The sequence below is a fragment of the Heterocephalus glaber genome, unplaced genomic scaffold (assembly GCF_053883595.1).
Source record: "Heterocephalus glaber isolate CG9 unplaced genomic scaffold, H.glaber_assembly_v1.0 deba00001150, whole genome shotgun sequence".
NCBI classification, from domain to species: Eukaryota; Metazoa; Chordata; class Mammalia; order Rodentia; family Bathyergidae; genus Heterocephalus; species Heterocephalus glaber.
The window spans coordinates 3,307-74,041 of record NW_028258204.1 but is presented as its reverse complement, the minus strand read 5'-3'; the positions used below and the strand labels follow the sequence as shown (position 1 = coordinate 74,041).

Sequence of the window (70,735 nt, the reverse complement as noted above, 5' to 3'; positions counted from 1 at the left end):
CAGGGTAGTCTGAAGACATGCTCAGCTCTGCACACACGTTCTCAAAGGGGAGGGAAAGACAATCTCTCCTAGGGAAGGGTATCAGGAGGTCCCAGGAAACAAGCAGTGGAACAAATGTGTTTAATTCCACCTGGGAAATCTTTGAACCTTGAATATTCTGCATGGAAGGAAGAAGTAGTCTCACTGTGCTGGCTGCTGTAGGTAGGAGAGGGGCTATTGGGTAGATTTGCTAGGCTAGAGATTGCTTCTTGTAGGCAAGAGAGGATTTATTTACCTAGGCCCTTCCTGTGTCTACAGAAAATCAAGGGAAAGGAGCCAGGCTGAGTACTCCCCCAATGCAGCAAGTCATCTTGTCAGGCCGTGGGCTCTGCACTTCTGCAGCCTCAATCAGTTGCCACTTGTGCTGTGGCATGGAGACCTTTGCTAGGCAAGAACCTCCAACCTTGAGGTTGACAGCTCAGCTGCAAGTGCTGACCCCACAGCACCTGGGCCCCCGGAGGACCTGCTTCCTGTCTGCCCACCATGCCACTAGAGTAGACACCCCTTGGCCACAGGGGCATGCTGTGGGACTGGAAAGATGGTTCACAACCTGCTTCATAGGGTTGACTTTCAAAGTCCTGTCCCAGGCTTTGGAGACACCTCAGATTCCTGGCCTCTCCATCAGCACAGACTCCCAGGTTCGCCCTCTCTCCAGGCCCCAGATACAAAGAAAAGACAAAGCCAGAAGCAGAAGATGTAGTGCTGGAAGGAAGGAGGGGAGGCGCAGGTCAGAGGAAGAGTATCCAGTGCCCCACTGGACCTTGGGCTGGGGAGGAGCCTATGCCCCCTCTGCCCAGAGGCTGTTGTTTATGCAAGCTGTGCCAGGCCCCAGATGAGACCAGCCCCAGGGATGGGCTCCCCTTTGGACAGGGTGGGAGGAGTTCTCATGTTGTTCAGTTGCAACTGCCTGTGGGGAATGGGAAAAAGTGAGTCAGACTCAGATCTCTTAACCCAGGACCCCAGGCTGAACTTTTTAGACAGGAAGGCACCCTCCTTTGTCACTCTGTTCCTGTTGGACATGCCGGGGAGCAAAGACCACACATGTGGGACAGCATGGCAGGCTTTAGCAGGGGTGGAGACCAGGAGTAACAGCCGTTCCAAGGTAGGGAAGCACGTTCTTCCTAGAACACCCTACAGGGGCCTCAGCAGCCCTTGAAAAGAGTGGAGTGAAGGGAGAGGGGAGAGGAAGAGGAGGGCCCGTGGACACCAAGGCCACACCCAGGCAAAGGCTGCTCTCCACGAAGGGTTTATGGAGAGGACCCTGGCTATCTCCCTCTGGACACAAGACAGTGAGATCCTAAAGTCAGCCTTTCCCACAGGAAGTCAAGAACCGAAACGCATGCATACTCTTTGATATAATAGTTCCACTCTACACTTACACTAAAGAAATAATCCTAGGTTTTAAAAAACACACAAAAATGGTCACTTCAATATTGTGTATAATACTCCAAGCTTAACATAGTCTAATTAATCCACAATCAAGCATTGACCAACTAACCCAGAGCTTGTCCTCAGCCACTATGTGGGGTATGTAGGAAAAATTTGTCATCACATGAAAATGTATTTATGCCTTTTAGTGAACTACAAAATCATGACATGAAAATGTATGGTTCTAGAATCACAGATATAGAAAAAGACAAACATATCCACAGGAAAAGTCAAGGATGGGATGATATCGAAATGGAAGTTACCTTTGTGTGACATAAATGAGCATTTATGTTATTTTCCCTTTGGGTATTTTCCAAATTGCCTTCGAGGAATGGATATGTTTGAAAATTATTTTGATGTTCTATAAAGTAACTTCAGGCTGAGAGCAAATCAGCCGCTCCCTGCACTGCTGTGAGTGCCCCTCACTGCAGGAGGCTTCCATGTCGATGGGACCCCATGAAATCTAATGACCCATAATCCTTAGCAAACTGCCTGTGGATGCTGGTTCCAAGGTGCAGCCACTGGCCAGAGCTTCTCCCTTCCCAGCCCCCACAAAGCCCCAAAAACATGGACTGTTCTCTGGGAGACCAAGTGTTCCTATGTCACTTTGGGGGAATGAAGTACACCCTTCTGAGTGCCCTGTGACAGAGGTCATGGGGGATGGACTTAGAGAGTAGAATGACTATGACCATGACCATGCGTGTCCTTAGTCCTGAGTGGTCACCACTGAAAAGGCATTAGTGTCCTGAAGAGGAGGCAGAGAGTCACCCAAGCCAGGGTCTCCTTCCTGTTCCCTGATTCTCAACTGTCTCTCTTCTCACATGGACAGTTGCAGAATGAATGGTTTCCCCATTCTTCCCAGGGACAGATAGATGTAACTGCCATATGTGCTCCATTTTCTGACCACAGGGACCCTGATGTCCCTTGAGCCAGAGCAAAGAGATGACTCACGAGTGGCAGCACTTGGCATGCATCTCTGCTCTTCTTCATTGCCCCTGTTGTTTTCCTGTTATCCACCAAAGAGGATGTTTTTGTCCTTCTGTTGGGTGTGTTTCCGAACCCCACAGGCTGGTGACAAAACACTATCCTGTCCCAGAAAGAGTATCTGTCTCTCAAGGGACTACAAACTACCAACAAGTTAATTAGCTGCATACCCTCCTGCTGGGTCCACTTGAGCACGGATGCATGAGCTCAAGTATTTGCAAATGGGACAGCTGTAGACTTTGACAGAGATAGGGAACCCTTCAGCCAGGGATCATTAGACCTCGCCCTCCTTAAGATGGGGAAACTGAGGCTTGGGAAAGGGTAAGTGCTCCAAATTCCTGGTAGTACCAGGAAAGGATTTAAGGTGCATCATACGATGAAAATTCTGGGGACCTAAAAACTGCCTTGCCCATGAGTGCACCCAGCACCAAATGACCCAGACAATGTCGATGTTTGAGACTTCACACATCATTTCTTCTGGGAGGTGAAGTCTTTCTGGAATCCCCAGGCTCTCAAGATCTCAAAGAACTACCGTTTCCTACCTACAAGCTCTCATCAGTACCAGACAGTGGGCTCCCCAGCTCACCCCATGCCACTCCAAGAAGCATAAAGGCATGGGGTTCCCTGCATCCCTGACCTTGCAATGCACAGACCCATGGGTACTGCATGTGCAAGAAAAGAAGCTCACCTCTGTCTGAACCTCCGGGTGGTTCCCAAGTTCAGATGGGGGAGATCTGGAATCTGCCCCTGTCCTAGGAGAGTAGGGTGAGCCAGATAAAATTCAGCAGAGTTCACTCTGCTTTGCATGCTCAGGTGGACCACCTTGCATGACGGTCGCACAGAACTGATCTCCCCCACCCCATGCTGACAACTCTGGGTCACACATTCCCTCAGTGAAAGAAAAGCAGCATGGAATGAGCACCATCTACTGCATGCTTGGTGGGAGTGGAGCGGCAGCATTGACACCTCCTTTTCACTACAGAGGGAATGGAGGCACAGAAAGAGTTAGTGACGTGGTGAAACTCACCTGGTCAGGTGGGGCTGGATACAACCACAAGGCTGTTCGCCATCAATCTCACCCTATCTCCCCAGCCCTGGATGTTGCCATGCACTCACTGACTGGTGCCATTTCTCCACAGTAGGAGGAGAATCCCAAGGCCATGGTATTATGGTTTCTTATCTCCCAAACATCCAGGAAAATGGCTGATTAGAATTAAAGGTCATAAATCTATCAGGGAGAGAAAAGAACCTGCCAGCAGATTAGAGATGTCTCACAGTTTGGGAAAAGCTGAGCCCTCAGTGAGGCAGACAGCATGGGGCCTGTGATTTACCTCCATTACACCTGGGAGAGCTTGCTGAAATGGAAGCTTCTGGGACTGGGAAGGTGGGACAAGGAGTGGGCTAGAAACTGCAGTTCTGTGAAGCTCTGAACAAGAAAAACTGAGCTCTCCCATGCTCTTCTAACCCAGCAGAGCAAGAGGAATTCCCTCCTCGACTCCCAGGAATGCCACAGAGTCCTTCCTGGGGAAGCTGAAGATAAATTCAAGGATGAGCATTCTGCAATGGACTTGGGTAGATGCCTGCCTCCAAGGGGATGAAATGTGCTGCTAGAGATTAAGGGTCACATCCTTCTGCTGGCAGCCCCACCTCCCTGCTCCAGAGAGCAGCAGGGGCCTCCCGGTGGGTGATCAGGTCCTAGGCACACAGGCTGGAAAGATCCTGGGGGGCCAGTCCCAGCCTTAACCCATGTGTGACTCATGCTCAGGGTTTCGAATCTGCTTATTTATGCCACCATCTGGATTTTAACTTTATATGTGGTTTTGTCTCAACTTGAAAAAGACAAGACATTAACTGCTCAGTTTAGAGCACTCTCTCCACTGGCCCATGAGAGCCCCTCTTCTGTTTCAGGCTCTTTCGTCCTTTATCTTCAAGCCACAATTCCACCCCTCCACAAACGGCCATCATGGTGTACTTCATGTCATTTTTTAAACATACATTGTTATGTGCATATGAATTTCTAATTTGCATATATGGCATGAGGATATGCATGAGGATTTCATTCTTATCTTTGTTACTTTTTTCAGTGGGACACAATTCCCAACACCCACAAATTAAATGAGGAGAGGTTTATTTTCACTCATGGATTTAGACAGTGACCAGCTGTCTCCGAGATAAAAATGAGATGATGCAGGATCATGGTGGAGGAAAAGATAACAATGATAGCCAAAAATTAGAGAGCAAAGGGAGGAGCCAGGGAGGGAGATATGTCCTTCCAGGTCATGATCCCAGTGATCTGCCTCTTCCCACCAGTTCCCACCCCCTAATAACATATTTAGCTCCAAACTCATCAAGGGATCAATCACTAATGAGGGTAACACTTCCATGATCCAATCTCCTTCCAAAAGCCCCACCTCTGAACACATGAGTCTTTTGAGGGGCATCCTAGATCTAAGTCCTAACAACTCTTTTTCTTATCTTTTTCACACAGTGACAGTTGGGCTCTGTAATATACAATTCTACAGGTTCCAATAAAGGCATAGCTGAGTAGGGTAGTCCACCCCTTATCTCCAGGGATCCAGTCAAAGATTCCCAATGGATACCTGAAACCTTGGATAGTATCAAACCCCATACTGTCTGACCCAACATGGTGCCATTGATTAGAACACATTTTTCTGCCCATGCCTTCCACTCACAGAGTTAATGTCCTTTTCCTCTTAACTAAACACTAGTCATGCACCACAGCTGTGACTTTTACAGTTTGTGTTGCAACAGCAAAACTCACCCAAACTTTTTTCATTCTTAATAATTTCATGGATAAGTTTGTTCTCAACAGAGATCTCCACAACTTCAATGTACAATATTTTCTTAAGTTGAGAATTTTCACTTTTTTACTTAAAGTAATCACTTCATGGCTTCTCTTTGGAAAATCCAAATTTCCAACATCATGACATATTAAGTAAAATAGATGTACTTGGACACCAGGGCTGTGATATTGCTGCAACAGATGATCTGATAACTGAGACAGCTAGCAAGTAACTGACAGGAGGGTAGCATACACTGTGTGGATACACTGGACAAACAGATAACTCATATCCAAGAAGGGAGGAAGAAGGATTGCAGAGTTTCATTTTGCTACTCAGAGTGGTGCATAATTTAAAATTTAGGAATAATTTATTTCTAAATTTTTTCATTTAATATTTTGGACCTACTTTGGCTGTGGATAACTAAAACCTCAAAATGGGAACCCATGTATGCATGTGGTGGGAGCAGGAGTGTTGCTATATTTCCCACTAAAATACCATACAGAACATGTGCTCATGCTAAAAATTCACCTGTGAGGCCCCTTGTGGTCAAATCTCCACCCCTCCCCCACTCCTAACAGCTACTGTACTGATTTTTACCATCTCTTATTATTTTGCCTGTTTAGAATTTGCATAACTGGAATCTTTTAGGTCTAATTTCTGTTACTTGGACTCTAATTTCTGTTACTCATCCATGTTGTTATGTAAGTCAATAATTTGTCCTTTTTAATTTCTGAATTATACTCTGCTGTATGGCTGCACCACAATGTGTTAATCCTGCTGAAAGACATTTTCTATTGATTACAAATAAAGCTGGTGCTAACATTTATAGACTTTTGTACGAAAGGAAGTTTTCAGTCACCTTGGGTAAATACCTAAGAGCAGGACTGCAGGTTGATATGGCAAATGTATGTTTGAACTTACAAGAAACTGCCAGACTACTTTGTAAAGTGTACCATTTTGCATTTCCATAAATAATGAATGAGATTCTTATTGCTTCTCATCCTCACCAACTTGTGACATTGTCCGCTAATTGCTTTTTGCAGCGTTAGCCATTCTGACAGATGCATAGTGCTATCTCATATGGCTTTTATTTGCATTTCTTTAATGACTAATTATGTTGAACATTTTTAATATGCTTATTACCCATCCATATATTTTCTTTGGTAAAGCACCTATCTGTTCAGATCTTTTGCTAAGTTTTAACTTGGTTGAGTGTTTTCTTATTGTTGACTTTTAAGAATTCGTTGCATTTTCACAACATAAATTAACAGATAGAAATCTACAAATATTTTCATGCAATCTCTTATTTCTGTCTCCTATTTTCCTTCTGGAAAAAAGAATTCTAGAAATTTTTAGTTCCAAGTTTTTCCTATAAGTCAACAACTGTTTTTACATTTATTTTTATACAAAGGATGAGATATTAATCAAAGTCTTTTGTGCATTTTTATATATAGTTGTTCAATCACCTTTTTCTCAAAGGACTAGGCTTTCTCTGCTAAATTGTCTTTATATCTTTTCAAAATCAATTCTCATCTATTTCTGGGCTCTTTATTCTGTTCCATTAGTCTATTTGTCTGTCTTGACATAAATACCACACTGTTTTCACTACTGCAGCTTTGTAAGTTTTGAAACCAGTACATCTCAGTTTGTCAAACTTTTTCTCTTTCAGAGTTGTTGCATTTTTCTAGATCATTTGCATTCCCATTTCAATTTTAGAATTAGCTTGTCATTTTTCCCAAAGCAAAATCCTACTTGATTTTGATGGGCATTGCATTTAATCTACATATCAACTTGGGAGAACTGACATTTTAATATTGAGTTTACTCATCCATGAACATAGTATATCTCTCCATTTCTTGAGATTTTAATTTTCTAGTCCTAATCTTTCCCTTCTTTATCAGATTTATACCCAGGTGCTGCATGCTTTTTAATGTTCTTGAGAATGGTGCTGTTTATCCAGTTGTTTTTGGATTTTTTGTGAGTACATAGAAATTCAATTGAATTTTTTTATATTGAGCTGGCATTCACAGTCTTGCTACACTTACCTATTAGTTCTAGTACCTTTAAAATTTTATTTTTAACTGACAAATAAAAATTGTGTGTGCTTATGATACACATATGGTGTTATTTTAAAGTAAACATACACTGTGGATGTCTAAATTGAGCTAATTAACATATAAATGGCTTCACAAACTTTTTGTGATGAGGCTATTTAAAATCCATTCTCATGGCAATTTTCAAATTATAATATATTATTAACTATAGTCATCATGTTGTAAGATCAACTGAATGTATTCCTCCTGTCTTACTCTAGTTTTTTATAGATGCTCTTCTGTTTAAAAGTGTTACTTATTTCTACACTTTTGCCCTTCAATATAATTGAATATGCATTTTTGATAATTCATTAAGAAATAATCCCTCCAAGCTTGATATGCTAGCTCACACCTATAATCCCAGTTCCCTGGAAGGATGAAACAGAAAATCACAAGTTGGAGCCAAATCTGGGTAACTTAGTGAGACCCTGTATCAAAAATAAAAACTAGACAATAGGCTGGAGATGTAACTCAGTACAACGGCCCTGGGTTCAAACCCTAGTACTGCCCTCCCCCGCAAAAAAAATCCATCTAGAAATTTAATTGGAATTTCTCCAGACTTATAGAGGAAGTTTGACATTAATTTGATGTTATTATTTTCTATGTTTGGATTGCTTCTTATTTTATGATCTTTTAATAGAGTTAAGCATATTGTCACTAAGCAGGGTGTAATGGCTAACTTTATGTGTCTTCTGGACTTGGCTAAGGGATTCCCAGGTCGCTGATCAAACACTGGTCCTGAGTGTATCTGGGAGGGGTCTCCAGAGGAGATCACATCAGGATCAGTGCACTGGTGAAGCAATGGCAGTCTTGATATGAGGGGGCCTGGCCCAACCCACCACGGTCCCCAGCAAACCTTAAGGCTGAGGAAGGGTAAATTCACTCCTCCCATCTTGATATAGGGGGAAGAGATGTAACTCCCAAACCTACTAGACATCCAATATGCAAGTTCATGTTCTCTAAAATCGAAGAATTCTAGGAACAACAGAGGTTAAGAGTAGGAAACATTTATTCAGAGAAAGAAATCTGTCTAAGAGAGACAGAAGAGGGACCAGAAAGTGGGTTGCACACCCACCCCACTTTTCAAAGATGTTTTATACAGCAAAGCCATATGGTGAGGTGAGTATAAAGTGGGACAAAACTATAAGACCTAATGGAAATTTACAAGGTGGGCATAAGGTGGGGCAAAACCATGACCAACCAATAAGATTACAAGTCCAGTCACCCAGGTAATATTGATTAAATGAGGGTCAAATGGGGGAGCAAGTCACGTAACAAGTGTACAAGGATTTTCAGTAAGGGTGGGTCAGGGATCTTTCCTGGAGAGGCTGGGTCAAGACCTTGCCCCCCTACCCACCCAGGTGATTGATACCTATTTAGTATATCAATCACTGCTATTCCTCCTGCATGGGTGTGGTAGTTTCTCTTTTACAATGCTGGCTTTCAGTGAATGTGTCTTCACTGTCCTCCATGTTGGCTCCTTATGGGCTGGCCCTGTCTAACCACCTACAAGACATCTAATTCACTTACCTATCTACAATAATGTGAGCTGGGATATCCATCTTCTCTGGCCTCAGGTGCGGGTGCTCCTGGTCCATGGTGGTGGATTCAGACTGGGAGTCACGTCACCAGCACTCTGAACCTTAAGCCTGAATGACCCACTGAGTTTCCTGGATGTTCAGTTTGCATGGGAAGATGTGGAACTTCTCAGTCTCCATGACCACTGGAGCAAATTCCTATAATTAATCTACATACCTGTCTATCATCTCTCTATCATCATCCATCTGTCCATGTATCTATCTAATCTCCTCCTGGTTCATTTTCTCTTGAGAAACACGACTAATATAAGTATAATTCCTAAGTTTTTTACTGTGAATATCTGCATTTTTCCAATGATGTGAATCCAGCCTCACAACTGACTTTCTCGTGAGTTCTTATAGTCTCAGTTTTCTTTTGATTCACTCTGGGCTTTCTGCTGACCAGCGCTTCAGTTCCGGTGAATGGCCAAGGACTCCTGCACATCTGAGGAAGGGCTGCCTTGTAGCTGAAGAGAAGGGAGGGGAATGGGAAAAAATAAGAATTGAGATATATTATGTACAGATACAAATTCCCTGTGATGAATGTGAGCATTATGTATGGCAACTATGTACTAATAAAAATTTAAAAAAAAAAAAAAAGGCAAGGGCATCTACCAGACCTAGAACTTCTCAGCAGGACACCTGGGAGTCAGGCAAGTTACACCAGTTATCTGCACTTTGTGAAAGAAGCTCAAGAAGGAATGTATCAAACTGAGGCCATGAGGGCCTCAGAGAAGAGACAAGGTCCACAGGCGGGACAGCATGGATGGGGTCCAGGTCTGGCAAGACGAGACTGTGATGGAAGTGACCTTTAGGGCCTTGCCTGACTCGGGAGAAGAGCATTGTGTAAGATTTATGGGTCCAAAAGATACCCCCAGAATACCAGAACTTCCTCAGCTTGTGTCTCTTTTTACATGAGATTTCCCCACACAAAGATCTAGAAAAATCTGTTAGAAAAGAAAACAAGAATAGGAAAGAAGTTTTTCAGAGCAGACCCAATAAACACATTGAATATTTTTCCCTCGGGTACCACTGGACTTTGTTCTGGATTCTGACTATGGAAGCATGGACATAGAGTCCACTTCAGCACAGAAATCTGGGAATACCACACTGTAGAGTAACTGCCCACCCTGTTCAGATGTGCTTCTATGTCCTGAGTTCATGGGCAAGGGACCTGGGCTATGAGGAAGGGCTCCATGGAGGTGAGTTGTACTGTTCCCTTCTCATCCACTACAGTCTTCCATGGGAAGAACCTGAAGTCACCAGGGATCCCATCCAGGCCAAGGCAGGAACTCCCAGGGCCATGCATAAAGAGGCATGGTGGCCTTGGAGAGCAGTGGTCTTGTGGCACCTGGAACCAGACTGTCCTTCTGCCACTTGTCCAGAGCAGCCTAGACCCAGGTGACCAAAGGCTAAACCGTGACAGGCTCAGAGATGCTATGTGTTCTTTGAAGGCCAGCTCAGCCTGGTCTCCTCCATCACTGTCCCCAGACAGCAGGACAGGCTCTCTCATGAGACTAGTGGGATGGGATGGGGCAGGATGAGGATTCTGGCCAGCCTCTCCTTGCCTCTGTGACTTGTCATATCCTTCTGAGCAACCAGGACACAGGACCCCCACCAACAGTGGCAGAAACCCCAAGCCTGAGGCTTCACCCCTATCCAGGCTTCTTCCTCCAAGGAAGACTCTGCCACTTGCTTCCAACCAAGCTTCTTCCGCCATGCAGTTCTGAGGAGATGGGAAACATGGAGCCCTCAGCCCTGCTAACTGCTATGGACTGGGGAGACAGTGATGCATGGCTTTCCACAACTGAATCTGCAAGAGTTTGTGGCATGGCCTCTACCCATGGCAAGAAATGCTAGGGGGCCTCATGCTGGCAAGGGGAGCATCCATCATCCCTGCCACCCTACCACCCTTGCCCTCTCCACAAGACAGGCTCTGCTATCCCAGCTTTGGGTTCTTCAGCTGCCGATGGCTGCCATGCAGACTCCAGGCCCCACCTGGGCCACTTCAGATGCTTAAGCCCCCAGCTGCACAGCCATCCCTGTGACTGTTTTATTGCTCCTGCACGTATGTTCATTCTCTCCCTAACAGCCCCTGCTCCATACCACACTGCCCCAGCTCCCTGATCTCCTGGTGCCCCAGCCCTGCCTCTGCTACCCCTGAGCCCCTCCTTTGATAGCAGCTCAATCACGAAACTCCTCAACACCAGGCTACTATGAGGTTGAGTCCCAGGTCCTCGGGACCCTTCCCACCATCTCCCACCTCCCCTCACTCTCCTGACAGCCTAACTATCCCTAGAGAGCTTTCTAGCAATCCATGCTCCCCCACTTCTAGGACTTGCCATGGTACATGGGCTTTCTGCCTGTCTACAAGTGCCCAGAGCTACTTATGCTTGCAGAAGAGAAAGCCCCAGGAGTCTCCAAGCACAAGAAACTTCCTGCCCCTCTTCTTCCAGCCCCTGGCTCAGCTCAGCCCAGCTCTTATGAGAACAAATGGTAACCCTATCTCAGGACAGGCAAGGCTTGGCTAGAGATGACCTGGCACCCTGTTCTGTGGCTGGCCTTGAAGCATGACCTCAAAGTATACCCCTGGACCTCTGCTCTCAGGCAGGCCCAGCCAGGCAGGGTGGCTCAGGCTTTGCAGCCACCATGTACCTCCTCAGATGCAGATCCAGTGCCTGAACCATAAATCCTAACCAGGTACTCAAGAGCTGCCTGCCAGCCAGCCAGCCTGTTACCCTGCAAGTGCCATAGAGTCGCTGAGTACCCCACGACACAAGGGTCTGGGAAACAAGGGCACTACAGCTGTGCAGGGTCCAGGATGTCTGGATTCCAGTCATCCAGAGGATCCTGGCAAGGATGTGGGTGGACAGTTTCAAGAAGACCACCAGCTGCCTTCACATGCTGAGGGGGAGGAGAAATGGCTCCCCAAAAGAAAGGCAGGAATGGTGTTCAAGCATCGGATGTTCTTCAAGGCCCGTGTTACCTGTAGATATTGTCTCCAAGAGTTGAAGGCCATCCAAGGTCAGGCAGCCAGACCCAGGCTGGTCCTCCACCCTTACTGTCTGATGGTGCGGCCACCCTCTGCCCACTCCCTTGCATACAGCAGTCTTCAGAGAGCCTCCCCAGATCTGAGGGAGGCCAGAACCATCCCTGAGGATACTTGAGGGCCGGATACCTTGAGCCTTAGCCATCCAGATTGCTGGGCCCCAGGAGGGGTAGGGAGGCAAGGCCAGACCCTAGTTTACATCATGTGGTAGCTGGGACCTGTCCTCAACCGAGACTGTCTGTTTCTGCAGCTTGTGCACAGCACACCTCTTCCCTCTTTCCAGTGATCCTGGTGGCTGGGATTGCTTAAAGATCAGCAAAGGCCAGGGGTATCCTTATCCACTCCCATCCCCAGCAACTCGCAGGTCATGTGAAGGTCATGGCTGCTCCCTCCCTCTTGTGCACCCTTGAGCCCTGGCCTCGGTTGCCCTTTCCCTGTGCTGCTTCCTTCTTGCTCAACTACCACCTCTAGGTAGTGAGAGAACTTCCTCAGGCCCACGCTTCTGTCCATGAAGGAAATGCACACACTGTAACATGCAGTGACCAAAGGAAAATCAACTCTGTGAATACAGATGATCAAGGATGTGATAAAGGACATTCATGGGCAGAGTGGGGGATCCAACCTGGAATGATCAGACTGAGTGGCACAAAAATAAGGACTTCTTTCCATATCTGCTTTTTGTAAATTCTTCAATGACTTTTAAGTACATCTGTAATGAATAAGCCAATATATTGTTCTTTTCAGCAAAGCCCAAAATGCCTGTGAGTTAGTAGCTTGGCTTTGGGTTCTGATTTGGGTACCAGGCAGATAACATGGTACTGTGGGCTCCCACCCTCTCAAGGTCCCTGCTCACAGAGGGCCCCCTGCAGGCAGGGGCAGACACCAATGCCAGCTGCCTTGTGCACAAAAGTGGGAGGAAATATTCGGCTTCACAGGGCTGAGGTGAAGCTCAGCTGTGGAGTGCTGGCCACCAAGCATGTATGAGGCCCTGGGTTCCATCCCCAGCTCTGAGAAGGGGTAGGTGGGGAAGAAAGGAAGTAAGAAAGAAAGAAGGAAAGAAAGAGGTTGTTTTTTGAGATTCCAGTGCTCAGTGCTGTCACCTGGAAAGTCCCAGATTACCAAGACTGTTCATCAAATGGCCTCCAGTGAGCACATGCTATCTCAGTTGTTTTCTCTTCACAGCCAGCCTGTGAGATAAAGTCCTTATCATCTGCATTTTATGGAAGAGGAAAGGGAGACAGCAGCCTCTGGCTCACTCCAGGATGAAGCCCACCCCAGATGTGTTGGGTGCTGGCAGCCAGAAAGGGGGCAGCCCTGAGGACTCACTGAGGTGCAGGGCCTTGGCCACCAGCCTAAGTCCACCGCACGGCTGACCCAGACTCCTGGATCCACAGGAAGGGTTGGAAGCATCCACCAAGGACAGCCCATCTCAGCCCAGCCTTGGCCATGGCAGGACCTGGCCCGGGGGTGCCTGCCAATGCCTCCCAGGGCCCTGCTATTTGAGGCAGGATGTGGGGCTTGGAGAACAGCCTGAGACAGGGGAAATGTCAACATGAAACCAGTCAGGTCCCAGGAGGCCAGTACTGAATCAGTGTGGACTGAAGCATCCCAACACCAATGGGGAGACACATGCTGCAGCCCACGGGCATCTGTACAGATAGGAAGGGGGTGGGGCAGAAGAACTGCTGGGTAGGAAACAAGAGGGGAGGGGATTTTCCTAAGAGAAAATAATCTGCTTGATTTTGAATCATGCCACACCGCATGATCAAGACTGATCTCATGGACTCTGGGGTGTGGTTGGGAGTAGAATGTACAGACTTTGGTTGTTCTGCCTGCTCCTAATAGCCCACTCAGTAGCACATCCCTCCACCACCTAATGCTGGTTTATAACCCCTGGCAGAACACCCTCCACAGGTCAGTCACAGCCTCCACTGTACTCTCAATCTGGGCTGGTGGGACTCAGGCCTCTCCCCTGGCTATGAAGCGTGGTAGAGACCCAGAGCTGCAGGACCCACAGCCACCCCCACTCTTTTGTCAAAGGGAAAAAATGACAGTGATTCCTGAAGCAAAAAGAAAACTTGAATATCAGGAGTCTATGAACTGCTTCTCAGAAGCTAAATCTGGCCCATCTGTTTTTGTAAATAAAGTTTTATTGGCACATAGCCATCTACAGTCATTCATATTGTAGGAAAGGCAGCTGCTAGGTAGAGAAAGGATAAGATAAAAACCTCACTTAATCTTTATTACAAATTAATAGGGAAGTTACTAAAAGCAGCTTTTTCCCCTACAGTTAGACTCCACAGTTAGAGCAATGAGAAAGACAATGGTAGAGAGAGAAACCAGACCCCCAAAAGACAGAAAGATGCCAGATAACACAATTACCAGAAGAATTTATCAGAAGAGTTAACAAAGCACAGAGGAAGCCAGAAACATAAAAGATGGGGGTAACCAGCCCCCCTCACCCACTTCTGATAAAAATGCAAAGGAGACAAAAGGCAGCTGCCTAAGCACTCTTACTTAATATGTAAAAGACACACACCTAGTCATGTACACATATATGTATATTCTCACTTTAGCATCACTAATTTCTACACTAGATAAACGTCTCCTTTACTTAATCATTAACTCTAAGCTACCTTTCTATAATGCTTCCCCCAGCCTCACACACACACACACACACACACACACACACACACACACACACACACACTTATCCATCCATTGCAGAAGGGCAGGAAGGAATCAAATGGGCAGAAAAAAATGTAGACAGAGGTGCTGAGGTTAGGGTCAAAGACAGCCAGAGAGACAATCAAATGGTGACAATGTCCAGGTGTCCACATAGGGGATGGGACAAATCACTAGTCCTAAATAAAAAGAGCCAGGGACAAGGGCTGGGAGTATTTGCCTTTTTGATACCCCATACTCTTTTAGAGTAACTAACTGTCTATGTTCTCTTTTTCTGCTGTTTTACAAATAAACCATTTTCCTTTATTTTAATCTCTACCTCTTTAATTCCTTACTGGTGCTGCGAATTTACAATCTCAGTGGTCACATGCTTCAGCAGAGCAGCTGTGTGTACACCCCCCCCACACACACACACACAACAATATAATGTCTGTGATTTTAGTCACAGGGAAAGCTAAGACCACTTGACCTATGGACCCTGTAATTCTTGCTGTCTGGGACACTACAGAAAAAAAAAATAGTTACTGCCCCTTTGTCAAGATAGTAACTGAATGTTGATAGGGTCACTCATACCGTCATTCCTCAGTACCCTAGGGGTCTGGTTCCAGGACCCCTTGAAGGTACCAAAATCTGTGGGTGCTGAAGGCCCTTTTTTAAATGACCTAGCATTTGCATAGAACCTATGTTTATTGCTGGGGATTTAGCTCAGTGGCACTGCGCCTGCCTCGCAAGCAAGCACAAGGTCCTGAATTCAATCCCCAGTACCGGAAAAAAAAAGAACCTATGCTTATCCTCCTGTACATTTTAAATCATCCCTGGAGTATCTCGAGTACAAGCACAACATAAATTCTATGGAAATAGCTGATACACTGTATTGTTTGGAAACAGCAATTAAAAAGTCTTACACGTACGGATGCAATTTAGCTTTGAATACATTTGGTCCACAACTTGTTGAGTCAATGATTGCAAAAGTTAAGGGTACAAAGGGCCAACTATGCATCTTCCTCACTTTTTACAGTAGCCAAATATTAATTATAAGTCAGCTCCCATTAAGTCTGTTTTCATTTTGAATAGGGAGGAGTTGCACTGTTAAGGCCCCTACTTTGAGCTCTCCCAAAGGTACCTTGCTCCCCAGCCCCACTACCTCTTAGGGAGTTTACCCATCTGAGCCAGAGAACCCCTCACCCCCAGGGCTCTGAGGATCAACAAGTCCTTCCAGAAACAGAGGAAATTACTGAGCTCTTCTGGCCTCAGGATCAGAGCTCAGAGGGAAGATCAGAGGGAAGAAGGGAACAGAGAAGCTGTGAACCATTAGGGAGCATCACTCCGAGCACCCAGGTCCTTCTTTTGGCCTCTGTGGTTCTGAAACTGATCCTTGACCCTCCTTGGCACCTTGCACAGGACAGACTCTCATCAGCCACTGTCTTCCAGTACAGGAGCAGACACAGGCCAGCTGAACAAGTCGCTTTCCTAGGAAGAAAGAATATCTGCATTGGTGGTATAGTGGTGAGCACAGCGGCCTTCCTAGGGAGAAAGAAGAGGCTGGTTCCAAGAGGGCCTGGGGAGGGCTTCTCAGGGAGATGAAACTTGACTCTGGACTTGAAGGTAGGAGGAAGCTGGTGGGTGGGTGGGTGGGTCTGGATAAGGGGCCATTCCAGGCTACAAGAACAGCCTAGGCAAGGGGTGTGAAGGAGGGGAGGGGCAGTGGTGGGCAGGACTGACTTGTGAGGGTCTTGCATAGACATTATGTCAAAATTAAGGGGCAGATGATTTCTAGTAAACAAGAGAGCAACAGAGTCAACACTGACACCCGGAAGATCTACTCTCTGTGAGGAAGGGGACTGAGGGTGCTGAGACAGGATGGGGGACAAGTTGCCAGGCAGGGCAAAGGCCTTGATAGGACAGTGGCCTTGGGCTGGACAGGTAGGAGGGAAAGATAGGTAGGACAGCAGGTTTCCAAGGCTGGCAGGTGGTAAGGGATGTGCTGGATGGAGAGAGGGGCCAACAAGAAACATCCAGCCTCACCTCTGAACCTGGCACCACTCCCTGGGCTGGGTGGAGGAAATGGGGCCAAGTTCTGGGAGCAGGAGCCATGAGGGATTCCAACCTTGACCCAGGCTGGATCTGGGTGCAGATTCAGGATTAGGGAATGGATGGAGACAAGAGTCCTGGGCTCAGAACCTAGCAGGAAACCAAGGTTCAAAGAACTGAGTCAGTCCAAGGCCTTTGGGGTGATCTTAGAAGCAGGCTCTGAATAGGCAACACTCAGGGTGACTGTGTTCCAGCCATCAGCTCAACTGTAGTCTTGGGGAAGAGCCTGAGCCAGCCACAGCTGGGTGATGGACCAGAGCCTACAACAGTGAGTAGGCACAGGGTCTCCTCCACCTACATGGGTGACATGAGCAACAAGTAACCCATCCCCAGGGAAAAGGCCCTAAGTCAAGCATGCACACACTGGCCCTGGTCTAGGGAGAGTGCCTTGGCTTAGCCCACAGCACACTGCAGAGGGTCAGATGCTCCTTTGTGATCACTGGGCTGACTGGGAACCAAGGCTGGCTGCTGGTGCCCAGCATTAACAGAGTTTTGAGCTGAGACTGGATGGCCTGGGACAGGATAAAATTCAAAACCATTTCAAAAACAGAAATACTTCCTCTACTGGATATGTCTCACTCTCACACCATCATAAAGTCAAAAAATCTTAAATCAGACAATCGGAAGTCAGGGAACGTCTGTATTGTTTTAAGCTGCTATATATTTGGGGGGTAATTTGTTACACAGTAATAGGTAACTAACACACCTCCCCTTCCTGCAACATCCTCCCTGCTCCTCCTCCTCTTCCTCTTCCATTTTCTCCTCCTCTTTCTTCTCCACAACAGAAACCTGCTAAGGGATGAACCTGCTGTGGTTAGTACAGAGCATGGAAAACCAGGGCCAGGGCTAGCAGGTGGCCTGGAGAGGTCCAGCCCTGCTAGTTGGAAGTGGGGTACATAGTAGAGGGTGGGGGTGAAGGGAGACTGGGCATAGCAGTCACACAGAACACCCATGTGGGAGGTCAAGGACAAAGGTCTGGCTCCAGGCAGTGAGGACAGGCATGCTGTCCTAGACCCAGAATGTGTGTGAGTGTGCTCTCTGTTGCTGTGACAAGTACCTGAGATAAACAATTTAAAGGACGAAAGGTTTGCTTTGGCTCATGGTTTTCAGAGTTCTCAGTCCATGGTCAGCTGGCTCCTTGCTTTTAGACCTGAAACATCATGGCAGAAGGGCATGGTAGAGGAAAGCTGCTCACTTCCTGGCAGCCAGAAAAAAAAGAGAGACAGCTGGAGAGGAAGGGACTGGAGATAAGATATAGTTCCCAAAGCCATGTTCCCAGGACACACTCCCTTCACCTGGGCATCACCTCCTAATGACCATTCATCTGTGAATTCATTGGTGCGTTAATGAATAGTTATCCAATCATTTCCTAAAGCCCTTGGGGACAATTTAGATCCAAACCATGCAGAAGGTAGGAGAGAAGTGGCAGGTATGTGATACCTGCAGCTCAGGCCCTGGGGGAGGTGATAGCAGAGTGGGGAAATGGACTGGCAGCTGCAGTCAGAAAAGACTGAAGTTGCCATGGTTTTGATCTTCGATGTCCTCCAAGACCCATATGTGAAAGGGTTAGTTCCAGGGTGGCCCTGTTGGGATGTGGTGAGATTTTTTTAAGGGGTGAGGCCTGGTGGGAGGTGTCAGATCACTGGGAGATGTGCCCTCAAAGGGAAAAATGGCCTCCAGCCTCTTCCTCCTTCTCTCTTTACTTCCTGGCCATGAGGCAAGCACTTCCACCACGATGTGCTGTCTTGTCAAGCCCTGAAAACAATAGGGCCACCTGACTGTGGATGGAAACCTCCAAAAAGTGAACCTTTTTCTTTGTCAGTTGGCTATCTCAGGTATTCGTTATTGCAACAGAAAACTGACTCACACAGGGAGCGCTGGGGCAGGGTGCGTAGTGGTCGGTGCCAATGTGGCTGAGATCAGGCTCAGGGTCCCTGGAGAGTCACATCCTTAAGTTATGGGGCAACACGCAGCCATTCCTCATCTGCACTGTGCAGGGTTAGGGGAAATCTGAAGGCCACAGCAGACATGGCACCATCTCTTCCTTAAACCCCTGCTTTGAAGATGCATCTTGGTCAAGCTGGGAGGGTACTCATTCTGCCAATACCTGCCAGGCTGCTGGGTGGTTATCTTTTACTTCATTCCACAACCCTAGAAGCTTCAAACACCACATATTCATTGTCCCACAGCTCCCATGCCAGAGCCTGGCATGGCTTATAGGGCTTTCTATTCAAGGCACACATGGCTGCCATTCCAGGAGCAGTGGAGTGGCCCCCTGAGCTCAGAGTTCCTCCTCTTCTCAGCTCCTGGTGGCCATAAATCTGCTGTTCCTGCTGTCACTTCAGCTGCCTGCTGGGCTGCCCCCAGCCCTCAGGGACCTGTGGTTCCCTGACATGCTGTCCTCACCGTCTCACAACATGGCATTCACATGGCAGTCAGAACCCCTCTTCCTGAAGGGCCTCATTCTTCTCCTAAGGACTTTCACTGCCTTCATCAGGCCCACTCAGAGTCATCGTCCTTTTGATTAACTCATAATCAATTGATCAGGGGCCTTTGTTACCTCGGCAACATCCCATAGCCTTGGCCATAAAACAAGCTAATTGCAGGAGGGACTGGAATCATTTGAAGGCCCCATGTCCACCATGCGGGTGGGATTGCAAAAAGCATGCACACCCAGAGCAGAACTACCCCATGTCTCAGCCTCCACTGGATACTGAAGCTACAGTAGGGGGTGAAAGAAAAACTTGGTGCTCATGGCCCTCACTGGCAGACACAGGGAGGGAATCCAAGCAGTGGACAGTTCAGCAGAAGGAACAGCTACCTCTGCTGAAGGCAGGGTTGGGGCCTTCACAGGGACTGGAGCCCTGGGGCTGGTTTCCATGGAGGCTGACCAGAGGGGCCTCCAGGCAGGAGAAGTTGCTGGGTAGATGTTTCCCACCTTAGCATCCTTCAGTTATTTAATTCTGTGGCGCCTGCCATAACTATCATTTACTTAGTATTTTTTTCTTTAAACCAACTCACCCTGTTTTACTTAAACTTATTTTAAACAGAACCTTTACATCTCAAGTGTAAAATGGAAAACCAGCATTCCTTGTTATAAATAGAAGTTAACCATAAAAATAAATAAAAGAAACCCGAGCTCATGAATTTCTTATGAACCTGCAGCCTGCTCTTTGTTAAAAAGAGGAATTTGTTAAGTGTGAGAGAGATGTCAAAGAAATGTCAAATGAAAATGGTGTTTTCCATAGAAAGGCTGAAAGGGAATTAAGAAGCAAGCAGTTAAGTTGGGACACACAGGCACTTCTGTCTCAGGGCAGCTGCCCAGATGCAAGGCTAGGGGATTGAGAATCCAGGTTTATGGGACTCACACCTAGGGCACTGTCTATGGGGCTGAAGGAGACGGGTTGGACAGGGCAACACTGGATGTGATGTGGTTACCTTGGGGACCATCCCAGCTGCCACTCAGAATTGTCCCAGCTTGAGACAAGGGAGCTTGGGCCTTTGAACTTCACATGGATCAGTCACTGAGTATAGACAACCCTGGAAAAGAGCAGGTATGACTACTGGCATGATGGCACCTCCACGCAGCTGAGGGCACTTTCTGGGGAGGGTCTCAGCTAGAAGCTGTCAGCAGGGAAGCAGTTGGGGGATGAAGGGATGGATGGGGGCCTCCATCCTGAAGGGGCAGCCAGCAAGAGCACAGTCTCCACTACAGTCTGCCCCGCAGCATGGACTCACTTGCCACCCTAGCTGGGAACAGTGCCCCCGGGATTTTGCTTGGTGGGGAAAACTTACTTTTGCTTCCTGGGGAAACTTACAAGAGGAAGCCCACAAAGGAATACAGCCACCCAAGGGGGACTGAGCACCATCGTCCTCACCATGTCCCTCCCCTACTACCCATTCTATGTCCTTCCCTATCTCAGCCAGCACCTCCACTGGTCAAAGGAGAGTTCCTAGTAGGGTAGCCCAGACTCTCAGCCTTGGGGTCACTGTGGCCCCTGCCCTTGTCTATTTGCCATGGAACTGGGCACAGAGGCCTGGCAGTGGTGCTGAGTCTCTGAAGCCATGAGCAGCAATGGTAACCTACCCAGAATGTGTGTGAACTCCAGGCAGAATCACTGCCCCTCCCAGGGTGGAAAGAGCCCAGCTACATCATCATTCCACCAAGCAACTGTGTGTTCAGCCAGGCGTAGCTCCAAACAGGGCTCAGCCTTGGTCTCCTTGCAGGTAGGTAGACACTGAGAAGTGGCAGAGTCACACTGGTCCTGGATCCTAGGTGGCACAGAGCTTCCATTGCTGCCCAGGCTCCTCTGTGTGCACCCCATGGCCAGCATCACCCGGCAGAGCCCTTCTCTATCCCTCGGGTTGAAAGCTTCCACAGTGGCTGCATTCTAGTAGATACTGGAGGTAACACAAAGATCTTCTCATTTTCTGTCCACTCCTGCATGTCTGTCACACACCTTGTCCCCAGGCTGTTTTCCTCCCAGGTTCCCAATCTACTAACTAAGCCAGCCATACTGCTCACAAATCTACCCACATCCTCCCCCCAGGTCACTTTTCTTTCCACACAAAGTAGCTGTTCAGGTGCATCTCCAAAGCTCTACCATAAGAAGGATGTCCCTCGCTCCTGTCTTTCAGGGCCACCATCCCTGACTGGGCACAGTATAGCAGAAATCCAGTTTCAGTTTCTCACTGCAAACTACTTGGTTATGAGTCAAGCTCACACATCTTCTTTTTTTCATTGGCTGATCCTAAGGGACTCTGTGTGGCTATAGATGTGGCACTGTGTATATAGTGGATGGCATGGAAGTCTGCACCACCTGCTTGAGCACCTTCATGTTCAGCCTCAGGATCACTTCTGTCTTGGTGAGTCATTGCTTGGTCACTCAAGCCTGTGATGTGGTGGTGCTGAGGGAACAGTTTGTGATGGACACTTAGGACTACCTGATGTCCCACGGTCAGGTAATGCTAATGGTGCCCACTAGCAGATCAGGAGCCACTTTTCAAATGGCATAAAGTTCTCTGCTATAGATGCCAGGCCTTACTCCTGTTGGGCCTTGCCATGAATTCCACATGGGATCTTCCCCCATAGATACCTCTGATTCCACAGGGTCTGAAAAATCATAGGGTCCAGGCTGCTTATTCTTCAACATGGACAGGCTGAGAGCCCTTTCCTAGTCTGGGTCCCCATCAAGCCACCTTTCTGAGATCCTCTATGTCAGAGTAGTAGCCTCTAGACCCCACCAAGGCCTACCATGTATTTCCTGAGAGACAGGAAGTATAAGATGCAATAATGTGTCCTCTGCATTGGACAGGGCCCCAGCACACTCAGAACATGGGTCACCCAGTGACTTCATTGATATGAAAGACCCCAAATCATGGGATTTCTCTCTCACCTTCTGAAGGATGTGTATCCTACCAAGGTCTCCAGTGTACTTGCCACTTCCTGATGACTAAGGGAGATAGCATCATACCAACATGATGTTCAAGGGAAATCCAGATGGTCCAGGTCCTTTGGTCTAGCATGTCAGGGGTAGTGGGATTAACATGGTCCTCTGGGAAGAAAGACATTTACTGGTAAATGTGTATTGATACCTGCTCCATGTGAATGAAAACTGTTTTCAGTACTTCTAGAATGAAATGGAAAAGAATAACATGGACTGAGTCCTGCCATGTATCTGAGGCCATGTCAATCTACTCCTGCCAAGATGTCACATCTGGCACACCCAGTTGCTGTAAGTAGGGCTATGACACTCTTCCTGGTTGAGTTCGCAGCCATCCACAATCATCCTGCAGTATCTGTCTGGTTTCTGACAGTCCAGACTAGTGAATTCAGTGAATATATTGGGGACAATTACAGCTGCATCCTTCATATTAGAAAGGATGGTAGTAAGCTCCACCATTCCACTGAAGACACAACACTGATTTTCATTCATTAATCTGGCTGCAGTAGGGCTGGGAAAATCATTTCAGAGGCTTCTTTGCGGATTCTCCTAATATGGCAATTTGCCTTCCTCACTGTCATGCTCTTAACTTGCAGGTCAAGGAAGCAATGCAAAGTTCTGGTAGTTACCAAGGAGGTTGTTCCTATTATCCACTGAGGTATGGGGAAACAACTACAAACAAATAAGCTGGGCCTAAAACAGCATCATTTATCTAAAATTCTACTACTCTATCAGGGGCATTATTGTGATGTTTTGGGTCCTCAGTGTCAGCAACAACTTGGACACTATCCTTCTGACCTTGAAGTATCCAAATGCTCCCTTTCCCTTATGTACAGCAGTTACCAGAATGTTATGGTTTAGATCTAGAATGCCCCCCAAAAGTCTTGTATGTTCAGGGGTGGGGCTTTTGGAAGGTGACTGGATCATGATGCACCATACTCATCAATGGATTGATCCATTCATAAATTCATAGCTGAATATGCTGGTAGCAGGTGGTGCCTGGTCGGGAGAGGTGGGTCATGGGGGAATGCCTTTGGAGGGATATATTTCTCTCCCCAGATCTTCCCTTCTCTCTGTTTTCTGGCTGCTAACAAGTGAGCAGCTTTCCTTCTCTATGTCCTTCCTTCATGACATTTCTGCCTTGAAGCCAGCCAATCATAGACTAAGTCCTCCAAACAGCCCAATTAAACCTCTCCTCTTTTAACTTGTGGGCATCAGGGGTTGTGTCTCAGCAATGAAGAAACTGACTGATATACTGAGTAAATGATCATAAGGCCTTCTGAGGAAGCCAAAGGATTAGTAATGTCTCCTCTTGCTGTGCAGTTGTAGGTGCCTTCCTCCTGGGAACCCAGCCTCTCCTCTGTTAGGGCTTGTATCTAGATCCAAAGCCTCATGTGGTCATAGGTGAGGTTTTTAAGAGATGGCTGGATTCAGGGTGAGTGATGCAGGGATGAAGTATGTGATTTTCGAATTAAGGGTATGATGCTGAGATTAAGGGTGCCCCATCCTGGGGGGGGGGGGGCGTGGCACCACTCAGTGAAAGGCAGGTAGTCTAGAAGGGATAAACAGGAAGAGTGGGTTGCTGTTTCACTGCTTTGCTGCCTTCTGTCTGCCAAGAACTGTTTCTCCACTGTGATACCCTTTGCCACGCCACCTTGCCTTAGAGCCAGCCAACTATGAACTGAAACCTCTACAATCTGTGAGCTAAATAAACATTTCCTCCCTTAACTTGTGGGTATTGAGTATTTTGTCTCAGCAATAAGAAAAGTAACTAAGACACCCCAGTGTGTTCCAGCTCTGAAACCTGGCTCAGATCTGAAATTGGGCAACAAAGTTTGACTCTTACTGGGGTAGCTTCCCTGAGCCTCATTCATCCTTCCTTGATTTAGTTTTGATTGCACCACTTGAGCAATACTCTTAGCTGCCCATCAACGTATCCCTTGAGGAATCCATGTTATAGTATGCTCTTCTGCCGCTCTTAGAGAGTTAGGAACACTGGCTGTATACCAACTGTGCCTCTCTCATATTGATAATTGTGTCCACCTTGATTTGGATTGTTAAGCACTCAGTTGCTTTGGGAAACTTCCTCCCCATTTCTACTAGGGGGTCCAGTTCACTCACATCTCCCACCCAAGACCACTCCATAGACCACAGCCATCACTGAGATTTCATCAGACTGGGGCCCCTCTTTGAAGTGAATTCCTTATCCTTTTGCTAAGCAAAGTCCCATGAGCCCTTCCACAAGGCAGACAGGTAGATGGTTTGCTGGTCTTAGGAGCCATTTCTAATCTAGCATGTCCACTTCTCTGAATCTTTAATCCATTCCTATATCATTTAGTATGGCAATTTTGGCATTGATGCTTTATTTAGTGCAGGCCATTGCTTTCTCCAAGTGTCTAAGAGCCAACCTATAAGCATATCAGCACCATTCCCTGGGGCCCTTGCCAGGGAGTGAATCCCCCATCATGGGAGAATGCTGCTGTGTTGATAATTCCCTTGGCCCAGCTCCATGTCCCAGCCCCCTTGACCGAGCAGCAGCAGGATGTGGTCCCAGGCATGCTCATCAGTGTCCTGCTGGAACATGTGGCCAGTCCACGGGATCTTCCTCTCTCACTGGGCCTAGCAGTTTCCTGGCCAGGTTAGGTGGTGACATGGCTCCAGTTTTCATTTGACAGCCAGGGTACTGGTACAGGCAGATCACAAAAGGGTCACATGTTAAGAGTGCATCATCTTTAAGCAAAGGAGCCCAATGTATTCTTGGGGGCATAGGATGTTAAGAGTTTTGAGTACATCAACCATGGTGCTTCCAAATCTTAGGAATCCTTTTGCCCAACCAGGTCCTTGATTTTGAGGCAAGAGACTTGCTAGGGTTAAGAATTCAGTTGTCTCTGGAGCTCAGCGACCTATTTAAATTTGGGGCCTGATTCTCAGGTGAACAAGAAATGAGGATTCCTTTGTGTGCTGCCAGGAATGTCCTCTGATGTTCACACTGTGCCTTAAGATCATGATTAATCCTCAACACTTTCTGGCCTATCTCCCATGCACTCATGGGGCTCAACAGAGCCAGGCTTTCACTTCTTAGTTCTCCTCCCCTGACGTTGCCATAGCTGGGACACTGACCCTCCAGCTCCGCCTAGCAGTGTGCCAGGGGTCATCCAGATGCCAGCTGCACCAGTCAGCGTCCTCACCACCACTGGGCAGCATAAGCCACAGGCCCCAAGCCACATCAGAGCCCAGCTCCTCAGGTCTTTCCTGGCACCAGCGACCTCAGGCCCGGTGTTCTAGAACCTGGCTGAGGTGGGAAGGTAGGTGCAGAGGTGTGCAGGAGGGTGGCTATAGCGTCACATCTGCAAAGGCAGGAAGGACACAGAACTAGCCAGAGGGAGAAGCTACAGGGAGCATCTACAGAGCCCGTGGGGAGCCCCAGAGCCCCATGACCCTTCAGAATGTCCAGGGCTCTACTCCTGGCCCTACTTGCTCATTGAATCTGGCTGTACGCTGGGAAGGGGGCACTCTGGGTGAGACAGCTCATGCTGGCCTATGGACCGCAATTCCTGGGAACACACCCAGGAGTGAGCCCTGAGCAGACACCAGCCCTGGCAGCTGGTGGCAGAAGTGTCTGGCTCCTGGAAGCCAGCATCTCTGTGTTCACCTTGGGGGGCGGAGGCTGGGATGAGGACTCCGGGACCATCACACGGGCTCCGCTATATTCTGGGATGTGAGAGCCTGGCAGGAAAAGTGAAAGAGACTTGCCCAGGACAGATGGGACAAATGAGGACTTAAACGGCTGGACTAGGATCTCAGGCTTTGTCCACCCGGCCAAGGAGATCAGCCAAAGGTTCTGAAGATTATTTGGGGTGATGATTGCAGCCTCCAAAGGAGTCCCAGTTTCCAAAGTGGCCCTTTGGCTGCCTCTCCGGCAGACTCCTCTTCACAGGCTGGCTCTGGCCAACTCAAACACACACACACACACACACACCCCTCCCCCCGTCGGCCCCTCCAAATGGCCACTCCCCACAGTGCCGCATTCATGCATCAGCTCTAAATAGTCCCACTGTTCGGCTTTAACGAGAAGTAATACCAATTCCCATGTTTGCTCAGAGAGCACCATATTTCATCAAACCAGAGCCCATGCCGGCTCAGATTACTGCCCGAGACAATGTTCTGTAATCCTGGCTCATTCACATGTCACGGGGATTTTAGCAAAACAGAAATGAATGGCTCACACCACCCTAGGAAGTAACGGGAGAGTTGGGTTCCCGCCCAGGGGAAGGCAGGCTTTCGCCGCCACAGATCTCGGAGGAGTTGCCTTTGATTCTCCGAGTTTTCCCGACTTTCAAGAAAGAGAATATAGGCTAAGGAGGAGTCTCGAACTGGGTAGTTATTTCCCTATAAAATGTGAACTCCATGCATGGATTTTGCCAGAGCAAAAATAAAATCTGTCATTGATTATAAAGTCCTTTGTGCTTGCTATTTCACAGATTTATTACACTCGGGCCTGGCGGCCTGGGGAGGCCCTGGATTCTTGTCTCTAGCGCCCCACAGCTCACACCCCAAACGGGAACAGGGACTCCCTTGCATTTCTTTTGTCCTTGAGGGCCAAGAGCTTTGAAAATCGAGATGAAGAGCTGTGAATCATCCTCCCGCAGACACTGATAGTAACAGCTCCTTGGCAGAGGCCTGAGACTTCCTAATCAAGGAAACAGCCCCTCTCCCTTGCCTTTCCTTTTCAGCTCTTGGCACTACACACACTGAGAAATGTGTTTCCTCTGCAGAGAAAGGAGCAGCCAGCCGGGAACCTCTCACCAAATCTCTCAGTCCAGCTCCACTGTAAATGTGCTACAGCCTCTTGCAAACACACCATAAAAAGAGCATTAGCAACAATCAATGCAATTTCATACCATCTCCAGTTAAAACCCTGCCAATGACCCTCCCAATGTCCTGCTCTAGTCCTCATCTGAGAGTTGAAGAAACTGAAGCCGAGAGAAGGCAAGTGAGTTTCTTAAGGTCACACAGCTAGTCAGTAGTGAGACTAGGGACATAAACCTTGTCCCCATTGACTCCACAGGGTCATCTGGACCCTCTCACTTCCAAGAATGGGTTGCCAAGAGGCCACAGATCAGGCATGGAGCGCTGGAGAGAAAAAGAGCCCAGGGATCAGCCTTCTAGGACTCAGAGGGACCCCAGGGCTTCCAGAGCTCCAAGCTGGTTAGAGTTGCAAACTGGATCAACCATAAATTAGCTGGAGAAAATCATGAAACAATTGCTTGACAACATTCCACTTGTTTATTTGGGGAGAGTTCTTGATGGAACCAAAGAAGCAACAAACTTTCTAATCACGGAGACTCCTTGCTCCTTTTTCATCATTTTCTGGTTGTAAGGATACCCTGTGGCCCCAGAGTATGTGGCAGAGAGGTCCCCCAACAACCTCTCCCTCTCTGGACTGGACACTCCCATCCCGATCTGCAAGTTCAAGACCTCATGAGGGCATCCGGAAGGACAGTGGGCTGCTCTCGGGAGCTGTCAGAACTGTGGATCGAGGACTTGTCTCCACAGCCCACCATCCATCCCTTACTCTGAGCTGCAGCCAACCTGAGCTATTAAAAGCAAAGCATGCTTGTTGGCAAACTCCACGATTAGCCTCATTTCCACGCTCCAAATGCTGTTCGGCCTGAGCTGCAATCACACAGCAATTGTTTCTTGTCTTAGTGAAACCATTTTGAGGGCCGTGCTGCGAGCCAGCGAGGATGTGACCCAGTGGTAATCCGAATTGCTTCACCAAACACATTTTTATCCCATCATCTCGGCCACATGAAAGGGGGCCACAGTGCTCCAGTGTTCAAAACTTTACAGTCCCGCTGTTCGGCAATAAAATGAGGAAAGAAATATTAGCCATCTCTGGCTGATGCCTTAATTCTTTCCCAACAATGTCAGAGAATCTGTACCCTACAGGTTTTAGTGTCTGCTAAAGCCTGACCCTCCGGCAGGCTTGAATGCAGCGGGAATGAGTTAAGGAGGGCCAGAAGGCTTTAATGGACCCGGATCCGAATAGCCCAGCTTGTGCTGGCCCCCCGCAGACTCACCCTCCTTTTCACAGGCCTCAATTGTGTATGGCCCCAGCAGAGACAAAACTACCCCTGAGTAGAGGTTACCCCCAGCCGGGGTGGGTCAGAGGCATTCTGGGGGAGAAGGGGAAGGGGGGCAGAGGGGAAGTGAGGGACACACGGAGAAGGAGGGAGGTGGAGTGGGGGAGGGGGATGGTCAGGATAATTTCTAAGTGGAGATGCAAGTCCCGGGCTGTGACCCAGCTGATCATCTCATCTCTAGGCGAAACGTCTCTTCAGTTTTCAGACAAAAATGGGAGCTATACTAATGGGAAGTAGGAGGCAATGTGAGCTAATTTTCAATAAAATAATAAATAAAACGCCCCTCTACATTTTTTCAAAAGTTATAGGCCTGATGTTCGGAGAGACTCAATCAGATGGTCTCTAATTTGATGGTATGAGATTTTTTCAAAAAATTACAAATGGGTTGTGTTTTTCACCCCCACAGAAGATTTTTCCATCAATTTTTCAATTATTGCATTGTGAGGCCTCCAAGAAAAGTAACTATTTTGGCTCCAGAGCCCAAAGTTACCAAGTAAAAGGAACAGCATGTTCACAAGTTTGCAAATAGTCCTTTGAAATGTAGCATAGCATCCCCGGAGCTTTCTAAAAGAACATAGGATTGAAGGGGGTCCTTCCCTTCCTTCAAAAGGATTCTTAAAGCTGGGTGTGATGGCACACGCCAGGAATCCCAGCACTTCGAGGGCAGAGGCAGGAGGATCTGGAGTTCAAGGCCAGGCTAGTTGTCAAAAATATTTAAAAAATAACTTTGCAACATTTTAACCTAGTAAAATATGTTCTTTTCCATTAATCCCTAAACTAGCAGCCTGCTTTAAAATTACTATAATTTAGGGCTGGGGATTTAGCTCAGTGGTTCCACCACCTGCCTTGCAAGCGCAAGGTCCAGAGTTTGATCCCTGGTACCAAAAAACCAACCAAATGAACAAAAAAAACCAAGAAAAAATTACTATAATTTCAAAGGAGTGGTGAGCAAAAATGACACTCAGAAATCTGCAACAATTTTCCTGTACTATGGAAGTATCTTCAGACAGTCTACTGAGGACAAATTCACAGGTATAACTACTGTGGTTGGTTGCTTGGGATTATAATATTAAGAAATGCTAAATTTCAGTTAGGGATGGTGAAAATTAACACACAATGTTTCCCCATCAAGTCCACAAGCCCTGATTTCTCCCCACACAGAAGTAACCCTGATAGAGGTGAAAAAAAGTCCAGGACCTCTGCTCAGGGCTAAACTTCAGTAAGGGGCCAGGGACTCACTGCACTTCATGCGGACCCTTCTAGGGACAGCCGTGGGCTTTCTCTCTTCTTCCTCTGATGTGCTGGAAACTTGTTTTTAAAGCAAATTGATAGCATGTCCTTTTTCGTGCAATCCTGTCCAAAGAGTAATAAGGACCTTTGATGTATTTCTTCAGCAACTAGAATACCATTGCCAAATAAAGTCAGCTAATCAGTTAATTCTGAATTTTAATCAGGATATCGCTTCTTGCTCCCATTGCCTTGAGAATGAGGATTCCCCACCACCACCTTTTTGGCCTACCCGGGAAGGGTCCGAGCTCCCAGACCGTACTGCTGCGTTTTGGACATACTGGCTCCGAGATAACTGGAAGCGCCGAGTACTCTCTCTCTCTCTCTCTCTCTCTCTCTCTCTCTCTCTCTCTCTCTCTCTCTCTCTCTCTCTCTCTCTCACACACACACACACACACACACACACACACACACACACACACACACCCTCTGGGGTCCTCCTGGGGGAGCTGTCATCTTGCAACCTCAGAGCCCTGCATGCCATTGCAGGGGCAACCCGGCAGGCGGGGCCCCTGGCGCCGACACACAGGAGCCTGGCGCTGGGCTGGGTTTCGGGCTCCCGGCAGGGCGGTCGGGAGCAGACTCGCCCACGCCCACGATCCCCACACCCGCGGGCGCACACTCTGGCAAGCGCACGCCACACACCAGGGCGCACGCACACCGCCAGGCCAGCGACACTCCGGGGAGCTCAGCCTGGTCCCCCAGGGCACTGCAGACCGCCCCGCCCCACCCCGCCCCGCCTCCCGAACCAGCCCGGCCAGCCCGGCCCGCGCGCCGTGGGCCGCAAAGTTTGACTGCTCGAGTCCCCCAGACTGCACCCGGCTCGGCTCCGCACCCATTGACTGCCCAGGGCTGAAGGCGTGGATGCACCGCTCGCCCCCCGCCCACCTCGGCACCCGAAGCCCCGCGTGCCCACGCTCCCCTTGCTCCGCTTGGGCTCCCGCCCCGTGCCGCAGTCCCGTGGCCATGGCGCGTGGCCCCACGGGGACCGGACCGGGGCCCCGACTGCTGCCGCTCTTGCCTTTGCTCCTGCTGTTCCAGGACGCGGGCTGCAGCCACTCGACCCTGTCCTGGCCCTCGCCGCCTATGGCCACCGACAGCCTGCAGGAGTCATCCCCAGGGGACGCGGCTTCCGCTGTGCTGGGCGCAGACGCCAGGGACGTGGTCGCTGTCCACATGCTCCGGCTCTACGAGAAGTACAGCAGGCGGGGCCCGCAGGCTGGAGGCGGCAACACGGTGCGCAGCTTCCGTGCCAGGCTGGGTGAGTAGAGTGCCCCGGAACCCTCCTCTTCCTTCTCCCCTTCCTCCTCGTCCAGCCTCCCCATCCTGCATGGCCTGGCCGCATTTCCTCTTCCTTGCACTCCTTCATTCATTCCTTCCCATCAACTCACGCAGCATTGTGGGACAGGCGGGAGCCTCCAGTGAGGATCCCAGAGGGGCACAGCATGGCCCGGAGTTCCCATCCTTGGTGATCTCCCATAGTTGTTGAACAAAGGACACCCCGACCCAGACACAAGCTGGCCTTGTGACACCAGTGAGCTGGAGAGTGTGAGGAGAGTAAGACCAGACCAGCGGTGTTGGCACTCGCTGCTGGAGGAGAGATGGTCAGGTGGACAGCAGGGACAGAAGGGAGAAGCACCAGGCAGGAGGGGGACCTCCAGCTGCAGGCAGTGAACAGTTTTAGTGGTAGGAAGTGGCATGCAATGAGGGCTTTAGGTGCTTGGCACTGAGAGCTCCAGGGCACCAGCATGAAGTGTGCAGGTTGCAGAGGTTGAGGTCCAGAATCCCAGGCTGCAGGAACACCCTGTCCCTCTCCTGTCCTGGCAACCACCCCCCTGCCTTCTTCCATGGTGGATGGAGCTGGGCAGAGGCCCTCCGTGTTGGCTTGCTCTGAGCCCCTCTAGACCCCGGTCCCAGCAGCCTGCCCACTGAGCTGGGCTGCGCTGGACTGGGCTGCCTTGCCCGCCCCCAGGAAAACAGAGAAGGTACCACCTGGGCAGCAGGGGTGATGGGAAGACCCTGGTTGTCATGGTGATTACTCATGGCTGCAGAGTACAGTTCCAGGTAGGTGGGATCTCCTGCAGCCCTGTGGGGAGGAGGCATTCATTAGGAAAAAACCCTTCAATGTGCAGGCTGCCCTCCGGAGATGGAAGGACACAAGCCCATCCTGTCTGGGGTCAGAGCTGACACCTGCTGCTCATGAGCTGTGTGGCTCTAGGTAACAACTGTGGCTTTTAGGACCAGACATAGGGAGCTTGGCCTCTCAAGATGGTGGATAGGGGAGCACCTGCCACTGAGCACACCCTTTTCTTCTCCTCCCCCGAGCAGACTCACCAGGTCAACCGATCGAGCTCCATCCTCACTGTGCCTTTTATTTCCCACCTACAGTCCATTTGTGGAGCACCCTAAATGAAGCCACTTAGAACTTATCCAGCATGGTCACAACCTTGGTAAATCAGTAAAGAGGCAAAATTGATTGGACTCGCTTATAAAGGGCAGGGCGTGGCTGGGAGGTTGAAAGAAAGATGAAATGGGGAGCAAGTTCTGAGTCAGCACTGGCCAGACTAAGTATCTTCCTGTTTTTATGGAGTGGGGATGGTACTAGTAACAGGAACTCAGGATGTAACCCCCAAGAGGGACTGGAGACGGTGACTCACATCCTGTGGCCCTTATTTTACAGACAGGGAAACTGAGGAGGGAGAGGTCTAAGCATGGCAATGGCTGGTACCTCCTGTGTACCAGGCTATTGCTATTCTCCCTGTCACGCAACTCATACCATCTCCATCAGAGACAAGCCTGGGGCCCAGGAGTGATAGGGTAGAAAAGATAAGTGTGACAAGTCAGAATTCTGGTACAGTCTGGAACTGTCTGACAGATCCCTCTTCTTTGGAACCAAGAGGCAAACTTGGGCATAAATCCCAGCTTCCCCAGCTACTGGCTGTGTGTAGTGGCATTGGCTACTTTCCCCTTCTGAGCACCAGGGATGAGGTGGAGACTCCGTGCCCAGCATAACGCAGAGTCGGTTTCTCTCCCCCTCCCCTGGCTCATCTAAGTCAAAGCTGTTTCAAAGCCAGCCCTGTGCCAGCCCTCAGATGTGCTGCTTCCTCCTCCAGGGCCCCATCTATAAGGAAGGGTGAACCTGGGCAGAGACCCCCTATCCAGGGACAAGGCCACCAATGGGGGAGGCGGCTGTAAACTGCAGCAAGTCTTACCAACACAGGCCGTGCTGGATGCTGGAGCTCTTGCTCTGAGTCCATGGGAGGACAAAGGTTGTGGGCACTGGGTCAGGCAGAACCTCTGCCCCTTCCCAGGGGGGTGACTTTGGGCTGGCGATGTGCCCTCAGTGGAGGCCCAGCCCTCTTTCCACGGAGTGAATGACCCATGCCTCCCTGTCCTTGTAGTAAGCAGGTGGCACTCAGGGCCAGGTGCTGAGGCATGGAGCATCCCAAATCTAAAATGCTAAATCCAAAACTTTGTGAGCACTGCCATGATGTTACAGATGGAAAATTCCACAACCGACTTCATGTGACAAGTTTCAGTCAGAATGAAGATGCACTAAAAATACTATACAAAATTACCTTCAGGCTAAATTTATAAAATACAGGAAATAGAAAAGAATGTTGTGTTCAGATTGGGGTACCATCCCTAAGATGTCTCACCATGTATATGCCTATATTCCAAAGTTTTTTTTAAAATATGAAATCTGAAGTGTTTCTGGTCCTAAGCAGCAGATACGGGGTACTCAACCTGTATTCCTATTTAAAGATAAGATAAATGAGGCCCACGTGGAGGTCACTGGCTAAAGGTCCAGTCCCCCAGGTCTTCAGTTGTGTTTTCACAGTCAGCTGTGTCTTTCCAAAGAACTACACTGTCTGGGCTTCTTAAGAATGTGATGGCTGTGCTTGAGGACAGTGGCCAGGGCCTTATAGGCCCCACTGGTGCCCTGTCCCTTCCTGCCTTCCTGCAATGCGGAGGCCATTTAATGTGCCCTAGGCACTCCTCCTTTATCACATATCTCTGAGCACCAAATGCCACCTTCATTGTATGCCAGGACCCAGGGCACAGAAGAGAACAAAACTGACAAAGCTCTGCCTTCTCAGTATTTATGGAGAGAACAAGACAAACAATAACACATAAATACACATGATGTCAGGAAGTGTTTGGAACAGGCGAGGTGACAAGCAGCTCTTCAGTCCCAGGGCCAAGGGCAGCTTTGCAGGGGAGGTTGAATGAGTGAAGATCTGAAGGAAGATCCAGGACACCTGGAGGGGGAGCCAGGCAGGGGATGGACAGCCCTGGCAAGGCCCTAGACAGAAGCCTCATGTAGGGATGACAAGAAGGACAAGTGTCAAGGCAGAGGGAGGGATGGGCTGTCAGACCTAGTAGGACTTTGCTAAGTGGCATGTTGTTTGGGGCTGTAGAGGCCTCTAAGCAAAGGAGGTCCCAGAACTGCTCCCAGCACACAGAGCCTCATGTGTAGTGTTCTGTGAGGGCCACGTGACCGGATGCTGCTGATGGCTGTCGTCAGTTACCTGTCTGTCCCCCACTAGGCAGAGCTGTCCCAGGACACCTTTGACCACCTTGGCCAGGAACCCAGGCAGCTGACCCTTAGCAGAGTGAGAGTTTTACAGATTCTTTTGGGAAGGGGGGATGATACAGGAGAGAATTGACTTACACAGCCACTGTGAGTACATTTCACAGGAGATGGAGACTTCTCTTTGGGCTTCTCCCTTGTGCCTTGGGCACATCTCAGCTGGAAACTTCAGGTAGGGGTCCCTGCCTTGAGCTACAGCCCGCATGACACCCGAAGGCTACAGTGACCTGGCTGGACTTCAGCAGGTCCCAGCAGGGAGGGTTCTCAGAGGGCAGGCTGCCCAGTAAACCATGAGCTATTTCTGGCCAGAAGCCCTCAAGCCCCACTGAGGTAGGACACCTACCCTCTCATGTGACCTCTGAGACTTGTCCTCACTCTGGATCTGTGATATGAGCAGAATAATCATTGCACTAAGACCTGTACTGGATGAAAGTGAGCCACATCTGCTATCTTGGGTCAGGACCAGGAGCTGTGGGGAGTGGGGCTGCTCATGTCGGTGCAGGAGAAGCTGGCCCTGCCTCCCTCTGTCTTTTCAGTGACAGTGGCAGGAAGCATGTTTGGGCACCTCCCTCGCATGGGGCTTCCTGTGTGTCATTTCTTTCAGCCTCAGGAGTTCATATCAGGCCTGTATGAAGCACATGAGGACAGTGAGGCTCAGAGCATGTTGGCATCCAAAGGGGACTTGGAGCATTTCTACTTTGGGAGTGGGTGCTGTACTGTAGTGACCATCACCCACCCACAGGTCAATGAGCATTCAGCAGGAGGAGCGACCAGTGACCCTCTCTGAACCACCCTGAGTGAATGCAGTGCAGGAACCCCAGCTGTGGGCCACAGCAAGGACACCTACTGGAAGTTTCCAGCTTGGAGGTGCTACAGATACTCAGCCCGGGGCACTTGAGCTGCTCCTTAGACTTCTCAATGTGTACAGCCCCCAGGGGTGCTGGTCAGAATGTGAGACTCAGACTGTGGCATTCAAGGCCACAGTGCTTGGACGAAGCCAAATTTAAATACATAGCAGGACCTAGTGTGGTTTGACATGCTTGGGGCATGTGAAGGGGCTGTGACATCTCCACTTGTAGGGAGGATTAGGTAAGATGACATCTTTAGCCTTAAGGGGCTCTCCATAGATATTTCTCCCTTTCTTCCTCTCTCTCACGGTCCATATGAAATCTTCCAATGGAACAAGGCTTCCTGCCCAGTAGAAATAAAGAACATTAAACTGAAGGTTGTGGTTTAAAAAAATCCCAACTGATCCCTGGATGCAGGTCTCAGAGAAGTATAGCTCCGACCCATGCCCCTTGGGAGCCCAGTGTCTACCATCTCCCAGGCTGCTCCCACCTGGTCTCCAGCACAGGGATGTGCCAGGAAAGACCCCCCCTTGCTTAGAGAGGACTTCTCCAGCTTCCTGGGACAGTGGGGTGACATGGGGAACATGTGGTGGGGCCAGGTGAGAAGGAAAGAGTGGTCAGAAACCCCAGGGAAGCAGAGGCAGGACAGATGTGATGGTCAAGTGGTCCTGGAGGCGGGTGAGGCTGGCGCCTCCAGACAGCAGCCTGGCCCTTGGAGGTTACTGACTGACCTTGTGCAATCCTGATTCCGCTCTTTCTTTGTAAAGCAATCTTAAAGGCCCCACAGCAGATGATCAAAATGGCTGTGTCCTTAATCCAAGCTTCCCTTTAAAGGTACTCAGAATGCAGTGAAAAATAGGTCTCATTATTTCATCTCATTTGGAAGAATGACTGCATTTACTATCAATTGCCTTTAATGGTTGCATTTAAAAACTGGATGCATAGAATAGACAGCTATGTGAATGCCTTAGCGGTGTAGCCGCCTTAAAACAAAGCTTGGACCCAGCCCAAGCCATCTTGAGCACCTGATGAAGGTGTCAGCGACACTTAGTCCTCCTTGGGCTACACAGGCTAGGAAAAAGGAGCTTTGGGGTCCAGCAGGCCTGAACATCGATCCTGTCACCTCTTCTGCTCCCTCATCTCTCCCCCTACTCTGACCTCAATGGCACATGTTCATTGAGGACACCAAAGGGCGCCCCCATCAGTTTGATATGGGGATTGCAGGAGAGGAGCTAAGCAACGCGTGGGCTGAGCAGGACCCTGGGTCCTGGCATGGCTTCACCACCCCAGCCTGGGCGGGAGGCACCCTGAGCAAAGGGCAGTTCCTAGACAGAACCCAACAGGCTGTGGTCTGTCCTTCTCTCACAGAAGTGGTTGATCAGAAGGCTGTGTATTTCTTCAACCTGAGCTCCATGCAGGACTCGGAGATGATCCTTACGGCCACCTTCCACTTCTACTCAGAGCCCCCACGGTGGCCCCGGGCGAGAGATGTGCCCTGCAAACTTCGGGCCAAGAGCGCCCCATGCCGCCTGCCGCCCCCGGGCCCCGCGCGCCTGCACGTGCTTTTCCGCAGTCTGGCGAAGAACAAGGCCACCCAGGGGCTGCTGCGCGGAGCCATGGCCCTGGTGCCGCCGCCACGTGGCCTGTGGCAGGCCAAAGACATCTCCACCATCGTCAAGGCGGTGCGCCGCGACGGAGAGCTGCTCCTGTCGGCCCAGCTGGACTCGGGGGAGAGGAACCCCGGGGTGCCCAAGTCCACTCCCCACGCTCCCTACATTCTCGTATACGCCAACGACCTGGCCATCTCGGAGCCCAATAGCGTGGCGGTGACGCTGCAGAGATATGACCCCTTTCCTGCTGGGGACCCTGCGCCTCGCGCTGTGCACAACAGCTCCGCGGACCCCCGCGTCCGCCGGGCTGCGCAGGGCCCCGGGCCGCTGCAGGACAATGAACTGCCTGGGCTAGATGAGCGGCCGGCAAGCGCGCCCTTGGCCCCGCACTTCCATAAGCAGGAGCTGTGGCCTCGTCAGTTCCGCGCGCTGAAGCCCCGCCCCCCCCGTAAAGAGCGCAGGAGGAAGGGCCAGGACACCTTTCCTGCCACCGCCTCGCAGGTGCTGGACTTCGATGAGAAGACGATGCAGAAAGCGCGGAGGAGACAGTGGGACGAGCCGCGGGTCTGCGCGCGGCGGTACCTGAAGGTGGACTTCGCAGACATTGGGTGGAATGAATGGGTAATCTCCCCCAAGTCCTTTGACGCCTACTACTGTGCAGGAGCCTGTGAATTCCCAATGCCCAAGGTAGGCCGGCGGGAGCACCTCCCCCCTGTACTGCCTGCCCTCTGATCCTCCATCTCAGCTCCGCCCCCGTCTGGTGGGAAGTTTCTCTGCCTGTGTGACTTCCTGTCACCATCTGCAGAATAGTGATAACCTCCCAAACATAGAGGCAGGAAACAGGTAGACGGAGGTGGATACAGCCCCCAGATGTATTTGGTCTGTCTGTCCTTTGGAAAGTGTGGCTTAGTCGAATTGGATTTTTTTGTTTTGTTTTGTTTTGTTTTGTTTTTGGTACCAGGGATGGAACTCGGGACCTTGAGCTTGCAAAGCAGGTGGCTGAACCACGGAGCTAAATCCCCGGCCAAATTGGAATTTTTAAATCAGGACATGTCTTCTGAAAAGCAGAACCATCTCTGTGGAAGGGCTTTCCTGGAAACAGCCATCTCTAGAAGTTGGCAGTGCTGCCCTATGGACAGGACAGGTCCCAGAGGCTCTGCCTGGCCAAGGCTCTCCCATCTGTTCCTAGCCAGGGACCCCAGGTGTGGGTGTCTGTGACCAGCCAGATGCTACTCTCAGTGTCTCCCAGTGTGAGCTCCCTCCTTTCTCCAGCTCAGGGCACTCCCAGGGCAGCCAGCAAGACACAGCAACATAGGGCTGTTTTATTGCTCTGTCCCTGACCTCTCAGGCTCCCCTTCCCCTGGGCAGGATTGCAGCTCTGTCTACCACCTCTGGGCAGCCTGTGTGGGCCCTGTGAACCCTTAATGCATTCAGTTTCCTCCCACTTGCCCCTCCAAGAAAGGAAGTCAGTACATAAATTCAGTTTGATCCTCACTAAATCAGCCCAGGGGGAAAGCACAGGCCCAGATGTAGGCTGTCTTAATCTGGTTTTTGTTTTGTTTTGTTTGTCTTAATTATTTGTGAATCAAGGGTCTTCTCCTCCAAGCTGTGCATGTGTCAGAGAGAGGAAGGGAGGAGCCTGGCAGAAATAGGGGCTGCTGGAGAGGCTTTGCACAGACCCAGGGAAGATGCAAGGCCAGAATTCTGCAGGCACACAGCTGGCTGACCCCATGCTTACCTTATCAGCCTGGCTCACTGCCTCCCTACCTTCCCGGACACCAGCCAGGACACCAGCCAGAGCTTCGCATGCACAGGTGTCCCTGTCCTGCCCCGCCCTCATCTTCACCTGCATCTGTTAGCCAGCAGTGCTCTAGAGCAAGTGACAACTGTGTTCATCTTTTCAGAAAGGGGCACATGTGCCAAGCCAGGTCACTCTCTAACTCAGGGCACTTGGTCAGGTTCCTCAGTCATTTTAGTGAGCTCTTAGTGGCTTCACTGGTGACATGAAGGTCATATTCACCCCCAAAATTGATAAGATGACAAAATGAGATGATGCCAATGATGCTGCAGCTGCCATCCCAGTTCAGGCACAGCTGGGACGTGTGCACGTCCAGCTCTCAGCACAGGCCAAGCCTGCCCCTTCAGTTTCAATAACTGGATTGCGTGCAGGTTTAGGCAGCCTCTGCCAGGCTCCAGATGCTCCTCCGAGATGTATGACACATGGGCGCCCCCCAGTGGCCAGTGCCGTGCAAGGAGGCAGGATGGGCAGGCCGGGGAGGGCTCTCTTGCAGGCTCTGACCTCAAAGGAAGGGCCTGCCCTGGAACTCAGCTTTTCTTCTGGGTCACCATTTCCAGGGCCTTGGTCAAGAAATAGCAATAGAGTGCTGTGGTCTGAGGCCTTGAGGACCTGGGGTGGGTGGGTGAGTACAGAGCACGGATGTGACCCTGCTCCTTTCTCACCCTGCAGATTGTCCGCCCATCCAACCACGCCACCATCCAGAGCATCGTCAGGGCTGTGGGCATCATCCCAGGCATCCCAGAGCCCTGCTGTGTTCCAGACAAGATGAATTCGCTCGGGGTCCTCTTCCTAGATGAGAACCGGAACGTGGTTCTGAAGGTATACCCCAACATGTCTGTGGAGACGTGTGCCTGCCGGTAAGCCCTCACCAGGGAAAGTAGTCTCATGCCCCCTTGCCTAGCAGTGCCTTCAGGAGCTGGACCTGGACTGGCAGAGCAGCTGCAGGTGCAGGGCGGAGCTTGCAGGCAACCCTGCTGGGCCCAGAAAGATCTTGGGTCTTCACTGCTGGTGACTGAGCCCCCTGAATGCTTCCTGAGTCCCCACCTGGAAGGAGTCTGGAAGTAGTCCTGGCCTAAAGGTCACTCATTGACCCACTGTCCTCAAGACCTGGCGACAGAGCGTGTCGGGGCATTGGTCTGTGCTCATCATCTCAACACCTGGGAGGACTGTGCACATCTGGGGGTGCTCACTCCCCCGTGTAGAAAGAACAGCTCTTTGGATGCTCAGTTTAAAACTCTTTGGGCTACAAACTGGAAAAAGGGCCCAATCATGGCAAGTTTGGGTGTTTTCTTCTCCACTCCAACGCAGACACTTTTCTACATACAGTATGCACATATAACAGTTGTGACTTTCTTTCTTTTAATATTTTAAAGCAAAAAGGCAGGAGTTGACATCATTCCCCGAAGAGATAATCAGGCCGGTTAGGTTGGCTTGTTGAAATGCATATGGAAGTAACATATACACTAATATGTTGGAATACTAAAAAATAACCAAGATTTTTATATTTTTGTAAATTATACTTTGTATACTGTAGATTATGTATGTTCTGTTTTTATGGAAGGCTAATAAACTAAAGGGACAGTGGTATCTTGACAAAGTCAACGTCCCCCATTCCCAAATATTGATCTATTTTCACTCATCCTAAGTCTATCATCTGGGTGGATTCTGGGGACACGGTGACATTTAGGATTGGTGGAGGTCCCAAGGTTACCTCCATACTCTCTGTTTGTCCAACCAGCAGAAAGCTAGCTGCATCTAGGCCTTGCAGGACCTTAGCTCCCCCCTCTGCCTTGCAAATCCTCACCCCAGCTGGCACTGAGAGGGGCATGGCTCATATAGGTACAGTGGCCTTCTGGGAGGTGACCAGGACATACCTAAGGCCTTTAAAGGACAACCTGCAGTTGCCTGTTGCTCCCAACACGAGAAAGAGGCCTTCTACATAGGGTAGTTTAAGCAAGAGGAGATGGCACACAGCCCTCCAGAAGTCCAGGGTCAGGAGGCACTGGAAGATTTGTGTGTTCTCTTGTGCATCCTCATAGAACAGCAGCCACCCAGCAGATCTGTCACAAAATAGTTGCTCTCAGATGGCTCCATTATGCCTGACATTTGCATGGCCTTCCTATGGTCCCCAAAGTCTGGCATGTCTGAAAAGAACCTGAGTGCAATTCAAGGTAGGTGCATCCTGACCCCATCAGAGGGACCTGAGAGGATAGCGTGGCCCTGAGTCAATGCGTGGAGAGTGCAAACCTGCTAGGGCTTATGTGGGGGGGGGGGGGTCTTGTACGAGGTGAGGAGAAGGCCCTGCTTCTGGAGCCTCAGGACAGGACAGGTGAGGCAGGGAGGAGGGCCTGGAGTGGTGCATCCCAATGTATCCTCCTCACCCACCCTGTAGCTCTGGATCATGCACCATGCCTCAGCAGTAGCCCAGTCTTGAGGTGAGGAAACCAGGTACACAGCCCCTCTAGGCTTCCGGCCTAGGGAGTAGGGAGTAGGGAGATGACAGTCCCAGCTCCCTGGCCCTCCTCTAAGGTGCTTGGCCCAATCTGGATACGGGTGCAGGATTGGCTGACTGGGGAGCACAGCAGCTGAGGTGACCCCTTGGACCAGTTACCTGAGGCCCAAGATGCTCCCCACACATGTGCTCTCCTGGTCTCCTCTTTCTGCATGGGCTGTGCCGAGGCCTAGAAGCTCCCATCACACTGCTGTAGGTAGCTATGACATTGCAGATCTGCTGCAAAGTTAGTGCTTGGTTTTCCATGTCTGATCCTTTTCAGAATATGGCAGAATATAAAACAAATTTAAATATCAAGGCTTGGAAAGACACCAAGTGCCTTTCTTGCAAATATGATATCCTTTATGTGCATCCCCATATCCTCCACTCCATTTTCCCCCTTAAACCTTTGATAAAGATGGGGTATCCTGTGATGGCATCTGTAGTTTCAAGTCTTCATTTCTGGATTTCTGAAATGGGAGTGGGGTAGACTCTCCTCAGGGTCTAGCAGGTCCCATCTTTCCCAAGTGTGCCATGATGGCTTTGTGGTGTGAAGAAGACATGAATGACACATCTCCCTACTCTGCAGTGGAAGGATCTTGTGACATCAGGGACCCCTGTAGTTCACAGAGCAGCCTGCAGGTAGGATATGGCATCTTATTTAGTCTCAGCAGCCTTACAGCTTATTGCCTGATTGGTGCCACAGCAAACAGGCTCAGGGAGCATAAGTGACACATCCACCAATGTCTTCATGAGGCCATGGGAAATGTCAGAATTGGTGCCCACAGCTGCCTGAGTCCAGGTCCACATGGCTGGCCCTACCCTAGACTTCTTGGCCAGTGGCCCCTACTACAGGTCTATTGGGATTTTCCAGTGTCACTGAGTGTCATCATAGCAAAGCAAGATTTAAGGAGTGTAGCTCAGGGGTAAAGTGTGTGCCTAGTGTGGATGAAGCCCTGGGTCTAAACCCTAGCATGGAAAGAGAAAGAAGAGAGGGAAAGAAGAAAACATATATATGAAATAGCTTCCTCTCCCTTAAACTCAAAATGTCAACATTATATAGTCACCGGAGCCAAAAGATTCCAGCACACAGCCAAGGTGGGCATGGGTCCCTGCGGTTGGTCACTCAGCTGCCTGTGTCCCTCTGCAGGGAGTGGTATGGTGACCTGATGCTGGGCCTTGGCCCTGAACCTACAAGGTGTGACTGAAAAATATGGTGAATGTTTACATTTTTAAATTTATTACAGTAAAAAACCCATTGCCATTAATCCCCTTCAAAATCCTCCTCCTTACTTTGAACACTTATCCCATTGTTTTTTGCACTTTCCAAAGGAGTTCTAGAAGTTCCTTTGTGAATGTCTTTAGTTGTGTTGTCCTGGCTGCCTCAGTGTCCTGAATTAATTCAAAATGTTTCCCTTTCATGGTCATTTTGACTCTGGGGAAGAGCCAGAAGTCACAGGGTGCCACACCCAGTGAGTGCGGTGGATGAAGACACACTGTAACATTTTTATGAGCCTGCCTTTCCTTTGGATGATGCTCAGCAGCTGTATTTGCAGTGCTTTTTTTTTTTTTTTCAGTTCTTTTATTGGTATGTTTTAGGTATACAATTCGTTTACATTTATCATTGGGTGCTTGTACCTGTACATGATGTATCTTGGTTCTTATTTTTTCCCCATTACCTGTGCACCCTTCACCCCCTCCACCCTTCCCTATTTACATAGATTTCATTTCCATTTTTTTTTCTTTTCTCATCGTTTTTCCTTTCCCTCTTTTCCTTTCCCCTTCCTCTCCTTTCACTCCATCGTCTTTGGACCTTTTTTCCTATTTCAAATTATCAATTATTCATTTTAATCATTTTAAGCCTTGTTTACACTATCATTTTCTCACACTAGAGAAGCTATTCGGTATTTACACATATGTGTCCTATTTATTTCACTTAAGAGTATGGCCTTGATATGCATCCATTTAGCTATAAATGACTCTAGTTTTTCATTCTTTATGTGTGAGTAGTTTGATCACAGGTTGTAAAGACACTTACAGAAGAAGGCTTCCAGAACTGCTTCAAAAAGTGATAAAAACAATGGGATAAGTTTGCTCAAAGCAAGGAGGAGTACTTGTGGGGAGTCATGGCAATGTGTCCTTTACTGTAGTAATTTTTAAAATTTAAAGGCATTGTTTAGGTCAGCCTTTGTATATACCCTCTAGAAAGGTCTGGGTCTTGGGAGTGGTTCTTGTGACCAGTACCAATAACACAAAGGAGAGCTAGACACTCTCAGGCTGGAGAAGACTTTGGGAAGTTCTGATACAACTCTTTTCTCTAGTAGGGAAACTGGATCTTGGTACTACTGGACATCTTGGCTTAAGCATCCCGAGAAGTGCTTCTATGTCTAAGTCATTCATAAAATATCATCAGAGTCACTAATGCCTATAACTAACACTGCTTCTGGGGCCAGGATGGAGACTGCTGTGATGGAGGAGCTGACAGATATCTGGGATGGTGGAGGAAGGGTGTGGGATGGGACTCTGGAGGAGGCCGAAGGGAGAAGATGCAACGGAGAGCTCTACTTTGGAGCCAGCAGGAAGCAAGAGCCCGACTTGGCTGGTAGAGCAAGGACATTGCAGTACTTGTGCAGTGTGTGTGTGCTGGCGGCATGTCAGGGGTCCGGGCTGGATATGGGTGGGAGATTATTCCCCTTCACCAAAACCTGGGAACTGAAAGTCCTTCACAGATAACCAAGCTTCCTGGATCTCTATACTCCTCCCTGCTCCCCAAGGTGGCAATGTTCATCTGAGCCATGGTCCTCTCTTCTCACCTCTAGAACTTATCATTCAATCTAATCCAGTCTTAGGCTCCCTCCTCTGACATTCCAAGCAGTCATTTATATGAGTCAGGGCTGCCAGAGAATAAATAGCATTTGATCAGTTATGACCCCATACTTAGCACCTATTGTGGGCCAAGCACCATGCTTGGCAGTGTAGTCAGCCTTCCGTGTCTGTGGCTTCCACAACCTCAGATTCAACCAACCTTGGACTGAGAATCATTTTTTAAAAATTGCCTTTGTACTGTCAGTGTCTAGTCTTATTCTTATCATTAGTTCATAAACAATACAGCACAGCAGCTACATTGTATTTTTATTATATTAAGAATTCTAAGTAACCTCAAGATGATTTAAAGGGAGGATACGGGTAAGTCATATAGGAATACCACAGCACTTTATTCTTAAATACATTTTTATTTTAATTGACCCTTTGGAATTGTGCATATCTATGGTGTACAAAATAGCACTGCAACACAAGTATACGTGTAATGATCAGATCAGGAAAGTAATATACCTGTCACCCCAGACATGCTTAGTAGGCTTGAAGCCCTGGGCTCCATCCCTACCATCAAAAACAAAACCACCACCCCCGAAAAACCCCATCATTTTTCTGTGTCTACTGGCTATTTTGAAATATTCAGTTAACTGCTGCAATCAGTTACCCTGCTGTGCATAGAACATCAGAAGCTATTCCTCCTGTCCCCCTGCACCCACTCACTACACTGCAGGTGTTTTAGTCAAAGGACTTGTGTTTCTGCAGAGTTTTGTATCTGCAAGGCCCTCCTGGAACCAATCTCTCCTGGACACTGAGAGACAGCTATATTACTTACTTTATTTGCCTCTCTGATCAACATCCATGTACATAGAGGGAATGCTTAGCAGGCTCAAGGCCCTGGATCCCATCCCTAGCACCAAAAACAAATACACAATGTGTGAACTTAAATGTGCAACAGAATCACCTTGAGGGCTTGACCCAGGTGCAGGGCCCACCTGTTTCTGACCAAGACTGAGACTCTTTCTATCCAGTCCCCAGGGCTGCCACTGGCCCTGAACCCAGGTTGAGATCCACCATTCTGAGGAAAGTGTTCTTGGCATGGTCATGGGCCAGAAGGAAAGCAGAATCCGAATTCGGGGGCTTGACCTGGAGCTGAGAGCTGGGAGCTAGAGCTGGGAGGCAGCCTGCTCTGCCTGGCCCCAGCTCTCCTCAGTCTTGGTGTGGATCAAGTTTTCATTCCTCTGAACAACCTGGAGGAAGGTGTGAATACTGAGCACCTAGAGACAAGGACAAGTGCCCACAGGGGCCATCTCTCCTGAAACAGAAGGGGTCCCCCTGTCTCAGGTGCCCAGGGGATCTTTCTCATTCCACGATGAAGGGTGAAGTCAAGATCACTGCTTGGACCTGAAACAAGTGAATGAGCTGCCTCTGCCTCTCTCGTCCATTGCCTGTGCTTGTCCCACAGCAGCCCCAGGAGATGCAGTTCACAAGTCCTGGAGGTTGACACTGGTAGAAAATCACCAAGCACAATAACACCAAGTGTCCAGACATCAACAACAGAGGAGGATGACGAACCTCAGGTGGCAGTGGCTGGGGAGAGAACCCAGCCTGCTTGGCACCGCCATGGCACACTTCCCTCTGAGGGAGGATCAGAGAAGCCCGCTGCAGACCAGCAATCCCAGGGTCTGTCCAGGGAACCCAGCTGCTTAGAACACAAAAGCTGTGTGGCAAAGTGAGTCCTGGGCAAGCACTGGTGGGTGGTAGGAGTGGCCAGGGGGAGGGCAAGCATCAGGGAGGGGAATGGCAGAGTCTGACAGCAGGCTGCCAGGGCAGGAGCTCTGCAGAGGAGATGATGAGGTGCCCAGGGGTGGGGACAGGGATACAGTGACTGGAGGATCAGGCACTGTGCTGCCAACAGTAATAATAACTATGGCCCTCATGGTGTCCTGGGCTCTGTGATAAGTGTAAGGTGCTCCTGAGAACACCCAAGGTCTGTGGAGTCCTCAGCCTCTCCCCTAGACAGTGATGAACAGGACTCCTGAGCATGGCCTGGGACCAGTGCAGGGGAGGCTTGGCCACTGCCACACTCTCCAGGCTGAAGTCTGGGGGAGGGTGTGGTGAGCAGGGGCCTCAGCAAGGTGTGGAGAATAGCACCTCTTCTCCAGGTCTAAACCAATCAGAGCATTGGGTTTCCCCAGCAACCGTGATCAGCGAGGCTTAGGCAAATGATCCAATCAGGGCCAGGGAAAACATATGACGCACTGGAACTTCCTGGCACAGGGGCTTCTGCTCCCCCACCCCTAAGGGCACAAGGTGGGCATGAAGCTGGCTTGGTGGAGGGTGGAGTGCAGGACTGAGAGAGAAAGTGGCACAAGGGCTTTGCCCCCTCCATCTCAAGCTGTTCTAAAGCCAAACTGTCACAGAACTTTCTGATATCCTAAGTCAGCCATCATGCATTTGCTCAAGCCTGATTGGAGTTTGCTTTTCTGCAACTTACAGCAAAGGGAAGTCTAAGTGGCATACGTTTCTGAAAGAAAAACAAACCCAAAAGTATTTAAGAGGAAACCCAGCCCCATGTGTACCAAGCCTGTAGACACCAAACCTTGTACACTAAATGATTTCAGAGGTGAATCGAAGGCAGGCATTGCAGACACTTGAATCTGGGTTGTCTTCCATTTTATGTCAGTTTTTGATTACCTATGCATAGACTCAAAACCACCATAATTCTGATCTTCAGTCTTTGAATCATCATGAGGATGGACTTCCCTGGGAGAAGTAAGTGAGGAATTAGGAGGGCCATAATTTCAGAGTGGGGGTAAATAAGTCTTTCTGTGGCTCAGTCAAGGCTGCCCCTTCCTGAGGACCCAGCAACAGAAACTGGAGAGAGGAGAGGGAGGGGTTCTCTGAAATGGGAATCTCAGTGTCTTCTAGGAAAGGCAAGGAAGGCCCCAAATCCTGTTCCCTATGAGAGTTAGGAAGATCTGTTCAGACAGACCAAGGCCAACTAGGAAAGGTCTCAGGGCTCTGGACATCACTACCTAAGGAAATGGGAGTTGGGGCTGGTGAACCAGGCTCCCCCCAAAACCTGGAGATTTTCATAAGGGATAGGCAGACATGAAAGAGTGACCCCCACTGGCCAGCCACAGGGGCAAGGTTCAAGAAAATGGAGAGAGGGAGAGAGTCTGCCTAGAAAGCTGTTACCTTGCTGCCTCATGGGGGGTGCCATGGGCAGAAACCTGGACCAACCAAGGAGCCTCACACAAGCAGGTGTCAGATGTGTGGACCCTCCTCAACAGCAAAGCCAGGACTGTGACACCAGCAGGTGGCCCCTGCTCAGGCCCTTTCTCCCCTTTGCCAGCATTCAGAGGCTCCCGGCCCTTGACTAAACCCAGGGTGCACTTGGACTTCCTGATAATATCATCAGGATACACTGTGTAAATGAAAACAATAAAGAAATGTGAACACATGGGTAGGTTGAGCTTGGTGGACAATAATCCAGACACACACAGGCATGCTGCACTGCCCAGCTGTGAGACTGTGTCGCAGGCTCCCAGGCAGCTTCTACAGCCAAATGTGATGACCTCTATTATAAACAAGGCCACTGGCTTTTATCTGCACTCCCCAAACCCAAAAACTTCTGGAAACTTAAAGTTTCTTTTTAACTCCTATAGCCAAATTTGACCTGAATGAATATTTTTGTGTTGATGTATTTGTTTCACTACAGAAATATTATGTTTGATGATAAAACATCATCTCTGATCCCGTTGGGGATTTTATAGTATGTGCAGCATGATACTAAGTTTCACAAATCTGAAACTTTCTCTGTTCCAAAAACATTTCCAGGCACCAGGGTTTCAGGGAGAGGATTATAGAGCTTTATATGTTTCAAAATGTTAACTGCGAGCATTGTTGGACAATGACAAGATTATGGATTATTTTTTACTTCCTGCTTTGTTTCATATTTCCCAAATTTTCTGTACTAGAAACTACTGTCATAATCAAAACCAAATCTGCAGCATTTAAAATATGACATTGGGCAGCAGCTCCTTGCTCATGCCTGTGCACACCCAGACCACACTGTGGGGTCCCTTGCTCAGCCTCTGGAGTGTGGGAGCACCCTGGGCAGGGGGCTGCCCACCCTGTGCTCTGCCTCCAAGGTTTTCCGACCCCTGGAATTCTTGCACTGAGCTGGGTTAATGCCCAGCATACTTCCTGCCCCTCCCCAGGCAGCATTTCCACAGCTGTGTTCGTCCTCCCTCCCCTGGTCATGTCCCCAAGGGATGGGGACAGCAAGTTCTGTCCAGCAACTCAACAACTCCTGGCTTCACCCTTCCCCTGGGGAATCTCTGATTCTGGGGCAGCTCCTGCTGCAGCTCCCTGAACCGCTTCAGCTCTCTGCTCCATGGACAAGGTCACCAGCAGTCCTGCCCAGAGCAGAGCACCCTGCCTGGGCCCTAGTATTTTGAACTGCAATGCCACACATAGTAGAGATAGACAGTGGCCAAGTGTGGCCACATTGATTTTAAAATAACACAGTCCAGGGACCTCAGAAGTGATACCCCAGCTGTGAACTCAGCCTCTGCCAGCCAGGAGTCCATCTCCGGGCACACAGCCACCTCCAAACCTCCTACCCACTCCTCTGCCCACACAGACTTCTCAGTCCTCCTAGTCATCAGGTTCAGCCCAAGTGGCCTAATCATTAATCTGAACCAAGATCCCACCACCCCAGAAGACAAGAGAGCTGGGATTCTGGGCTAGCAGGATATGTGTGTTTGTGGCACTGCCCAGATCATCCAGCAGACATGGTCTTCCTCCCCACACTCCAGCTCCATCAAACCCAGAGCAGACAGAGGCAGCCTGAGCACACCATGACCATAAATCTTGACCAACGTCCTCTGAACTGCAGTGACCTGCACCAGCTCATCCTCACAGGGGAGAAGGATTTGAATCTTTGCTGATCCTGCCCTGGAGTCTTCCCCATCACACTGAGTGTCACCAGTACATTCACACTCCATCCTGATCCCTGGTGCTCAGAAGCCCATTCCACAGTGGGAACAGCTGAGTCACAGTGGCAGGTCCTGACTCCACAAGCCACAGGCCCCTGACACACCCTGATGGGATCCCATGCCCCATTCATTCTCCTAACCCCGGTTTGTGTTCTCTTCTGGGTACTTTGTGTTGTTTCTATATTTGGAGGTCTTTTTTTTTTTTTCTATATTTGGAGGTCTTTTTTTTTTTCTATATTTGGAGGTCTTTTTGACCTTGAGGTCTTTTTGACTTTTTGATATAAGACCTCCAAGTGATATAGGGGAAATAATATAACTCTGCCTTTAATGTAATATAATAACAATATATATAATATTTAATGTAATACTATAATTGTCTTTATCTTGAGGCCTGCCCTTCAATGAATGCACCTCCAGCTAGTAATGTGTTCTCATGTTCTGCACTGACTCCCTTGAGAACCTAGTCCTCCTGTCTGCCCATAGTATATCTACCTAACTGAGCTGTCTATAACATTCCCCCTTCTGAAGAAGTATCCCTAACTGCCTTGAGGGTGCAAGGGGCAATGACCATTCTGGCTATTTTGGGCTGAAGGGGGTTGTAGTCATGATCGGCAGTCAGAGATACTCTCCAGAGGGCATATCTAAAGGCTCTTGATAGATGCCAGGTGTTCTTGTCTTGGGTGGGTGTATAGTTTTAAGTCTAAAGGAGACAAACCCAAGGAAATAGTAAATATGCATGGGCCAAAGAATAAGATCAACACAACTATTGTGAATATAACTAACAAATGTTACCAGGAAGAGCCACTCACAAAGAGGGTAAGGAGAAGGTCTAGGAAATTTTAGAATCTGACATGGCATTAACCTGTTGTTCAATATCTCAAACAGCCATGGAGATATTAGCAAAGGGATCAGGAATGTATACACAACATTTAGTACCCCTTTGTGGTGTTGTTAGGATCTCTAATGCCATCTGATTTTGGAGGGTGACTACTCATAATTTTACTTCTGAGGAAAGAAAGACCAATTCAGGTGTCACTTAGGACCCACTGAGTACAGTTAGTCAAGGCTTTGATGTGTTGCATGACATCCTCTAATCCTAGGGAAGGGACAAAGATAGAAGCAAATGATCATAGCAGTGAAACACACTTCTAGACTATCAGTGTGGCAGATGGGGTAAGTTTGTAAGTTTGTTGATGTTTTTGACACTCCTGCCTTGTAACCAGGCAAGGCCCAGCATGCATCCCCTTATCCATGCAGGGGGTACCCAAGGCCACACAGTGATTCCACATAACCAATGGGTGCCATTGGGAGCTTCCCATCTAATTCCGGGGTGATTAAACCAATCTGTTGCAAACCAGTCTTTGACCTGTAAAGTTAGAATGCGTATAGATTGCTCTGAGTGTGTTCATCCCAAGAATTTAGTAGAGGTAGGACAATGAAAACAGGAGTGATTTCTTTGTTCCCAACATAAGGCAGACTTTCTACTAAGTGGTCCAACAATTGTAGTTTACCACATATAATCATCCCTCAGATATATTTGTACCAGAACAGCTCCTATTGCTCATCCTATTCTAACTTTAGTTACCCATACTTCTGGATTTATTTCTGTCTCCGGGAGGGGGAGGCAACATACCTGACCTGGGTGCATGTATATTACAGTGTTCAAGCAAGAGAAAATATCTTTCCCCAGGAGGGGAACTGGACTTTCAGGCATAATTTAAAAGAATATGAGTGAGGTGAAAGCTGTTCCAGTTATAGCCTAAAGGTTGTAAAAAATAACAAGTTACCTCCTCTCCAATGACTCTTTCCACTGAAGTATAATGGCTGGAAGGAAGGCCAGGGTTAAAAAGGACTGAGAGACATGCTCCAGTGTCCAGCAATAGACTGTTCTCTTTTCCCTCTATAGTTCTGATTATCCAGGGATCGCCTGTAGAAATGACAGTCCAGCCAGAGGGAGAAGGCAGAGAGTGCTCTGAGGCCCTCCAGTCTTGCTGAACCAGCTGGAAAGATGAGTCTGATCCCTGGGACCTCTATCTCAGGGGGTAGTCCAATTTCCAATCAGGGAGTGGCTCAGGAGGCCTCTTGTCATAATGATTCTTGTCACAGTTCCTCCTAAGGTGGCTTGGCTTTCTGCAGCAGTAGCAGATGAGTTTAGTTGTTGAGCTCTTCTTAGAGCCCCAAGAATCAGACTTAGAAACTATTCCTTTTAAGGCTGAAACCAAGGTGGCCATTTTCTTTTGGTCTCTGTTTTCTCTCCCTTGGCCTCCTCCTGGTATCAATTCTAAAATACTGAGGAGGCCATTCTCACTAAGTATCAAGTGAGCTATCTAGAGCAAAAGATGTCTTTTGTAGCTTTTTCCTAATATCTGGGGCTGACTGGGTAATAAACTTGTAGTTAAGAATAATCTGCTCTTCTATTGAATCAGGAGCCAGGGATGTATGTTTCATAAGTGCCTGTCGTAAATGATCTAAGAAGGCAAAGGGGTTCTCATCTTTCTCCTGGTGAATAGTTGACAATTTAAAATAATTAAACAGCTTAGTTCTTGTCCTTCTTAGATCTTCAAGAATACATGTCTGAAGATGTCTCCTATTCCACTCTCTCATCTGGTTGATAGGCTAATAGGGATCTTGTGTAGAGAATGCTTGGGCTCCAGTAGGAACTGGCCATTACCATGGCTGCCTGTCTTCTACCCTTCTAAAATTAGCAATGTGATATTCATCTCCAAATGTAATGGCAGCTTGTAATGCTGTTTGTTTCTCATTAGAAGTCAATGTTTGATTGAAGAATAACATTGCATCTTCCCAATCTAGTTTATAGGTCTGAATAAGTTCTCTAAAGACCTCAGTGTACTTCTCAGGGTTGTCTGAAAACCTTCCCAGATATTGTTTGGTTTGTTTGAGGTCACTGAGAGAAAAGGACACATGGGCACAGGTGGTGCCATATTCTCCATTTCCTTCCTGTAACGGATACTGTCCTTGAGGAGCTTGAACAAAATCAGCTAGGTATGGACATAGCCCAAGAGAGTCTTCAATTACAGCTGTCTTAGATACCTCACCCTTAGGATCTGAAGGTCAAGGGAAAGGAGCCTCAGGCTCAGTAATACTATATGAGGCCTTGATTAAGGTTGCCTTGGAAACCTTGTCATCAGGATCCAAAACAAAGGAGGAGAATCTCAGGCTCAGTGATAGTGGATGCATCCAATTATGCCTTAAGAGCCAGAGGTATCTGGTTTTCCTGTGACTTACATTTACATTTTGAACACAAGGATTGTCTCTTAATGTAAAGAAAGCTTGAACATAAGGTAATTCTGACCATTTTCTCTCTTTCTTACAGTGCACTTCTAGTTATGAAATAGTATTGTAATCAATACTTCCCTCTACATTCCATTTTGTCTCTAGGGAGTAGGCAGGTGATGTGTGAGTGCAGAAAAATATTCCAGCTATGATAGTCATGTTTAAAGAAGGAAGCATTGTTAGCAAAACTAAACCAATAATCAAGAGATCTGAGCCACTATTTTCCAATTCTTTGAAAAAGAGTGAGGAAAAATTCAAGGGCAAATTGAAAGTGGTTGGAGTACCTTTCAGCCTGCAAAGGAGATCACCTCTAGAGATAGGTAAATGGCTTGGAAAAAGCCTTTCCTGGGCCCTAGAGCAAAGAAGTCTTTAAGACATTTGTGCTATCTACCTAATTACCTAGGCAATCTTCCCTAGCATCAAGACAAGGTTAAATTCTACTCAAAATGCACTCTAAAATTTCTATGTCTCAATATGTGCAACACACTTATGAAGCTCACAGGTTAAAACTCATACCCATTGTCCAGCAACCACAACTTATTAGCAAATGTATTTCCATGTCCTACACACATAAATAATGAGAACCAGACCTAGGAGGAGAAAGAGAGCACCAAGAGGTTGGGGATTCTCCCTTAAACTAAATGTGTTTTGATCCCTTAAATATTGTGCTTGGGGAAATAGCTCCTTTTGGTCTCACCCATAAGTCAGTTCTTTCCATGGAGTCTCAGGTTCAGTATCCTGAGAAAAACTGCCACCTGGAGTGCTTAAATGGGACATTCCTTTCATATGCATTCTTCTGGTTGGGGAAAATTCCAATGCCTCATCTGATCCAGAGACGGAGTATGTGTTCCTCACCTAAGATGACTTCCCTGTCTTTGGCATTGGCTACCTCTAATTTTCTATAAACTCAGCTTAAAGTTTCTTAGTTGTTGGATAAGAGGGAAAGGTTGAGACACTTTAGAGTTCCTCTCTGTCTAATCTTTAGCAGAAACATGCTTCCAAATAAAGGAAAGTACAAAATGATAGGGAAAGGTCAGAAATAAAGTCAGAAAAAGGGAACTCTTTTCTTCTCATTCTCATGGTGAGTTATTGAGACAACTTGCCCGTGAGTGTCACACTCAGCCTGGAAAGATGAGAGGAGGAAATCTCAAGAGCTAAGATTGCCTCCTCAGCAGTGGAAGATCAGACCAGAAAGGAAACTGAGGCAGAACAGGCTCGGCATTTCCTCTAGACTGCCCCCAAGAAACCACTCCTCCAAGTCTTAAGAATGGGCAGCCTATTGTCTTTTACTGGTGGTTGGAGTCCTGTGATTTAATAGGCCTGTATATTTCCTAAATATAAACTAGATTTCATAAAAAGGCCCATTTTAGAGCATTTCATAAATTCACATTTTGATTAACATCAAAGTCCACTAGGGCACACTGTAACATTATTTTTCTTTACTGCTGTTGTCTAACAAGTCAAACAGAACAAGCAAGGAGCACCAACAAATTTATCAACTAGTAAGTCTAAATACAGCATATGCAAAACATGAATACAAGACCTTGCCTGCAAAGGTAAAATGTCCCATCATAGAAACATCATAATCTTCCCATGTTCTCAACTTAAATTTATCATCATTTCAACAAAAAACAATGTTTAAAAAAAGACAACGCACAAAAAGCACACAAGGCATAAGTAATTGACGAACAAGAATGACAATTTAGGATCACCTAAACAAATCAGAATCCATGAAACAAAAGCAAGCTCTTACCTCTTTCCAGTTATCTCACTGGGCCCTCCAAAATGATATAGGATCTCCAAATGATATAGGGGAAAGAATGTAACTCCCAACCTGCTAGATGTCAGATATGCTGAGTTTGTGTTCCTTAAAACTGCAGAATGAATTCTAAGAACAGTGGAGGTTAAGAATAGGAAATATTTATTGAGGGGAGAGGTATAGCTCCTGAAAGACAGGAGGGGACCCGAATGGGTTGCCTTGGAATCCACTTCACAAAGGGTGTTGTATAGAGCAAAATTTATGAAGTGGGTACAATGTGAGACAAAACTGTGATCAACCAATAGGATTAAAAGTATAGCCACTTAGGTAACATTGAGCCAATGGGGAAGCAAGTTACGTAGCAGGTGTACATAGAAAGAACAAGGACTTTTTTTGGAAAAGATGAGTCAGAAGGTTCTAGTCACTCACCCAGGTAACTGATGCCCATTTAGGCTTACTGGACCAGGTAATACTAATCATAGTATACTCTTTATTCCTTGAGGAGGTATGGAAGCATTCTGTCTTTGTCTTGAGCCCTGGCCTTCAATGAATGTGCCTCCAGCCACAGTTGTAATGTGTTTTCATCTTCTGCATTGACTCCCTCAAAGGCCCAGCCCCATCTGAATGCCAACAATATTTCTACCTAACTTAGCTGTCTATAATATTTTCAGTCCTATTTCTTGGATTCCTTGTTCCATGGCCAGGAAAGGGGCCCACGTCACCCATCTGCAGAGTCTTCCCAACAGAGCTGACAAGGAAATGAACAAGGGTCCTAATTAGCAAGAGATAACCTAGCAGTGCAATGCAGATCCTTTACAGTTGGCTGCATCCTTCCCACAGGCCTATGTGCTGGCAGAAGTTTCGGATGTTTATAGAGCGTTCATTAACAAGAGCTCCCTTAGATAATGAGCCTGGCCCAGCACTGAAGCCAGATAAAAACAAGTGGAGGACAGTCTGGGATGCAGGGCAAGCCTGTGCTTCCCAGGGCCTCCCTTCAGATCATTCAGCAGGACCATGCAAGCCCTGAGCTCCCTGGCTCCTTCTGGCACCCGGTAACACTCCACCACCATTGTAGCCCCACAGCCTCCTCTCCAGGGCCCAGGATGTCTTCTAGGGCCCTGTGGGTGGCCCTGCTCATGTCATCCCTGCTGGCCTGCCCCTTACAAGGGAGGCCATTGCAGAGTGGGTGGCAGGCATTGCCAGGGGAGCCAGGCAGCGGGCGGCAGGAGGGCACTGTGGACCTAACAGTGCTCCTGGAAAACATGAAGGTGGATTTTCTGCGCAGCCTCAACCTGAGCGGCGTCCCCTCCCAGGACAAGACCAAGCTGGAGCCACCGCAGTACATGATCGACCTGTACTACAGGTACACTTTGGACAAGTCATCCACCCCAGCCTCCAACATCGTTCGAAGCTTCAGTGTGGAAGGTACAGTCAGGGCCTGGGGGGAACACACTGGCCAGGGCAGACCTGCATAATGGGGTGACATCTGGCCCCATGCAACCCAAAAAGTCCCCATTGAAATTAATTGCAAAGAAATAAAATGAAAGTGTAGTTTCTTTCTTAAGTGGCCAACAGATATGTGTGGCCAGTGGCTTCCCTGCGGGGCTGTGCAAGTCAAGGGACCTGCACAGCATCTCAAAGTTTCTAGCAGACAACTCTGCCCCTGGCCACAGACCACACTGAAGGCACTGGTGCTCAAGGGTGCCAGCCCTTCCCCCCCTTCCTCCCTTTCCCCTTCTTCTTTCCTCTCCCTTCCTCTTCTCTTCCTTTCCTCTTCCCCTTCTCTTCTTGCCCTCCTCTCTCAGCTTCTCTTACCCTCCCTTCCTGCCTCCTTCCAATTTAGAAACAACTTGCTTAGCACCCAACTAACTGGTGTATTTTTAAACTTTGGAAGAACTCTCATTCCTCTCCGTAAAGGGCTTGTAAAATCCAGATTATAAAACCTTTGGACCTTATTTTTCTAACCATGAAACTCTCTGACTTAGGAAGACTAGAAGTCAATATCCACTTAGCCTGTGTCCACTACCTCATTAGCCTGGGAGAAGCAGCAGAAATGAGCTCAGGACAGTGAGGCCAAGCATGCAGGCCAGGGAGCTCACCTAGGCCAGGGGCAGATGAGCAGTTAAGCGGCCAGACTCCTACCAGGCTCTGCCATCCATATGAGCAGCACTGGCATCACAGTTCTTGTCAAGGGCCAGAGCTTGGGGCCTCTGCTCCTCCTGGGCCTCCAGCTGTGAATGTCCCAGGGGCTCAGCTCAAGCCACAGCCAGGCCAGGCCAGGCCTCCCTGGGGCACTAACCTCACAATACGGTCCTACTGATTGCCCAAAAGAAGAAAATCTGGATTTTATATGAACTAGCCTGATTTTTAAAATTCTGCCTTTAAATATATATATGCAATCCACAGTGTGCCAAGGCACACACCTGTGACCTCTGCCTTAGGGGAATGTTCGGCTTCCTTGGTCAGGGTCTGAATTACCATATCCCAGAGGCCTAAGGAGGGAATGTGCAGAGCCCTTCTGAAGACCCACATACACCCAGAGCAGCGTGTGGGAGCTGGGGCAATGTGTTGATCTGGTCCCAGGCTCCATCTGTGATGGCTGAGGGAAGGTGTTTTCTAGCTGCCTGACCATGGTCCCCCAGCATGTCAAGCCATGCCCCAGTCAGAGTACATCGAGTCATGAAGGCAAGGTCTAGATGCATCCCCTGAGAGGTAGCACCTTCCACAGGAGCTGAAAGTTGGTGCCATGCTGGGTGAGAGGAGCCAGGAAGTGGGTGGAGAGGCCATGTGCTTTACTGTGTGCAGGGGCTATGCATGGGTTAGGAGGGCACAGAAATATTAACTGAGCATCTGATGTGAGCTGAGAATTGTGTCACTTAAGTTCTGTGTGCATCTTGATAAAGCTTCACACCCACTCTAGAGTCAGGTAGGACAGAAGAGTAAACTGAGGCACAGAGAGATTCAGGACTTTGCAAGGTAAAAAGGCCAGTGGCGTGGGGGGGGGGGGTTCAGGGTCAGGTCTGCATGTGTGAGACCCCCAAGCTTACTTGACTAGTCTCAGCATAACATAAGGTCCCTGCTCCTGTGGGGACATACAGAGTGCCCCAGCTCAGAGTCCCTTGTGAGGTTCCACTCATTCAACACATCAAATGGAAAACTCCAGAACTGACAATTCCTGTGTTTTGAATGACTGGTATTACACTACATTGTTCCAATCCTCTATTTTACTGTAATCATTGTGAATCTCTAGCTATAGAAATTACCTCTCATAAGCACACATGTGCAGGAGAACAGAGAGAGGGCAGGGTCTGGCACTATTTGAAGTATCAAGCAACCACTGGGACTGTGGACAAGGAGGGCTGATTTTAGAAGCTCTCAAAATCCTGCCCATTCTCTTCCCTGTGAGAATGCACCACGGGATAGGCAATGGTCAGGTGTCAGCCTAGGAGAAATGGGAATTATACGGCTGAAAAAAAGCCTCCCTCCAGAAAACACCACCTACTTTCACTTTGCCTGAAAGTTACAATTCCAAATGATGTCTACATGGTTTAGAGGCTAAAATCTCTCCCCCTGTTGTAATAGTGGACTTTCACAGTTCCTAACCCGGGTCTGTCCTTTAAATTTATACCCTCGGGATCTTCACACTAAGGCTGCCAATGCTTTGTAGCTTTCTTTATTGATCATACACACTAGCTATGTGCATTTCAGCAATTGAATGACTTGAGTCTCCATCTTCCTGTCTGTAAAAGTGCAATAATAAGTTGATTCCCCTGACAGTAAGTGTGAAGATTAAAGTAAAATACAATATGCGAAGCTCTCGCATTATGCCAGGCATGTAGTAGTTTCTCAATAGACAGTAGGAACTGTCGACCCTTGTTGGAGACGGTGCTTTTGCTTGCCCTTGGAAGATCCTAAATGAACCTTTCAAAATGTTCCTCTACTAAGGGCTTAAAGGGAACTGAATCTGTATTCAGAGACAAAAACTGTCCTCCCATGAGTCCTTTCATCCAAACCAGGAGACTCAGCTTGGGGTCACAAGAGCAGAGACTCTGGCTATACCCATCTTGTGTCTTTGCATTTCAGATGCCATCTCCACAGCCGCCTCAGATGCCTTCCCATTCCAGAAACACATCTTACTCTTTAACATCTCCATCCCCAGGCATGAGCAGATCACCAGGGCAGAGCTCCGACTCTACGTCTCCTGTCAAAATCACGTGGATGCCTTCTGTGGGCTGGAAGGAAAGATGGTCATCTATGATGTCTTGGATGGAGAAGGTGCCTGGCATGGTGCCTCGGGGACCAGGACCTTCCTGGTGTCCCAGGACATTCAGGGCGAGGGCTGGGAAACCTTGGAAGTGTCTAGTGCTGTGAAGCGGTGGGTAAGAGCAGACTCCTCCAAGAGCAAAAATAAGCTGGAAGTGATGGTAGAGAGCTGCAGGAAGGGCTGTGACACGCTGGACATCAGTGTCCCCCCAGGTTCCCAAAACCTCCCCTTCTTCGTAGTCTTCTCCAATGACCGCAGCAATGGAACCAAGGAGACCAGAATGGAGCTCAGGGAGATGATTGGCCATGAGCAAGAAAGTGTGCTCAGAAAGACACCCAGGAGCAGCTATGGGGAGTCGATCGAGGGCCACACTGAAGAAGAGGAAGAAGGAGAGGAGAAGGTCGTGGCAGGCCACATAGCCATGGGGTCACTGTTAGCCAGACAGAAGAGAAGCATCGGGGCCGGAAGCTACTGTCAGAAGACTTCCCTGCGGGTGAAGTTCAAGGACATCGGCTGGGACAGCTGGATCATCGCACCCAAGGAGTACGACGCCTATGAGTGTAAAGGTGGCTGTTTCTTCCCCCTGAGCGATGACCTGACTCCAACAAAACATGCCATTGTGCAGACCCTGGTGCACCTCAAGCACCCCAAGAAGGTGGGCAAGGCCTGCTGCGTGCCCACCAAACTGAGCCCCATCTCCATCCTCTATAAGGATGACATGGGGGTGCCCACCCTCAAGTACCACTACGAGGGGATGAGCGTGGCCGAGTGTGGGTGTAGGTAGTACCTGCCCAGGGATGGGGAAAGCAGGCATCCTGGTAAGGGCCCTGCATCCCCTGGACACAACAGGGACTCAGTGGCTCTCAGGCCAGCCTGGAAGAAGGAAGGAAGGCTGCTGTCCCTCTTGTGACCCTGCTAAAGCTCAGGTCTGGGGTGTCACCCCTGATGAAAAGGACAGCAGAGGCTCCTGGGGTGTGGGCAGAGTAGGAGAGTGGGGTAGGCAATGGGATCTTTGATTTACAGACACAGAAACCAAAACCCACCAGGCCTGTGAGCACTTAGAGATGGCTGCATTCTTACCCAGGTCTGTGTAGCACCAAGGCCCGATGCCTTCCCATGGTCCCGTGCTGGTCAGCCAGTCACCCTGTACAGAGGAGACACTGCCATTGGGAGGGCAGAGCGCTGGGCCATGCTCATCACATTCAGGCTGCTTGCTTTTGTGTTCCTTTTGTGGCCAAGAGCTTTGCAATATCACCCCTGAGTCTCTGAGAAACTGTTCCTGCACCCAGCTTCAGGGTGCATAGAGGGCCTTCATGACAGTAGCTCTCTGATGTGCCCTGTGATGGGGCCACTGTGACTCTGGTTCTGACACAGGTCAGGGCCACTTGGGGCCCCTGGTCTGCACTCTGTGAAGTCTGCAAGGGACAGCTGGCATCCTGCACCACTGTGGGGACCTAACTCAGCATGATCAGTTGTAGTCATGCTTCCCCTGATCAAAGATGTAGAGGGTAGGGCAAGGGTTTGAATTTGTGGGACTTAAATGTTCTTAATTTGATATTTGAAATGTCCCTATTTCTACTCCTTGAGGACATGCAGTCAAGTGATAAGATGTCCAGCTTTCTGGGCCAGGTCTCCCTGGTCCTTGTTGGCCACCACTCACAGGTTTCTGGAGTAACATGGATCCTGTCTCTGCAATTTCTGTCTGCTCTGTGTCCCTTCCTATCCTCTAACCCTCCTGCCACACATGGATCTGCACCGCATGAAGAAGCAGCCAAGGGTAGTGAAGGGCTCCCCACCTCTGGGACAGCAGGCCCCTCCCCGTGGAAGTCCCCCACACAGAAAGAAAAAAGTCACTGTGTTAAGTGTTTACATGGAATCAATGAGCAACTTTAGCACCAAAATACAATGAGGCATGGAGATCTGGAGTTACTGGAGTTGGAGGAAGTGTGAATTGCTGGTTTCTGCTAGGCAGTGTGGTAGGACAGGTCTGTTCCCAGAAGGTAGTGATGACTTCTTGTGGTTTTGGAGGTGTGTTTCTGTGTCTTGTGAAGCTTCACTTGAAAATAAAGTCAAATGCCTGAAGTGAGGCCTTTCTTGAATGGTAGACCAGAGCCCAAGGGCACCCTGCCCAGAGGACCTGCTGGCAGTGTGCACGGTGGGCTGAGAAAACACAATTGCACACAAGGGGTTGTGGGTGTAAGTGGCTGTGTGGGGAGGGCTGGCTGTGTCCACCTCCCTTTACCTCCACATGTGTCTGAGGGTGGCCGGGCCCTCACTAGGATGCAAAAATAGCCACAGGTCACCCGGAAGGGTTCAGGCCTATACAACACTGCCCTGCACCAGAGCCACTCCCTATCCTCTGTCCCCGTCCACCCCACCCCAGCCAGTGTTGGTGAGGGGGCCACGAGCTCAGGCCACTGCCTGCCCCCAATTCTGCCCTCCTGGCTTTGCTGGGGGAGGGTGCAGGACTGCGTCATGCAGCTGTCACAGGGCTGGCGTGGGGAGCTGTGACCTTGTTTCTTGTGCTGCTGTGGCCATGGGTCCTCAGAGAGGAGGATGTCAGCCTCCTCCCTTGTTGCTCCTAGGGGGGCCCATGTGGCCAGAGGCTCAGGACACACTGAAGCAGTCACATGTGCAGGACGGAGCACAAAAGGAGAGGCTCAAGAAACCTGAGGGATCCCCACCACCCCTCTGCTCCCCCATCAGCCACTTCCTCACCCAGGTCCAAGGCTGGGCTAGGATGTGTGAAGCAGCTTGTCCTGCCCAGTGCTCTCTGAGCCCTCAGCAAACAGCACTGGTGTCACTAAAGGAGTGTTGTGGCCTGAGGAATGCAGATCTGATGGACAAGAGCTTCAGAATGCTCATACACTTTGACAAAGGAATTTTGGTTCTGTCTCTGTTTTTAGAAAATATATTAAATGGCAAATAAGGTGGTGCACATCTTCAATCCCAGCACCCTGGGAGGCTGGGGCGGGAGGACTGCAAGTTCCAGCCCACCCTGGGCAGCTTTGCAACTTAAGATCCTGTCTCAAACAGATAGATAGATAGATGATAGATAGATAGGACTGAGGATTAGCTCAATGCAAAGGCCTTGGTTTCAAACCCAAGTATTGAAAAAATAGTATTAAATATGGAAACGTCTTAATGTTCAGAAAACATATTTCTCATAGTGAAAAAAAGGAAACTATCTAAAATGAACAATAGGAGAATAATGAACCCTATACCCTAAAAAAGTGGCAAAAGATTCAAACAGACATTTCACCAGGGAAGATGTTCTCATGGGCAATTAGCACAAGAAAGATACTCACCACTATCAGTCATTAAAGAAATGCAAATTAAAATGACAAACCATTAAGATGCCCAAAGTCAACAGGTCTGCCCATGGGTGTCCATGTGGAGGAATCGGAAGTCTTATGTGCTGCTAGTGGAAATTTAAATCTTCATAAAACACTTAAGAAGTTTCTTAAAATGCTAAGCACACATTCCTATCCTAAGTATTTCCCCAGGGAAAAAATAAAAACATTGATCTGCACAAAGACATACATAAAATATCCCTACCAGTTGTTTTGGTAGTAGCCCTGTTCTTAGGCACTGTGGGGGTCTACGAGTGGCTAACACATCCTGGTTATGGCTGCACAATGGAACATTGCACAGCAATGAAAAGTGAAAATAATGGAACATTCAACAGTCTAAGGGGATGGGACAACAAAGAAGCACAAGGAAAACTTGGTGGTGATTGTAATGTATGTTATCTTATCTGTGGCCATGGTTTCATGAGTGCACACATGTCAGATCTCACCAGATTGCACATTTAATATATCTGTTATGCATCAATTAATTTGTAAAAATGCACATTTATTGTATAATTTAAAAGTTACTGGAAAAATAGAATGAAGAAAAGAAGTATCTATCCCTTGAATCAAAATCCAGGAAGCCCATGTTTGAGAATTTGATACAGAAACAAAAAGCACTGGTTCTGAAGAACCTGAAGAACATGTGTGTGAGAACATTTATCACAATATTGTTCATGGAAGAAGAAATAGAAACTATTTAAAATATACCTCACTGGGTGTCCTGGTCCATTTCTGTTGCTATAACTGAATGCCACAGATAGGTAGTTTATAAAGAGTAGAAGGTTATTTGGCTAGTGGAAGTCCTAGAGCACTGTGCTAGTATCTGCTGGGCCTTTTCCTGTATCAGAACATGGCAAGAGTATCACAGGGCAACGAGGGAGAGAACAGACACTTATGGGACAAGAGAGAGAAAATTGTCAGGGCTGGATCCATAACCTGTTACTCAAAGTTAGATATGTCTCTAACCCACCTTCCCCCTTCAACAGTGCATGTGATGTGTCCAAGTCCTTCCCTGCCACCTGCCTCCTCTGTGACAAGCAGGGTGACACCATAAGATCTCCAGGACTGGCTGGCTACTGATCCCTATTGTACACAAGGAAGAAATCCCTTAAAATGCAAGGAAAAGGTTGATGAGAACTCCTGTACTCATGACCTCTGGGAAAGCTACCAGAGCCCAGAGAGCACTATCAGTCTCCTAAAAGCTGGCCTCCTTCCTTTACTGGCGGGGGCAGCCTGATTGCTCTCTGCCACCCAGCCTCCTAAGCCTCCACAAAAGCTTTTGCCTATGAGTTCATGCGCTTTGCCTCTGTTTTAGTCTCAATTATCTCTGAGACAGGTATTCCCTTGGGTCCAGTGCCCCTGAGGCAGAGCAAGCCTGCTAGCTGGGGTCTGTCTTCCTGTTCTCAGAAAGCCACTGATGTTGTGATGGGGGCCCCATCCTCATGACCCCACCTAACCCTAATGACCGCCCAAGGGCCATACCTCCAAATACCACTAGCATGTAACTTTGAGGATCAAGTTTCATACATGTGCGTTCCAGGGCTCGCACCCAACCATAGCCCAGGAAGACAGAGCAGCACACCATCAAGAAGTGTATGCACCCATAAAAACAATGAGTTTAATGCCCCTGTTTGAACTGAAAGAACATTTGTGCTGTATGTTTCAGTGAGTAGTGTGATTCACAGAAAGTGCTACTCAGGATGGCACAGGAAGAACAGACACATGGTGAACCCAGTGGTCTTCCTCACAGCAGCAGGCAAAGGTGGATGCACTGCCAGGGTTATTACTGGGAGTAGAAGGTTGGATTGGATAAAAAGTCCTGAGAGAAGTTTCTTCACCCAGTTTTGTGAAAATAGATGTTTGACTCTTCTATTTAGGTACAAAAGTAAAGCTATTAAAATGAAATACAGACAAAGCTCATTTGGTTTGAAAGCATCCAAAAATGTACAGGCTTGAGGGGTAGAGAAGGGGCTGGAGAGAAGAGTGAGCCCTGGAAAGGGCATCTAGCTAGGAAGTGTTAAAATAATTAACTTCAAGGCACTAGTCAGAGGCAACTCTAATGCCCTGCTTTCCTACATGAATAAATCAAAACCCAACTCAGACTCACTTCCTATAAGAAGACAATTTAAAGGGAAATGAAATTCAAGCTCCACCAATTACAGGTGGCCCCTGGATGCCAGCTATATGGCTTTGATACCCTTGGGAACCATCCCCAGCCACCACTCAAACTTGGCCGAGCAAACCATGCTCGCCCTGCTGTAAAAGAAGGCCCGCCAGGCCCAGGGATTTAGCTCAGTGGTTCCGGTGTCTGCCTTGCAAGTGCAAGGTCCTGAGGTCGATTGCCACTACCAAAAAAAAAAAAAAAGAAGCCTGGCCCCAGTCTGGGTAAGACTGTCCAGTTCAGGAATCAGTGTCTGCTCCAAAGGCCTCAGATCCCAATGGGCAAAGTTTATTTTTTAACAACTGTGAGGCAATGAGGGAAAACTCACACAAAACAATGGAGAGATGGACAGAGCTTTGGCCACTGTCCAGTGTCAGTCGGTACTGTGACAGTCATTCAGGCTGCTCGGGCTCTGCTGCTGTCCCCTTCCCCACCCGAAGCACTCCTGATATCCCTGTTCCCCAGTCTATGCTCAGGAGAGGGCCTGGGGGTTTCTCCCAACATACACAGAACCAATGGAAGGTTTGGGGTTTAGAAGCGCTAGGTGCTCCAGTCCCCCAGGGCAGCCCGACTCCCTGGGGCATCTCCTCAGTCTCTGATCACAGGCAGAGCCAAGCCACCACTCGGCCATGCCACCCTGGGCTCACTTCCTCCTCAAGGCCCCTGGCCTCCTCATGCAGAATCCTCCAGTGGTACCTGGGTTTCCCTTGGTGGGGGGCGGGACACATCCAGAGCAGCCCCATCATCTAAAGAAGACCTCGTGTCACCTAGTCAAGGTCTTGCCCACCCAGGAAAGCAGTGGGGTCTCAGGGTAGCTCCTGAGCCCATGCTCTGGACAGCTCTGCCCACACCTACAGGCCATTTGTACACATGAGGGACCTCCAGCACATCCCAAATCCAAAACTTGGCCCCCTGGATTACAGCAAGACTCCGGCCTGCCCAGGCTGGGGACTTGCCCAAGACTTTCATCCAGGAAGGGCCAAGGTAGCCAGCTGTCTCTTGCTCATATCCCCTCACTTGCAGGCCAGGACACTGCAGTTTCCTGGAGAGTTTGAAGAACTCTGGGAATAGAACCTGGCCTCCCACCTGCCTTGGCCTCTATCTAAAGGAGGAAGTGCTGCCCAGCCCAGACACCTCAGGGACTCATGGCAGATTGCAGTTCTTTTGCTCAGCACTTCTTGAGAGCTGGGCCACCCACATAAATCAAGGCACAACCATGTCTCTGGACATCACATCCTGACCCTACATCTGTGCACTGTGCAGTCCCCACACAGCCTTAATCCTGGCCATCAGCCCCAGAGCTTGGCCTGGGTTCCTGCAAGGATGGAGAAATCCCCTCAGAGGACTGTGCCCTCAGGCTCAGAGTTGAGGTTCCCCAGGAGGCAGAGGAAAGGGCACCCAACAGATGTGCTCACCAGGAGGCATCTACACATCCCAGCCCAGCCTTATTCTTACAGTAAATCAGGCTCATTTCCATTGGCTGCCAGTGGTGGAGTGATGTGACCATATATCACTTGGACATTAAACAAATCCTAATGAGCAGAAAATATGTTTGTTTTAGCTAATTGACCTCATTGGCCTTCATCAACCACTTGGTAAACATCCTCAGGTAATGATTTCAGAGAGTGGATCGTGGCAGCCGACCATGAAGTGTAAGCCCTCATCTCCCCAAGACCACCTTTTCCAATTGAGGTGCACCCAGATTCCACCTGTTGCCCACTCAGTCCAAGAAGTGGTGCTGGACAAAGCTCAGAGGAGCCAGGAAGGTGGCAGTGGGAAGTGGCCTTCCCCACCTCTGTCCCCTGGCTGCGCGTCTGAGGTCTGAGCCATGACTGTCTCATGGGTTCAATGAGAGAACTGTTCTTGGCCCATGGTGAGCCTTGTGGATATCTTGCCAGGTCAGATGCAAGCCTCACATCACCTCTGAGAGAAGCAGGAGGAGCTAGGAGGCTCAGAGTCCAGCTGTGCACCAGGGGCTGGCCTGGGACCAGAGGCCCAGATCCTCTAATAGTCACTTCTCCCTGCAAGCCACAGGTAATGGCTGAGCCAGCAGGGGTCTTCATTAGCCAGGAGGGTGAGCTGCTCGCAGGGCCAAACTCTTCTCACCTGGAACTGCCTGTTCTGAGGCCAGGCAGTAGCACCCCTCCCTCAAGCCATACCCCCTGCTCAGGGCTAGCCATTCAGTCCTCTGACTAAGAAGCTGTGAGGTGCTAGCAGGCCTTAAGCATGAACATCAAGCCTTCAGGCTGGTGGTGAGCTCAGACTCAACCTCTGTAGTGTCTGAGTCGACTGTTCACCCCCGGCTTCTTGTCACAGCCCCTACCTGAAATATTGGATCTAATTAGCTACAAATGCTCTAGCCTGTTGGGTTGGCTATAAAACAGAGATTTTACCAGTAATGAAGTACTTCTTATTTGCTGGGCACTGTGTAGGACTCTGCACAGATTTTTCCCATTTAATTGACAAAATAAGGGAGATATGTGATCCTTCAGCCCACATACAGTGGCAGGCCAGGGATTTAGCTCAGTGGTTCTGGTGCCTGCCGCACAAGTGCAAAGTCCCGAGCTCGATCCCCGGTACCAAAAAAAAAAAAGAACAGACAGTGACAGAACCAGGCATCCAACAAGGTTTACCTGATTCTGGGCCGCCCGGAGTGGTGGGGTAATGCCCTCACTGGAGGTGACTCACTCTCTTTTGCATGGCTCTGGTGAGACCCAGTGCAATGGCTGGCATGTGGCAGGAACTCAGAACAAACCATGCTTATGCTCTGCAAGACAAGCTGCTACGTTCCTTCTGGGTCACATCACCAGCCTGTTCTCCCCAGCCCCTGAGGCTGATGTGATTGAATTAGACAGGATTAAAGGCTTACTTACCAGAGTAGGAGGCCTCCTTGCCCCAACTCCTGTGTTGAGCCCCAGACCTTCTGTCCACTCGCTGAGAAGGACGAGGGAGAAAGGCAGCCACAGGAAGAAGGACCGCAGCCTTGTACACAGTCAAAGGCTTGAGTCCAGGCCCCAGCTTCCCAGGGTCCCCATGAATACAGGATGGGCCCTGCTCCTATTGGTGCTGCTGTGTGGTCTCGCTGGCCCCACGCACCTACTTCAGCCCAGCCTGGTGCTCGACATGGCCAAGGTCCTCCTGGATAACTACTGCTTCCCAGAGAACCTCATGGGAATGCAGGCAGCCATTGAGCAGGCCATGAAGAGCAGGGAGATCCTGGACATCTCTGATCCTCAGATGCTGGCCCGAGTGCTGATGGATGGGGTACAGAGCTCCTTGAATGACCCCCACCTAGTCATCTCCTATGAGCCCAGTGCTGTGGAGGCACCACCACAAGCCCCGGCACCCACCAACCTTAGCCAGGAGGGGTTTCTGGCCAGGCTACAGAAGAGCATCCACCATGAGGTCCTGGAGGGCAACATGGGCTACCTGCGTGTGGATGACCTTCCAAGCCAGGAGGTGCTAAGCAAGCTGGGTGGCTTCCTGATGACCCACGTGTGGAAGCAGCTCATGGGTACCTCCGCCCTGGTGCTGGATCTCTGGCAGTGCCCCGGCGGCCATGTATCCGGCATCCCCTATATCATCTCCTACCTGCACCCCGGGAACACGGTCCTGCATGTGGACACCATCTATGACCGCCCCTCCAACACCACCACAGAGATCTGGACCTTGCCACAGATCCTGGGAGAGAGATACAGAGCCTAGAAGTATGTGGGGTCCTCACCAGCGGCCACACCGGGGCTGTGGCTGAGGACATTGCCTACATCCTCAAGCAGATGCGCAGGGCCATTGTGGTGGGTGAGCGAACAGAGGGGGGCGCCCTGGACCTTCAGAAGCTGCGGATCGGCCAGTCTAACTTCTTCCTCACCATGCCTGTGTCCAGGTCGCTGGGGTCCCTGAGTGGAGGCAGCCAGACATGGGAGGGCAGCGGCGTGCTGCCCTGTGTGGCCACACCAGCCAAGCAGGCTCTGGAGAAGGCGCTGGCCATCCTCACCCTGTGCCGTGCCCTACCAGGGGTTGTGCGCCACCTGCAGGAGGCCCTCCAAGAGTACTACACGCTGGTGGATCGCGTGCCAGCCCTGTTGCACTGCCTGGCCAGCATGGACTACTCCACAGTGGTCTCCGAGGAGGACCTGGTCACTAAGCTCAATGCTGGCCTGCAGGCCATGTCTGAGGACCCCAAACTTCTGGTTCGGGCTGTGGAGCCCAGAGAAACCTCTTCAGAGACCGAGGCTGAAGCCCATGAGCCCCTGGAGGCAGAGCCTGAGGTGCCTAAGGACGAGGCTGCACGGAGGGCACTGGTGGGCGCTATGTTCCACGTATCAGTATTGCCGGGCAATGTGGGCGACCTGTGCTTTGACAGGTTTACAGACATCTCAGTGCTGGAGCTGCTGGGGCCCTATGTACTGCACCAGGTTTGGGACCCCCTGCAAAACACAGAGCACCTCATCATGGACATATGTCATAACCCCGGTGGGCCGTCTTCTGCCGTGCCCTTGCTGCTGTCCTACTTCCAGGGTCCTGAGGATGGCCCTGTACCCCTCTTTACCACCTACGACCACCGCACCAACATCACACAGGAGCACTTTAGCCTCAGGGAGCTGCTGGGCCCACGCTATGGCCACCAGCGAGGGGTGTATCTGCTTGTCAGCCACCTCACAGCCACAGTAGCTGAGGAGTTCGCCTTCCTCATGCAGTCACTGGGCTGGGCCACACTTGTGGGTGAGATCATGGCGGGCAGTCTTCTACACACCTGCACGGTGCCGCTGCTGGACTCACCCGAGGGTGGGCTGGCACTCACCATGCCTGTGCTCACTTTCATCGACAACCACGGTGAGGGCTGGCTGGGTGGTGGGGTGGAGCCTGATGCCATCGTGCTGGGCAAGGAGGCCCTGGACAAGGCACGAGAGGTGCTGGAGTTCCACCGCAGTCTGGGGGTGCTGGTGGAGAGCACTGGCCACCTGCTGGAAACCCATTATGCACGGCTTGATGTGGTAAGGCGCAGCTTGGCCCTGCTGCGGGCCAAGCTGGTACATGGTGCCTACCGCACGGCTGTGGACCTGGAGTCGCTGGCCTCACAGCTAACAGCTGACCTGCAGGAGGTGTCTGAGGACCACTGCCTGCTGGTGTTCCACAGCCCCGGGGAGCTGGTAGCTGAGGAGGTGCCCCTGCCACCCCCCGCTGTGCCCTCTCCTGAGGAGCTCTGCTACCTCATTGAGGTTCTGTTCAAAACAGAGGTGCTGCCTGGCCAGCTGGGCTACCTACATTTCGATGTCATGGCAGAACTGGAGACGGTGAAGTCCATCAGGCCGCAGCTTGTGCAGCTGGTGTGGCAGAGGTTGGTGAACACGGCCACACTGGTTGTGGACCTAGGCTACAACCCTGGCAGCTACTCCTCAGCTGTGCCGCTGCTCTGCTCCTACTTCTTTGAGTCAGAGTCCCACCAGCACCTCTACTCTGTCTTTGACAGGGCCACCTTGAGAGTCATGAAGGTGTGGACCCTGCCGCAGGTTGCCGGGCAGCACTACGGCCCAAATAAGGACCTCTACATCCTAATGAGCCACACCAGTGGCTCTACAGCAGAGGCTTTCACGCACACCATGCAGGACCTACAGCGGGCCACCGTCACCGGTGAGCCCACAGCTGGAGGTGCACTCTCTGTGGGCATCTACCGGGTGGGCAGCAGTCCCTTATATGCCTCCACGCCCACCCAGATGGCCCTGAGTGCCACCACTGGTGAGGCCGGGGACCTGACCGGCGTGAAGACTGACATCACCGTGCCCATGAGTGAGGCCCTGTCCATGGCCCAGGACATAGTGGCCCTGCGTGCCAAGGTGCCCACGGTGCTGCAGACAGTAGGGAAGCTGGTGGCTGACAACTATGCTTCCCCCGAGCTGGGGGCCAAGATAGTGGCTAAGCTGAGTGGGCTGCAGAACCCCTATGCCAGGGTAACCTCCGAAGCTTCCCTGGCCGAGATGCTGGGAGCCGACTTGCAGATGCTGTCTGGGGACCTACACCTGAAGACAGCCCATATCCCCAAGGATGCCAAGGACCACATTCCCGGAATTGTGCCCATGCAGGTAAGTCACAGAGGACACTTGGCTGGGGGACAAGGTGACCCGAAGCTGTATGCATAGTGCAAGACTGCATCTCTAAGTTTCTCTCAGGTGTGTTTTTCCTTCCTCTCCCTGACATCCTGTCCACTCCTTATGCCCAGGGTCTGTGGATACCTCTACAGAGCATCACTCCTCATGGAACCCTGTTTAAATCCACAGACTAGAAGGGCTGTCTCGGCTGATGGAAGGAAGGATTTGCAGGAGTTCTCATTGCCAGTGTAGGGAGAGGGATCAGTAAGTCACCTGAGGTCCACAAGCTGTGATCCTTCCCTGGAGGTGTGGGAGATTAATCCCCTCACCTGCCTACCTCAGGGGATTGTAGTTTGTGTGAAGGAGTTGGGGGCAGAACTGGAGAGGTGGGGACAGGAACAGGGGAGAAGGTAGAGGCCAGGACCCACAGAAGCCTCAGAGCTAAAGCACACAGCGGCCCAGGACCGACCCCGTGTTGTCTCCTCCACAGGGTGGCTGAGAGGGAGAGGTAAGGCTGCAGATGCTTAGCCCAGGCCCCTGGTAAAGTAACTGCTGTTGTCCCTCCCTCTGCCAGCGGAGGAGAGGAAGACGAGCCAGGATGTTGAGAAGCATGCGCTGAGCTCTGAAGAGTCAGAGGGGAGGCCACGCCTGGCCCTGCTGCTAGACACTAGGTGTGGGGCTGGCACACAAGAGTATCCTCTGCAGAGAGGCTGCCGATCTATCAGTCCATCAGTGGATGGATCGCCTGGGTCCACGGCCCTGGTCCTCACCCACGTGGTCACCTCCCTCACATGACTCACATTTCTTCTCAGTCCACGATTGCCTGACACTGAGCAGGGCCTCCGTCTCTCCCAGATCCCATCGCCAGAAGTCTTTGCAGACCTGATCAAGTTTTCTTTCCACACCAATGTGCTGGAGGGCAACATTGGCTACCTGAGGTTCGACATGTTCGGGGACTGCGAGCAGCTCATACAGGTCTCAGAGCTACTGGTACAGCACATCTGGAAGGAGATTGTGCACACGGATGCCA

At 49.5% G+C, this 70,735-nt stretch overlaps 3 protein-coding genes across 3 annotated transcripts in view; all 3 read left to right on the top strand.

Annotated features, from left to right (window-relative positions):
• Positions 1 to 29,946: 29,946 nt before the first annotated feature.
• On the top strand, positions 29,947 to 40,096 carry Gdf10 (growth differentiation factor 10). Its single transcript, XM_087210567.1, has 3 exons — positions 29,947 to 30,888; positions 36,438 to 37,366; positions 39,147 to 40,096. The coding sequence occupies exons 1-3, from the start codon at positions 30,105 to 30,107 to the stop codon at positions 39,336 to 39,338; spliced, it is 1,905 nt and encodes a 634-aa protein (XP_087066693.1). The 5' UTR covers positions 29,947 to 30,104; the 3' UTR covers positions 39,339 to 40,096.
• Positions 40,097 to 54,763: 14,667 nt separating this feature from the next.
• Gdf2 (growth differentiation factor 2) lies at positions 54,764 to 60,183 on the top strand. Its single transcript, XM_087210566.1, has 2 exons — positions 54,764 to 55,266; positions 57,925 to 60,183. The coding sequence occupies exons 1-2, from the start codon at positions 54,801 to 54,803 to the stop codon at positions 58,887 to 58,889; spliced, it is 1,431 nt and encodes a 476-aa protein (XP_087066692.1). The 5' UTR covers positions 54,764 to 54,800; the 3' UTR covers positions 58,890 to 60,183.
• A 6,330-nt stretch (positions 60,184 to 66,513) lies between these two features.
• Rbp3 (retinol binding protein 3) overlaps positions 66,514 to 70,735 on the top strand; it is a gene marked incomplete at its 3' end in the record, with an annotated part of 7,525 nt that continues 3,303 nt past the window's right edge. Inside the window, 3 exon segments of the mRNA XM_087210562.1 lie at positions 66,514 to 67,331; positions 67,334 to 69,699; positions 70,561 to 70,735. The exon segment at positions 70,561 to 70,735 is cut by the window's right edge and continues 16 nt beyond it. Coding sequence (XP_087066688.1) covers positions 66,653 to 67,331; positions 67,334 to 69,699; positions 70,561 to 70,735 — 3,220 coding nt within the window.

What these genes read in the sequence shown, in the direction of transcription:
- Gdf10 (XM_087210567.1), top strand. Translation starts at nt 30,105, where the DNA reads ATGCCATTGCAGGGGCAACCCGGCAGGCGGGGCCCCTGGCGCCGACAC. An exon ending in CAGCTTCCGTGCCAGGCTGG is followed by an intron (nt 30,889 to 36,437) that starts GTGAGTAGAGTG and finishes CTTCTCTCACAG; the next exon opens with AAGTGGTTGATCAGAAGGCT. An exon ending in GTGAATTCCCAATGCCCAAG is followed by an intron (nt 37,367 to 39,146) that starts GTAGGCCGGCGG and finishes CTCACCCTGCAG; the next exon opens with ATTGTCCGCCCATCCAACCA.
- Gdf2 (XM_087210566.1), top strand. Translation starts at nt 54,801, where the DNA reads ATGCAGGGCAAGCCTGTGCTTCCCAGGGCCTCCCTTCAGATCATTCAG. An exon ending in TCGAAGCTTCAGTGTGGAAG is followed by an intron (nt 55,267 to 57,924) that starts GTACAGTCAGGG and finishes TTTGCATTTCAG; the next exon opens with ATGCCATCTCCACAGCCGCC.